General features: G+C 43.2%; 2 protein-coding genes across 2 annotated transcripts; both read left to right on the top strand.

The window, feature by feature from the left end:
- Positions 1-13,284: 13,284 nt before the first annotated feature.
- On the top strand, positions 13,285-20,308 carry LOC124277923 (probable endochitinase). Its single transcript, XM_046713648.1, has 5 exons — positions 13,285-13,580; positions 14,499-14,550; positions 17,881-18,102; positions 18,709-19,056; positions 19,387-20,308. The coding sequence occupies exons 2-5, from the start codon at positions 14,499-14,501 to the stop codon at positions 19,554-19,556; spliced, it is 792 nt and encodes a 263-aa protein (XP_046569604.1). The 5' UTR covers positions 13,285-13,580; the 3' UTR covers positions 19,557-20,308.
- A 10,136-nt stretch (positions 20,309-30,444) lies between these two features.
- LOC124277947 lies at positions 30,445-48,083 on the top strand. Its single transcript, XM_046713663.1, has 17 exons — positions 30,445-30,584; positions 36,448-36,540; positions 37,536-37,705; positions 39,496-39,669; positions 40,701-40,863; positions 41,440-41,581; positions 41,659-41,787; positions 42,114-42,196; positions 42,579-42,758; positions 42,972-43,153; positions 43,317-43,461; positions 44,108-44,479; positions 44,657-44,965; positions 45,893-46,066; positions 46,309-46,499; positions 46,820-46,997; positions 47,660-48,083. Exons 1-17 carry the CDS (start codon positions 30,527-30,529, stop codon positions 47,752-47,754), a joined length of 2,838 nt encoding a protein of 945 aa, XP_046569619.1. The 5' UTR covers positions 30,445-30,526; the 3' UTR covers positions 47,755-48,083.
- The last annotated feature ends 4,294 nt before the right edge of the window (positions 48,084-52,377 follow it).

The following is a 52,377-nucleotide window of genomic DNA, read 5'->3' as shown; positions in this document are numbered from 1 at the left end:
AAAGGTACGTGATTTCGTGGGGTTATTTTTATCTTTTCATTTTGTTTGTTTGTTTTCTGTTGTATTTTTGTTTGTTTGTTATTTATCATCTTTTGCCCATGTATCTTTAGAGCTTAATATTTCCTGAGAGATTTGTTTATATTTTATCACAGACAGTGCTTTGGAACACATTTCGGGGACGAATGGGCCCTCTGTAACAAATGTGCAGCGCGTACTTTAGATGTATTGCACTTGGCTATAATAGTAATACATGTACTAGATTGTCTGGAATATTAACAGGCAGCCATTCGACAGCTGGTGTAGTCGATGAACCGAGGTTTCATGCTGTACCAGTCACTTATGTCTGGTGATATACCGTTATTTTGTGGGGGTAGGTTTCCCGTTGTCTGGCGGATATACCAGTGATTAGTGTGATTGGTTTACCTTTGTCTGGCGGGTGTATCAGTGATTGGTGTGGTTGGTTTACCTCTGTCTGGCGGGTGTACCAGTGATTGGTGTGGTTGGTTTCCCGTTGTGTGGCGGGTGTATCAGTGATTAGTGTGGTTGGTTTACCTGGTGTGGTTGGTTTCCCTTGGTCTGGCGGGTGTGTCTGGCGGGTGTATCAGTGATTGGTGTGGATTGGTTTACCTTTGTCTGGCGGGTGTATCAGTGATTGGTGTGGTTGGTTTACCTTTGTCTGGCGGGTGTATCAGTGATTGGTGTGATTGGTTTACCTCCGTCTGGTGGGCAATCAGTGATTGCGTTGGTGTGATTGGTTTCCCAGTTGTGTGGCGGGTGTATCAGTGATTGGTGTGGATTGGTTTACCTTTGTCTGGCGGGTGTATCAGTGATTGGTGGTTGGTGTGGTATCAGTGATTACCTGGTTGGTTTACCTCCGTCTGGCGGGTGTATCAGTGATTGGTGTGGTTGGTTTACCTCTGTCTGGCGGGTGTACCAGTGCTTGGTGTGGTTGGTTTCCCGTTGTGTGGCGGGTGTATCAGTGATTGGTGTGGTTGGTTTACCTCTGTCTGGCGGGTGTACCAGTGATTAGTGTGGTTGGTTTCCCGTTGTGTGGCGGGTGTATCAGTGATTAGTGTGGTTGGTTTACCTCTGTCTGGCGGGTGTATCAGTGATTAGTGTGATTGGTTTACCTTTGTCTGGCGGGTGTACCAGTGATTGGTGTGGTTGGTTTCCCGTTGTGTGGCGGGTGTATCAGTGATTAGTGTGGTTGGTTTACCTCTGTCTGGCGGGTGTATCAGTGATTGGTGTGGTTGGTTTACCTCTGTCTGGCGGGTGTACCAGTGATTGGTGTGGTTGGTTTCCCGTTGTGTGCCGGGTGTATCAGTGATTAGTGTGGTTGGTTTACCTCTGTCTGACGGGTGTACCAGTGATTGGTGTGGTTGGTTTCCCTCTGTCTGACGGGTCTATCAGTGATTGGTGTGGTTGGTTTCCCTCTGTCTGACGGGTGTACCAGTGATTAGTGTGGTTGGTTTACCTCTGTCTGACGGGTGTACCAGTGATTGGTGTGGTTGGTTTCCCTCTGTCTGACGGGTGTATCAGTGATTGGTGTGGTTGGTTTCCCGTTGTGTGGCGGGTGTATCAGTGATTAGTGTGATTGGTTTCCCTCTGTCTGACGGGTGTACCAGTGATTAGTGTGATTGGTTTACCTCTGTCTGGCGGGTGTATCAGTGATTGGTGTGGTTGGTTTCCCGTTGTGTGGCGGGTGTATCAGTGATTGGTGTGGGTGGTTTACCTCTGTCTGGCGGGTGTATCAGTGATTGGTGTGGTTGGTTTCCCGTTGTGTGGCGGGTGTACCAGTGATTAGTGTGATTGGTTTCCCTCTGTCTGACGGGTGTACCAGTGATTGGTGTGATTGGTTTACCTCTGTCTGACGGGTGTACCAGTGATTGGTGTGGTTGGTTTACCTCTGTCTGACTGGTGTACCAGTGATTGGTGTGGTTGGTTTACCTCTGTCTGACGGGTGTACCAGTGATTGGTGTGGTTGGTTTCCCTCTGTCTGACGGGTGTACCAGTGATTGGTGTGGTTGGTTTACCTCTGTCTGGCGGGTGTACCAGTGATTAGTGTGATTGGTTTCCCTCTGTCTGACGGGTGTACCAGTGATTGGTGTGATTGGTTTACCTCTGTCTGGCGGGTGTACCAGTGATTGATGTGGTTGGTTTACCTCTGTCTGACGGGTGTACCAGTGATTGGTGTGGTTGGTTTCCCGTTGTGTGGCGGGTGTATCAGTGATTGGTGTGGTTGGTTTCCCTCTGTCTGGCGGGTGTACCAGTGATTGGTGTGGTTGGTTTACCTCTGTCTGACGGGTGTACCATTGATTGGTGTGGTTGGTTTACCTCGGGTGTGTCTGGTTGGTTTTCCGTTGTGTGGCGGGTGTTACCAGTGATTGGTGTGATTGGTTTACCCTGTCTGGCGGGTGTACCAGTGATTGGTGTGGTGGTTTACCAGTGATTAGTGTGATTGGTTTACCTCTGTCTGGCGGGTGTACCAGTGATTGGTGTGGTTGGTTTACCTCTGTCTGGCGGGTGTACCAGTGATTGGTGTGGTTGGTTTACCTCTGTCTGACGGGTGTACCAGTGATTGGTGTGGTTGGTTTCCCGTTGTGTGGCGGGTGTACCAGTGATTAGTGTGATTGGTTTACCTCTGTCTGGCGGGTGTACCAGTGATTGGTGTGGTTGGTTTACCTCTGTCTGACGGGTGTATCAGTGATTAGTGTGATTGGTTTACCTCTGTCTGACGGGTGTATCAGTGATTAGTGTGATTGGTTTCCCTCTGTCTGACGGGTGTACCAGTGATTAGTGTGATTGGTTTACCTCTGTCTGGCGGGTGTATCAGTGATTGGTGTGGTTGGTTTCCCGTTGTCTGGCGGGTGTATCAGTGATTGATGTGATTGGTTTCCCGTCATGTGATGGTGTGCCAGTGATACGGTAGGTCCCCGATATTTGATGATGCACCAATGGTGTACCAGAGGGGTCCACACGAATATTTTCATGCATTTTTCAAACAGCAGTATGTTCCTGTGCCTAATGCTGTTGCAGTCACACTGATTCCCTTCTCTGCACCTGCTAACTCCTTCATCTGTACCTGGTGACTCCTTCATCTTAACCTGCTGACTCCTTCATCCGCAACTGCTGACTCCTTCATCTGCACCTGCTGACTCCTTCATCTGCACCTGCTGACTTCTTCATCTACACCTGCTGACTCCTTCATCTACAGACCGCCTCCGTGGTGTAGTGGTTAGAGCGCCCGCCCGGAGAGCGGAAGGTCGCGGGTTCGATCTCCGACTGCGTCATACCAAAAGACGTTAACATATGGTAATTGTTGGTCCCTGCCTGGCGCTCGGCATTAATGGGTACAACAAAGACTGGTCGGCTCGGAGTCAGTATAATGTGTCTGAGTTGGGTATTCATGCTTCACTGCAGCATGGTATCTCGGTGGGCTAGCACTGTAAAACCAGCTTCAGTCTTTGCTAGTACAAGCAGCCGCACATACACATACACACGCATGCACGTCGTCATATGAACGAAATATTCTCAAGCACGACGTTAAACCCATTTTCACCTCACCTCACCTTCATCTGCACCTGCTGACTCCTTCATCTGCACCTGCTGACACCTTCATCTGCATCTGCTGACTCCTTCATCTGCACCTGCTGACTCCTTCATCTGCACCTGCTGACTCCTTCATCTGCACCTGCTGACACCTTCATCTGCACCTGCTGACACCTTCATCTGCACCTGCTGACTCCTTCATCTGCTTCATCTGCCTGCTGACACCTTCGGCACCTTCATCTTCCTGCTGACTCCTTTCACTGCACCTGCTGACTCCTTCATCTGCACCTGCTGACACCTTCATCTGCACCTGCTGACTCATTCATCTGCACCTGCTAATTCATTCATCTGCACCTGCTGACACCTTCATCTGCACCTGCTGACACCTTCATCTGCACCTGCTGACACCTTCATCTGCACCTGCTGACTCCTTCATCTGCATCTGCTGAATCCATTATCTGCATCTGCTGAATCCATTATCTGCATCTGCTGAATCCATTTTCTGCATCTGCTGAATCCATTATCTGCATCTGCTGAATCCATTATCTGCATCTGCTGAATCCATTATCTGCACCTTCTGACTCCCTCTTCAGTTGATGATTCCCTCATCTCCACCTGCTGACTCCTTCATCTGCGCCTGCTTAACTCCCTTATCCTCATGGTTCATGCATTCATCCGTATCCGCTGACTCCTTCATCTCTACCTGCTAACTCCCTCATCCGTCCCCGCTGATTCGCTAATCGGCACCTGTTGATCTGCACCTGAGTAGACGCAAGTCTACAGCAGATGCCATCGAATAACCATCGTCTCAGCTCTGAATAAACAAGCAGCTTGTGAAGTTATTTTTACTGGCGTATATGTTTACAGGAATTGGTTTCAATAAGTTTTTACAGTAAGTGTGCTCTCCATTTTGAAGATAATTCTTTAAAAACCAACGACAAAGAACATCGTCGATGTTTACACTGGCCGGCTCGGCTCCACTTGTGGAATGTTCAGTGACACGTGATTAAACAGAAGCAAATTAATGTAAAATCATATTTCTAAATTCCTGCTGCACGAGAAAATTGGATACATGTTGCAATGTTAAATGTGATATTTAAAACCATAAACTAAGCATTTCAGTGGCGATTTAGTTTTACACAAGGTATTTTGCCTTTTACAGGAAAGGTGTGTTTAATTGATTATACTACACATGGGGAAAAATATATTCTTATGTAACAAGTGCGGTTTTTTTGCAAACCAATATTCAAACAATCAATTCTCAGAAGTGACAAGTATACCAATGAGCATTAAGTACTACCAGAATCGACGGGTAATATATACTTCCCATCACAGGTTTAGACTCACTTAAAACACTCACTATATGTTATGTATATATATAATTGTTACATCGAAGATTGATTTCTCCACTTGAGGGAACCAACTGCAAACCTTATGCAGATGAATTGCACGAGGATCATGCATCAAATTGCTGGAAAGCATGTGCAAATATCGTGCATGTGAACAGCTGCGTTTTGGTGTAAAGTGTTGTTAAGAATTCGCCAATTTTCATTGATTTTTATCATTTATTGAACTCATGACAATAATCTTTTCAACTTTACGAATTTGTTTTACACTGCATCTGTTCAGGTGTAAAACAGTACTTTAAAACAGTATGGAATATTTTGCAAAATTTAGTTTAGAACAGTTGCCTGAAGTAAGTGGCTACATTTACTCTAGTGACTCTAAACTTTTGATGGGAAGTATATATATATATATATATATATATATGTCTGGTCCAAACAGGTGTAAAGCACGTGCCTCACACAATATTTCAAAGCTAGTGGTGACATGTTAACGTGCTGCGAAGGCTCCAAGCACATTGGGTATATATTTCATAAATGCAGTATGTGCACCACAGTTTTCCGAAGTGATTTAAAAGACGACACTATGAAAAAGTAAGTTTTCCTGGAAATGCAAGACGTAGACTTTCATAGCTACACGAGATCAGGTTGCTGGGATGCATGGCGCAGGAATGTCGTGTCGTAACGTCGGTGCTATCTTGAATACCAGTGTTAACTATACCTTTATTGTAACGACACGTGGTCACTGGTGAACTGAAGGATCGCCCAAGAACTATAAGTCTGAGGAAGACCAATGACCGTGATAAGTCCTTAATCGTCGGGAAAAAACACAATTCCATGACCCATGCCGAAGAACTGCGCTGGCAATAGGGAGTGGGTCTCTCCTTCAGTACCATCAGAAGGAGGCTGCGGGCTGCTGGTCTGAGGGGACGTCGTCTGTTTGGCGGCTCACCCTCACAGATCAGGACATCAGGTTCATTGGTCTGATGAAAGCCTACGCGTTACCGACGGCTGTTGTCTCGTGTGGAGATGTCGTAACGATGCATACCAACAGGAAATGATCCATGCAGCTTAACCCTTTGGTGCTGGCTCTGTGATGGTGGTGGATAGCGTTTCGTATGACTGTAGTTTCCGTCACCGCCCATTTGCAGAACAGCACCATGGAAACATTACCATGGCCTGATATGAACCCTATCGACTACCTTGGTCTCGAGCTGGAGATCCTCTTGTTCAAAATCTGCAGGGATTGACCCAGGTTCTCTTTGAGGATCGACAGGAGGATTGTGAAGTTGAGAATTCGACGCTTGACTGCCAGTATGAGGAGACTGACAGATGTTATGTGTGCGAGAGGTGGCTACACCAGTACTGATCGGGTCGCCAGTGGTGGTTCATACAATCACAGCAATCAGTATTTGAGAGCTGTGAGACAATCAGATTGGTGGCGTATTCATGGTGACCATATTTTCCGGCATTTCTGATATTCACAACGTTGTCCTCCTCTCAGATATATCATGTGAAACAACACTCGTCCATGGCCTCCACGTTGTTGTGATTCAGCTAGGCGCCTCGCTAACAGATAACTGGTTCAGCGTGATGATTTCATTACCTGGCTACTTGCACTCTGTTGCAGCAATTACCGATGAGCACCTGCGTTGTCCGAAATAGGGTCATCAAGGGATCCCAGTGCACGGCCTCACACAGATTCCTCTGATCCACCTTAGACACGGTCCAGTTTCTCCCCTGACACTGAGGAATGAAGTTGTTCAAGAACATGCTAGTCTCGAAATTAAACATAATCATGGCCGTCTCACCTCCTCACAGTGAACTATCCCTTTACTGCATGGCACTCTCACCACCTCACAGTGAACTATCCCTTTACTGCATGGCACTCTCACAACCTCACAGTGAACTATCCCTTTATGGCATGGTCCTCTCACTTCCTCACAGTGAACTATCCCTTTACTGCATGGCACTCTCACAACCTCACAGTGAACTATCCCTTTACTGCATGGCCCTCTCACCTCCTCACAGTGAACTATCCCTTTACTGTATGGCACTCTCACAACCTCACATTGAATTATCCGTTTATGGCATGGCACTCTCACCACCTCAAAGTGAACTATCCCTTTACTGCATGGCCCTCTCACCTCCTCACATTGAACTATCCCTTTACTGTATGGCACTCTCACAACCTCACATTGAATTATCCGTTTATGGCATGGCACTCTCACCTCCTCACAGTGAAATATCCCTTTACTGCATGGCACTCTCACAACCTCACAGTGAACAATCCCTTTACTGCATGGCACTCTCACCTCCTCACAGTGAACTATCCCTTTACTGCATGGCACTCTCACAACCTCACAGTGAACTATCCCTTTACTGCATTGCACTCTCACCTCCCCACAGTGAACTATCCCTTTTCTGCATGGCCCTCTCACCTCCTCACAGTGAACTATCCCTTTACTGCATGGCACTCTCACCTCCCCACAGTGAACTATCCCTTTACTGCATGGCACTCTCACCACCTCACAGTGAACTATCCTTTTACTGCATGACACTCTCACCTCCTCACAGTGAACAGTCCCTTTACTGCATGGCACTCTCACCACATCACATTGAATTATCCGTTGATGGCATGACGCTCTCACCACCTCACAGTGAACAATCCCTTTTCTGCATGGCCCTCTCACCTCCTCACAGTGAACTATCCCTTTACTGTATGGCACTCTCACCACCTCACAGTCAACTATCCCTTTATGGCATGGCACTCGCACCACCTCACATTGAACTATCCCTTTACTGCATGGCACTCTCACAACCTCACAGTGTACTATCCCTTTACTGGATGGCACTCTCACCTCCTCACAGTGAATTATCCCTTTACTGCATGGCACTCTCAAAATCTCACAGTGAACTATCCCTTTACTACATGGCCCTCTCACCTCCCCACAGTGAACTATCCCTTTACTGCATGGCACTCTCACCACCTCACAGTGAACTATCCCTTTAGTGCATGGCACTCTCAAAACCTCACAGTGAACTATCCCTTTACTGCATGGCACTCTCACCTCCTCACAGTGAACTATCCCTTTACTGCATGGCGCTCTCTCAACCTCACAGTGAACTATCCCTTTACTGCATGGCCCTCTCACCTCCCCACAGTGAACTATCCCTTTACTGCATGGCACTCTCACAACCTCACAGTGAACTATCCCTTTACTGCATGGCCCTCTCACAACCTCAGAGTGAACAATCCCTTTATGGCATGGCACTCTCACCTTCTCACAGTGAACTATCCCTTTACTGCATAGCCCTCTCACCTTCTCACAGTGAACTATCCCTTTATGGCATGGCACTCTCACCTCCTCACAGTGAACTATCCCTTTACTGCATGGCACTCTCACCTCCTCACAGTGAACTATCCCTTTACTGCATGGCACTCTCACAACCTCACAGTGAACTATCCCTTTACTGCATGGCCCTCTCACCTCCTCACAGTGAACAATCCCTTTATGGCATGGCACTCTCACCACCTCACAGTGAACTATCCCTTTACTGCATGGCCCTCTCACCTCCTCACAGTGAACTATCCCTTTACTACATGGCCCTCTCACCTCCTCACAGTGAAATATCCCTTTACTGTATGGCACTCTCACCACCTCACAGTCAACTATCCCTTTATGGCATGGCACTCTCACTTCCTCACAGTGAACTATCCCTTTACTGCATGGCACTCTCACCTCCTCACAGTGAACTATCCCTTTACTGCATGGTACTCTCACCTCCTCACAGTGAACTTTCCCTTTACTGCATGGCACTCTCACAACCTCACATTGAATTATCCGTTTATGCATGGCACCCTCACAACCTCACAGTGTACTATCCCTTTACTGCATGGCACTCTCACCTCCTCACAGTGAACTATCCCTTTACTGCATGGCACTCTCACCTCCTCACAGTGAACTATCCCTTTACTGCATGGCACTCTCACAACCTCACAGTGAACTATCCCTTTACTGCATGACACTCTCACCTCCTCACAGTGAACAATCCCTTTACTGCATGGCACTCTCACCACCTCACAGTGAACTATCCCTTTACTGCATGGCCCTCTCACCTCCTCACAGTGAACTATCCCTTTACTACATGGCCCTCTCACCTCCTCACAGTGAACTATCCCTTTACTGTATGGCACTCTCACCACCTCACAGTCAACTATCCCTTTATGGCATGGCACTCTCACTTCCTCACAGTGAACTATCCCTTTACTGCATGGCACTCTCACCTCCTCACAGTGAACTATCCCTTTACTGCATGGCACTCTCACCTCCTCACAGTGAACTATCCCTTTACTGCATGGTACTCTCACCTCCTCACAGTGAACTTTCCCTTTACTGCATGGCACTCTCACAACCTCACATTGAATTATCCGTTTATGGCATGGCACCCTCACAACCTCACAGTGTACTATCCCTTTACTGCATGGCACTCTCACAACCTCACAGTGAACTATCCCTTTACTGCATTGCACTCTCACCTCCTCACAGTGAACTATCCCTTTACTGTATGGCACTCTCACCACCTCACAGTGAACTATCCCTTTCCTGTATGGCACTCTCACAACCTCCCATTGAACTATCCCTTTACTACATGGCCCTCTCACCAACCTCACAGTGAACTATCCCTTTACTGCATGGCACTCTCACCTCCTCACAAAGAACTATCCCTTTACTGCATGGCACTCTCACAACCTCACATTGAATTATCCGTTGATGGCATGGCACTCTCACCACCTCACAGTGAACTATCCCGTTATGGCATGGCACTCTCACCACCTCACAGTGAACTATCCCTTTCCTGTATGGCACTCTCACAACCTCACATTGAATTATCCCTTTACTACATGGCCCTCTCACTTCCTCACAGTGAACTATCCCTTTACTGCATGGCACTCTCACCTCCTCACAGTGAACTATCCCTTTACTGCATGGCACTCTCACAACCTCACAGTGAACTATCCCTTTACTGCATGGCACTCTCACAACCTCACAGTGAACTATCCCTTTACTGCATGGCACTCTCACCTCCTCACAGTGAACTATCCCTTTACTGCATGGCACTCTCACCACCTCACAGTGAACTATCCCTTTCCTGTATGGCACTCTCACAACCTCACATTGAATTATCCCTTTACTACATGGCCCTCTCACAACCTCACAGTGAACTATCCCTTTACTGCATGGCACTCTCACCTCCTCACAAAGAACTATCCCTTTACTGCATGGCACTCTCACAACCTCACATTGAATTATCCGTTGATGGCATGGCACTCTCACCACCTCACAGTGAACTATCCCGTTATGGCATGGCACTCTCACCACCTCACAGTGAACTATCCCTTTACTGCATGGCACTCTCACCTCCTCACAGTGAACTATCCATTTACTGCATGGCACTCTCACCACCTCACAGTGAACTATCCCTTTACTGCATGGCACTCTCACCACATCACAGTGAACTATCCCTTTACTGCATGGCACTCTCGCCTCCTCACAGTGAACAATCCATTTATTGCATGGCACTCTCACCACCTCACAGCGAACTATCCCTTTACTGCATGGCACTCTCACTTCCTCACAGTGAACTATCCCTTTACTGCATGGCACTCTCACCTCCTCACAGTGAACTATCCCTTTATGGCATGGCACTCTCACCTCCTCACAGTGAACTATCCCTTTATGGCATGGCACTCTCACCGCCTCACAGTGAACTATCCCTTTACTGCATGGCACTCTCACCTCCTCACAGTGAACTATCCCTTTACTGCATGGCGCTCTCACCTCCTCACAGTGAACTATCCCTTTACTGCATGGCGCTCTCACCTCCTCACAGTGAACAATCCCTTTACTGCATGGCCCTCTCACCTCCTCACAGTGAACAATCCCTTTACTACATGGCACTCTCACTACCCCACAGTGAACTATCTCTTTATTGTATGGCACTCTCACTATCACAAATCGCACTATCAGTTTACTGTACCTCACATCGAACAATCCTTGTATTTTTAGACAATATCACTATGTTATATGGCTTTATCGTATCTCACCACCACAATATCGAAAATCGTACTACATTTATGTTGCATCGTACTGGTCACACCAGACTTGTCATCACACCTATTCAAGACTTAGGAAAACGACTATACTGTGTATTTGGTATAAGCTGAAGTGGACTGTTGAGAATGTTTTCTACGCCTGTAGAAACCAGGTGGTATACAACAGTCTCAGACAATGGGAAGGCCCAAGCTTATAGATACTGAAGGGTTATTAATTGAGAAATGCAGCTAAAATGAAATAACGCTACCATTCAGCAATGATGTGTTCGATGTAAATACAATACAAATGAGTCCAGTGAATCCGAGCTTCCATTGTAGCAGGAAATGGCTCTGTCACGGAGCGCTCATACAACGCTGGGTATCGTTTGAAACCTGCAATATCTAAGGTGGACATTTTCAGCATACATCGTTTGATGACGCGGCCACATCACCGTGACATTACCAATAGTATACATACCATTAACATGTAGGGATCCATGTATATACTCGCCATGTAGGTGTGTTATAAAGTCTGTGGCCTACATGGCGGTGCTGGTAAATGTTAACAGTGACGGAGCGAGATGTTTTCACTGACAACACAGGCTTCCATTTGCAACCAACCAACCCTTGTAGTTAGAGATATCAAGCGTATATAAGTACGGTCTGACGACAGTAAATCGGTAAACTGTCTGGCTTTATCCGTCTGGTATCGAGTAACTAATGACTGTGCCGAGACCATACATATAAAGAATCTATTAAGTCGCGATCTTGTTTCATGGTCCAAAATAGATGTATATTCGAATACGGTAAATGTAAGAACTGCAAACGGTTTGCAATTGAAGAATATCACTTCATATGATTTAAAACCTGTTGCTTGATAGCAACATAAGGAAAACACTACTCCCTGTATGTAAATGAAACCATTGACCATATTTATACATTGTATGTTTCAGAGATTCTATGACCATTCTAACTGGAGTTATTAGCAGAGGGACCCGTGAAGATCCGGGGGAAGAATAGGTCTTCAGCAACCCATGCTTGCCACAAAAGGCGACTATGCTTGTCATAAAAGGCGACTAACGGGATCGAGTGGTCAGGCTCGCTGACTTGGTTGACACATGTCATGGGTTCCCAATTGCGCAGATCGATGCTCATGCTGTTGATCACTCGATTGTCTGGTCCAGACTCGATTATTACAGACCGCCGCCATATAGATGGAATATTGCTGAGTGCGGCGTAAAACTAAACTCACTCACTCACTCATTAGAAGAGACGAGTGTGCAGGTCAGAGAGGAGGTGAGGGGCCGTCATTACAAACACAGACTGAATTCCAACACTAATTCTGTCGCCGCATACATTACTAGTGACACAGTCTAATTCATTTACCTGTTAAAATCCATGCACTAATATCAAGGCATTAACCCTCTCTGAGCTTACATCTCAGCCACCAACCTTTGATCGGTTTGATGGATAGAGTTACAGATGGTAGACACATTGGCTAAAGTCATGTTTGCTGATACTGTTGTAACCAATGGTTACAGACACTGCTGTAAATAATGGCTGACTGAATGAGTATGGTTTTACGCCGTTTTTATCAATATTCCAGCAATATCACGGCAAGGGACACCAGAAATTGGCTTCACACATTGTACTCATGTGGGGGATAGAACCCGGCCTTCGGCATTTAGTGGTGGGTCTCTGACTATTGTAAAAAAGCTGATTAACACTTTATGTTAACAAACGCCAGTGCTCGGATTAATAATCACAGCAGAACCGCCGTAGATTTATATCAAACTAACTAAAGTATATCATTTTCTGTCTTCTCGTATGTGTAAGTGCCAGTATTCCTTGAATTTAGGGCTGCTTACGACGCCGAGACTCTGACTCTGTTTCTTTGATCAATACGGGGCGGTGGGGTAGCCTAGTGGTTAAAGCGTAGGCTCGTCACGCCGAAGACCCGGGTTCTATTCCCCACATGGGCACAATGTGTGAAGCCCATTTCTGGTGTCCCCCGCCGTGATATTCCTGGAATATTGCTAAAAGCGGCGTAAAACTAAACTCAGTCAGTCAGTCTTTGATCACTACCGTGTATGTTTTGTATGTCTGCCTGTCTGTGTACCTAAAACATCAATATAACTATATCCAAAGTTCATGTAATATCTGTGGAATTGGTGCTTAAACCACTGGTAAACTTGTTCGTTCGGGTTCTCTTTTCTTCCTAATATGGTGTTCTTGATAAAGCGTGCACACTCTGGGTGAATACACTTCATGGCAGTGACTCTTGGACGTCGCTCACTCACTCCGCACGCACTTACTCACGCAAGCAGTCACTGACATGTTCGGACAGGTCCCGCCCATGTGTCTCGCTTCTTATCTAGATGGCCAGTTTGTCTTCCGAGTCAAAATCCAGACAGGGTGAGTTCGAGTTGTTCAGAGTGACATTGTACATCTTTCTGTTTGTTCCCAATATGCACTCAAGACAGTGTCTATCTGAATTACTAACTCTGTGTATCTGTTATATGAAACGACGACCGGTTACATGTACAGCGGACCCGTATTGAGGGCCTCTCCAATGCAACTGCACACATGTGGTAGGTTGCCCTGATTATCTGTGCATGTGACAAGTGCACATGTTTCTGGTTAGTCGCACTCTCTTATGTTTAAAAAAATAGCAATCAAATCGTGTACGTTAGAGAGCCCATGAAATATGGTGGCCAGCGACAGGAATGAAACAGTCAGTAGTTTGATTAAGGCTTCTAGAGAGTGAAGAGCCTGAGAACACTAACACATGACGTGACCTACCTACGTGGCTTATCAGACACTGCCAATACATGTAGGTTGGGCTTTAGCCTGCTGTGGACAATGTCACAGCTATGCTGCTGTGGGTAGGCTGATAACAGCACATTGTACAGTACAGGATAATCCATTCCAACCCTAATCGTCAATCTTTAACCATCAAACTACTCAGCCTCAAAAACTCGTAGAGGGATGGCTGGTAAATTTGCAGTGCAACGTTCAATAAACGCCTCGTTCAAAACACAAAAATTGTTTCTTTTGGTTTCAAAACTACAAACAGACATTGTTGCGTCTATGCCAAACAGGATGGTATTTTATAGCTGGTGCATGCATCTGCTGGGCGTGTGAGATCACAGTAGTTTCAGTGTCAGTACAATGTTGATACCATAGGCGCTTTTCTGTGTTAATCAAAGGGAAGTAACTCTGGTATGTAGTTGCCCTCATCAGGTGGTATGAAATTTAGGATGATTAATAAAAAAAACCGGGGAGCCGGCATAATACCCCTCAATCGTGTGTCAATCATAGTGTCTTGGCTAGCTAGTAAAAACGATACATATAGAAATGCGTCAAAAAGATGGGATTCTGTGACGTAAAAAAACAGGTACAGATGCGCCCATAAAATACGTATTTGATGGTGCTGAACGTCCGTGTATTTGTAGTGTGCACTTTCTGATACAGCCCGGACCTTCAACTGTACATGTGTTTACTTTCAGATGCTGGCCTTCTTACTCTTTGTGCTTGCTTTGTCACCTCGAGCCATAACAGGTACAGCAATGCTCTCCATTTGTCGTCTTTATTTCTTCAATTTACATACTTCCCAACGATAAACCAACGAGTTTCAGTATCTATAGATATGGTCTAAAACATGTTAAACTTCTTGATTTTCAGTTTAGATTTTTACATGGAGTAATATATTCCAAAAGGGAGCTTTTGAAAATGAAACTAGTAGATTCTGTCATGTGCAGTTTTTGTAATGACCTACAATCTGTCATGTATACTGGAATTGTAAGGAAACCAAGACTTGTTGGAATGAGCTTGAGATCTGGATCAATTCATATCTCAATAAAGAAATCAAAATATCAAAATATCCGGTTAAGTTTGGTCCTTCACAAGCCAACAAAATACTAAACCATATAATTTTCTCTGCAAAGAGACATATCTATTTATGTGATATCAAAAAAACAATTTCCAAATTAAATAACTATCTGAAAACCTTAGAATTCATCTTTCTTGCAGAAAAAAAAAAAATTCTATAAGAAATAATGCTTTGGAAAATTTTGAAAAAAATGGTTTCACTTTCAACCCATTTCTCAATCATTGACTGTTCAACCACCCTTTAGAAGCTGGTTGTGTCAACCTATCTTACTTGTATATTAAAGCCGCCATATAGCTGCAATATTCCTGGGTGCGGCATAAAACTTAACTCACTACTTGTATATTGCTTTTGTTACTGGGGTAGCAGAGTAGCCTAGTGGCTAAGGCTTTGGCTCGTCACGCCGGGCTCTATCTCTCGTGTACTGTCTGTGGGACTCGTTTCTGGTATCCCACTCCATGATATTGCTGGAGTGTTCCTAAGAGCGGCGCTAAACCATAATCACTCACTCACTTCTGTTACAATAATATGTTTGTGTATATGTAACTATGGGAATGAATAAAAAAAAATTAAATATTACCTCACTCAAGCAAGCGTTATTTTCATAGAATTAGACTTTATTATTTACAGCCAGCCTCTTATAGCTGGAATATTGTTGAGTGCGGCGTTAAACAACAAACATTGAACAATTAATCATTTTGCATAAATTAAGTTTTAGATAAACCTATTTAATCCGTTTCACTAGGACATTATTCTGGTATTCTGTTTTATCATAAAAGCTAAATTACCTTTTCCCGCTGCATTGTAGTAAGGTAACAAGCGAATGAACTCAACCCGTTGAAAGGTATGACGATAACATGTGGATCTCCCTCTTTGTCCTTCTTAGTTTCCACAATAATGACCTATCCTTCTGCACTAACCTGTCTGTGTTGACAACGTCACTGTTTGTACAATTTCCTTTTGACATTGTGGTCAAAAGGAATTATTAACCCCATTCCTAAGTCGTCCTCAAGGGACCCACTAGCGTACAGGGGGATAACTCTTGCTCCGGTGATCTACAAGGTGTATTGTGGCATACTGAATACATGTCTAATGGAGTGGACAGAAGGCAACAATATACTCAGCGACGAACAGATTGGCTTCAGGAGGGGTAGATCCACATTCGACCATATCAACTCTATGACGTCAATGATTGAGAGTGGAAAAGAATCCACTTTCGCCGCATTTATTTACTTTAAGAAAGCGTATGATGGCATAAACGGGTGCAAACTCTGGAAAAGATGGTGTCAAAGGTAGAAAGTTTCGATCAATATCATCCCTGTACAGGAATGTACAGTGTTCTGTACGAATCAGTCGTGTGAACAGTACATCGTGGTTCAAGGTTAACAAAGGGTTGAAACAAGGATACCTACTCTCCCCACTTCTATTTAAGTTGTATACAAACGACCTTATAATGAGAATAAAAGCAATTGGAAAATGTGTGTAAATAGGCAGTGAAAGTGTTATCATATTAGCATATGCTGATGACGTGGTTCTACTGGCAGAAAGTGATGACGATCTAAAAGACATGCTATCTACGTTACATGAATGGTGTAACAACAACAACATGATCATCAATCAAGACAAATCAAAGTTGTTCATTTTCGAACTCCCTCAGTTCAAAGCTGTGAAACCATTTTCCTTTGCGGTGAATCCAGACTAGAAGTATGTGAAAGCTACCACTATCTAGGAGTTTTGCTGACTGAACATTTGAATTATAATAGCATGACGAAAAATGCAGTGAATTCGGCAAACAGAGTTCTAGGGCTTCTCATATCGAAATTTAAGTCTATGGGTGGAATGCTTTTAATGTGTGTACCAAGCTCTATGATACTATGGTATGGTCAAATCTAAACTACAGTGCACCTATATGAGGAACTAACGAGTATTCTGAAGTCAATGCGTTACACCACCAAGCAATCTTCCTAGGACTCGGGGGTATACACCAAATGCAGCTGTGAATGGACAGAGTGGATGGGAGACATGGTCGTCACACAGCGATTGCAGCTAGCAGTCTCTGGACCAGGATGAGGAACACGCCACAGAGACGTCTTAACAAGCGTATTTCCATGTGGGCTGCAGACTGTGTAAAGAAAAATTGGAACCATAGAATAACCTATCAACTACGAAAATCAAACGTTTGACATTTATGCCATACAGCTACATCCCTTGAGAGTAGACGTTTATCTCAGTGTGTTAGAAATAGTGCGTTAAGCCATTACAAGGACTCATGGACCGATACATTAGCGGTTGATCAATCTACACGTCATAATGGAGGGAACATACAGAACATTCAAGTCCGACTGCAAAGAAGAAGCCTACCTGAATCAGCCATTACCCAGAACTCACAGAAGTGCCTATGCCAAGTTCCGGTGTGGAGTAGCTCCTCTCCATAGAAACAGGAAGATATCAAAATATACCATGTTTTGTTCATAACTGTTCATATTGGGATGAAGATGAGAAACATGTCTTATTGTTCTGTCCTTTATACGAGGAAATTAGAGTTACTCTTTTTAATCAGTGTGAGCGAATTTTACCGAGTTTTTATGATATGGCGCCTTGCCAAAAGTTTATACATATTTTATCTTATCCTTATCTCTCTTTTAATGCATCCAAGGCCTGCCATGATATTTTAGCCAAGTGACGCCTGCTTTTGTACAGGTAGATTTATGTACCTTTGTATATACATGTGTAGTTATATTTTGTAATGTATATTTTATGATATTTATATCATCCTATATTTTTGTCTTTCATAAATCACTTCGTAGAAGTATTAATTTTGTTTTTATATGTATAACATTGTATGCAATTTTTATGCTTTATGTACTCTACGAGTAAAACGTTGATAAAATCTTCTTCTTCTTCTTCGTCTTCTTCTTCACAATGGTAGCCTATCCTCTTGCACTAACCTGTCTGTGTTTACAACGTAACGCTTTGTACAATATCCTTTTGACATTGTGCAGGTGTTGGTCTGGACCTGAGTTGTTTCGGGAAGACTGATGGGTTCTACCCCAGCCCCATGGCCTGCGAGGAGTACTATGTGTGTACCACTGGCAGACTCTACAGATTCACGTGTCACGCTGGTCAGTTGTTTAACCCTCGGACTGGCAGTTGTGACAAGTCACATAATGTCCAGTGTAACGCTGCCCGACCGGTCAGCCTTCAGACCACTCAACAAATTACAGGTATAGTATAACAACACATCATATCAGACCTGTGAACATGGAATTGGTCTTCAGTAACCCATGTTTGCCGAAAGAGGCGGCTAACGGGATCGGGTGTTCAGATTCGCTGACTGGGCTGATATATGCCATCGTATCCCAGTTGCGTAGATCGATGTTCATGATGTCAGTCACTGAATTATTTCGACCACACTGGATCATTCAAATAGCTGGTTGTAGCGTTTAACAAAAAACATCAGAAGTTAGCTCTCTTATAATCAGAGAACTATATCCAATGACGCCAACATCAGCTGCCCTGCTGTAACCGACGTAGTGAATGACAATCCTTAATGCTGTCCTCGAATAACCATTGTATTATATTTTATACACTACTTTCAGAACGATATTGCTTCATAAATTCGCCTAAGAGTGTACAAGCAATACGATGTTCAATTCGCTTGTAATCCTAACATACATAGCCAAACACATCTATCTTAATGGTTTTTATACCTGATGTGTTTATCATCTGGCTCAAGTACTGATCAAAATTATAGCAGTAGTAGTCGTTTGTCATTGTCGTGTTTTGTTTGGCAAGTGCTATGTTGATTAGTCCAAGTCTTCTTTGTTAAGGGTCCTTCTGTCTCGGGAAGCCAGATAACTTCTACCCAAGCGCTGACTCATGTGATCGTTACTACATCTGTGCCAACCAGTCAGCCATCCCGGCCACCTGTCCTTACGGCCTGCTCTACAGTCCGACCAAACAGTACTGTGACTTGCCTAGCAGGGTGTCATGCCTGCCTGGTCAGACTGTGCCGCCATACACCACACGTGCACTTCCTACCAGATGGATCCAACCGACCAGAGCAACATATAAACCTGTCACACATTTACCTCCCTTGACAGTGTCCGCGACATCATCAGGGTACCCGGGAGGGTCCACTCTGCGACCTTCACTCAACCCCCCGAAGGACTACATCAGTAAATGAAAGAATTTCTACATGCGTTAATGTCATCTTGTAACAATAACTGTATTATTGTAATGATACGTTTCACAAATAAGTACTTAGTATTTCAATCTCTTAAGGGATGGCTATATGCAATAGCTCAGACACAATATCGGTTAATGTATGTGCGTGTAGTCAGATACTATCCTGCGTCCTTTCGGAATATGTATTCTTCCTACAATTGTCACTTGGCGAGATGACATATATATTCGTTTTCTACTAGATTTGTTTAATAACATGATATTTACATCCACAAACTTCAAACATGTAAAGCAGTATGATAGCCCGACATCTTCTTTTCCAGCCCTCTGCAGCAACAAGCCCAACTCCGTGATGGCAGCTCCTGGTCTGTGCGGCCAGTATGTCCAGTGCCTGTACCGGATGGCTGTAGTGAGGATCTGTCCGACCGGCACGGCCTTTAACCAAGTCATACAGGCGTGTGACTACTCTGACAAAGTACCTGGCTGCCACTGAACAAACTGTACCGCCACCAGGTTTGGGAGTTGTACAGCTGTACCACATCCAAGTATAATAAAATACAGCTTAGTTACCAAATGGTGTCACCCCAAGATCGAATACCCCCCTAGTTTGTAATAGTATATTAGCAATGTAAAAGAACTCTAGGCCATTTTTCTTCTACGTCTCCAACGAGATAATCTGTTTTCGCCATTTCTTCGGGGAGCGGGAGTCCGACACTCCACCAGTACCATCAGATGGAGGCTGCGGGCTGCTGGTCTGATGGAATGCCCCCGTCCACACAGACAAACACAGACATGAACGTCTTCGTGATGCAGACCCCGACAAAAAGTTCAAATAGAGGACATGGCGCAGGGTTCATTGATCTGATGAAAGTCGTTGTCTTGTACACGTTACCGACGGCCGACGTTGCGTAACTTATGACTGCAAGTTGGATCTCGTTTCAGTACCCGGGACACTCATTGGCCAATGGTATCAATGATACTGGATATCGCCGTCGTGCTACGTTTTGATAACCATCCACGTGTCATCGTCCGTTTTTCATTTCTCGAGCCGTCAAGGCCTATTTGCAGAACAACGCCATCGAAACACAGGAATTTGTTATGGGTAATCGTGGACGGCATGTCCGGTTAGACATCCTCCAGTTAAAAATCTGCAAGAATTGACGCAGGCACTCCATGGGGATGTTAAGAGTTGATTATCAGAATGAGGTGGCTGGCAGACAATCAATAAAGACAAAATTATCTGAATTATGTTCTTGATTCAAATTTATTGTAATTCTTATTACAATTTCTCGCGTTCATTGGACTTGTGGCAGCGACTGGTTAAAAGATAAACATTTTATATGACGAGGCGGTACGTTTTAGGTTCGAGTCGACGGTGTTGGAATGGAAAAAAAAGTTTTTCGGGGGGGTCAGTAATAACATTAGAACGGTCGGTCGGGCGATGAGTAACACAGAAAATATAAATGCTGCCCTTTTTGGACTTATCGTATCAATAGCAGTGGGTGGTGGTGCGTGAGTAATCCTCTGTATGTCTGTGTGTGACATTCTGTTTCATGCATGGGTTTTGTACATACTCTCAAACTGAAAACCTTGTGTATTCACTATTGCATGTACGCCCTATGTAGTCATTGGACATGTACAATAAAACAAAACATGAGTATATGGGAAGAATGAACAAGGTTTACAGCAGGCTTCACTGACCTGTGTTGTCACACTTAAAACATATGGAGCCGGTCCCTCCGTCATTGTTACCTATGTGATCACATTGAAACATGACCGCCTCCGTGGTGTAGTGGTTAGAGCGTCCGCCCGGAGAGCGGAAGGTCGCGGGTTCGATCCCCGACCGCGTCATACCAAAAGACGTTAAAATATGGTACTTGTTGGTCCCTGCCTGGCGCTCGGCTTTAATGGGTACAACAATTGGGACTGGTCGGCTCGGAATCAGTATAATGTGTCTGAGTGGGGTATTCATGCTTCACTGCGGTATGGTATCTCAGTGGGCTAGCACTATAAAAAACAGCTTCAGTCTGGGCTAGTACAAGCAGCCGCACATACACATACACACGCATGCATGTCGTCATATGAACGAAATATCTCAAGCACGACGTTAAACTAATACCTTCTAACATACCTTTGATAGTTTTTAAATAATTCATAAAGGTGGGAGGGTAACGTTTCTTTTGGCGTGTAGTGTAGATTCCTTTCACTATAACCTTCATAAACCTATTCAGATGTCCATTTTAGTATGCTAATAGTATACATAGGACTTACATATAAACGTTATATACATGTAACATGCCTGTGCTTACCTCTCAACCTTTTGTCATTTATCGTGTTTATGTATTCGAGTTTATTCATTCGTAAACATCAGACATTAAAGAAATACCATTGGGGTAATGTTTGTGTCGCTTTTCATGTTGGCCATGAGGCTGAATGGTAATGAATAGGATCGCCACAATAGTCCCGGTTAGAAGTGTAGTTGTGTTTATCTCTAATGTTCAGCAAAACAAAAACATCATTTCCACAATCATAATAGATATATGCCAGACTGAGCGCTTTCAAAATGTCAGGAATGAATCACAACCAGCGAGGACATGGATGTTCAAGGAGCAGTGGGACTCTTGGCCAAAAGCAAGAACAGTGCCTGTAGAATCTCTCAGCAGCAGTAAAAGTGTCAGATAATAATTAGTGTGACACCTCCCACCTCCAGACATTCTTGTCGCTTTAGAACTAGCTACAGAATGTTTAGGTTACTAAGAAGAAGGTTTACCCCACTGCTTGGCTCACACAGTCCACGTCTAAGATACGAGGACGGAGGTTACAAGTATCCAGATTGAGATTAACAGTTACTGTATTAATTACATGATAATGGTGCAAATTGTGAACAATTTATTGTACATAAACAAAGGGACAGGGTTCAAAGCACGAATATGAACATGGACTTTGGAAAGTTATATACTTATATACATAATGTAACTGAAATATTACTATATTACTGTCAAGAGAGCAGATGTGTATTTCCTCAGGATGAACATTTTGGAAATGTGTAGCTGATACAACAATAAATGTGGATCAGTCATCAGAGGAAACAGCAAAGAGCGACAATGGAGACAGACAGACAGACAGATAGTTTATTTAAGTCTCACCTCATTACATAATCAAACGTATATCAACACAAAACTTAATAGAGTTACGGGAGAGTTGCTCTTCCTAGAGTGACATGGAGAGTGTAACAACCATTTTCAGTCAACTCTGATCCGCACTTTGTCCGGGATGTTCCCATTTCGTCTACATCCCATTTCGCCGACATTCCAATTCGCCTACATCCCATTTCGCCTACAGTAATTGAGGATGGCAACTCATCCACCCCTCATTCAGTGAATGGGATGGCCCACATTTCCTGCTCAGTGTCGTCAAAAGAATATGTTCACTGTTTTGTTTTGTTATTTTATTAATTAAAGTGGTTTGTTGCTTAATAACGCAAATTACTGTAATAGGTTTGTGATCAAAGTCACTTTATATCTATGTTGATAAGATTTGTTGTTTTAATAAAACCTTAATAAAGTGGCTACTCTCAGGCTTCCTACTCAATGTGCAATTTTGTTATGTTCTCTTCTCCGTGTACTGTTGTTTTAATATAAAGTATATCAGGGATGTGAAATGTTGTTTGTGATGTCAAAATGGCAAACGCATTTCTTCAGAGTGTAGAATTTATTACGAGACAGAGAGGCGGGCAGCAAGTTCTATATGATGGATATCGCTATCGACTGAATGTGAAACGTCAGGTGGCAACACACAGGATGTTCAGACAGGATGCAAGGCACGTTGCAGTACCATAGGGGACCACGTCACCATTGCATCTGACCACTGCCATCCCAGAGAGAATGAAGATCATACGCGTCTTCTAAGCCAACTCCGTGAACGTGTGCAGACCGACATCACTCCAGTTCAGCAGATCTACAATGATGAGCTGAATGCAGCTGAAGACGTGAACGCAGCAACCATGCCATCCTTCAACAGCTTGAAGTCCGGACTGTATCGACAGCGAAGCAAGTGTATTCCACCTCTTCCCCAGTCTCGAGCTGAGGTTGATCTGCAAGAACCTTGGACTCAGACCCTAAATGGCGACCACTTCCTGTGCATCGACGACGGTGTTGACGACAAGCTGCTAGTACTTGCTACAACTGATATGCTAGATATTCTGAGTGAGGCAGAGACCCTGTACATGGATGGTACTTTCTTTACATGTCCCAGTTTGTGGGCGCAGGTTTCCATTGTGCATTGTATGGTGGACGAGAAAATGTACCCTCTCGATTACAAGGACCAGAACCTACCAGTCCGCTCACATGGTGAACAGAGTTGGTGCCTTGCCCCTGCTGCCTTTTGGTGAAATCCACGATGCCTGAATGGCTGTAATGGATGCAGGACCCAACACTCCATCCATCCAGCGATTCAATGACTACGTCACCGCCAACTGGGTGGACTACGACGCACGCTTTCCAAGAGAGGTATGGAACCAACATGAAACTATTGGCCTGAGAACTAACAACCACTTGGAAGGCTTCCATCTGGGACTAAAGAAGAGGTTGAAGAAGTCCCATCCTAACCTCTATGAATTTGTCATGGAAATCAAGAAGATTGAGTCAGCTGACCGACGATTTCACTTGCAGATAGACCATGGTGCTGGAGTCCGCTCATGTCCTCGCAAGTACAAGGAACTGGACGCTAGACTGACTCGCTTGAAGGACAGTGCTGCAGTTTCTGGACGCAGCTGGACATTTAATTAAACTGCAAATACATTCAATTTGTTGAGAACAATGATATGAACTTGATATCTTCAATGACTTGATATATAACTTGATATATTTGTGCTTATGTGATTTAATATAACTTGATATGTTCAAGGTTATGATTATATTATTTGATATATACTTGAGATATTTATACATATATGCTATTAAAACGGTCAAACCAACTCAACCCGACTCACAAGTTTGTTTCTCATTATTTGGGGTAGTCCATTAAAATACAGTGAACAGCATACAAATCCAATGTTCACTCAAGTGTAAATTTGTTTTGATAAGGGTGTAGGCGAAATGGGATGTAGGCGAAATGGGAACAAGCCCTTTGTCCGAGCAAACTTAACTCACTGAGCCGCTGTGCTGACAACCTGCATGACTATTAATCCGTCACGTCAAACACCTCGTTCATGTATGCTATGACCGGATTTTCTGGAATGTCCAAGTATAAATTGGAAAACAGGTACCCCAACAAATACGTGATGACAGTGTTTACGCAGCTTAGTTATTCATGCATCATGCCATATATCAAGGGCATGCGTATGAACGGTTTGTATATGTTCATGTTACCGGTGCTCAAACAAGATGATCATGTGTTTCCGTCATTCGAAAAACATGTACTTAGTTCATGCAACTTCATTTTGACACATTGTAGTACGTTTTGAATCAACGTTCATCAGAGATCTCATTAATCTCATCACCTACAGAATCTGGCACAGAAAGCAGTATTATGCAAGCTAACACGTCTTTTTAAATTGCATTTGCTCTTGCTACCAGTATCAGTTACGCCTTGTGTGCACCGTTGGCAAAGGTTCTTGTTTCGAGGGATTAAAAGGTGGTGTTCTCTTTTTGCCTTCAGGTTTTGTTTAGGGATTAAAATCAGTGGACCGTACTAATCCTTAGAACACTGGGGATTAAGGCTATAGTCTGTATTAGAAATGCAAGTATTCCAGCAAATTAGGAAAAACGGTAAAGTTTATCGGGCCGCTTGCGAGGATAAAGGGGCAGCGCAGCGCCCTTTTAATGGTGTATTCTCTTTTTGCCTCATATTCGTGTATTTGTTGATGTTATATGCAATATTAGTAAAATTTAAATGTCACCATATTTGTCAAATGATTCTTATTCGTATGTACATTGTATTTGCGGGTGTTATACATAAGCAAAATGTGATAAACTTTACCGTCTCTCCTTATTTGCTGGCATACTTGCCTTTCTAATACAGACTATAGCTTTAATCCAAGTGAAATTTATTACATTTGCCACTCTAATATGCAAGTAGTGTTTTGGGACTTATCAATAACAGTGGGTGGTGGTGCGTGAGTAATCCTCTGAACTCACTATTGCATGTACGCCCTATGCAGTCATTGGACATATACAATAAAACAAAAGATGAGAAGAATGAACAAGGTATACAGGATGCTTCACTGACCTGTGTAGTCACACTTAAAACATATGGAGCCGGTCCCTCTGTCATTACGGCCTATGCAATCCCACTGAAACAAACGGTGACGGTTCCCCCATCATTCCGATCCGTGTGATCACACTGAAACATACGAGGCCAGTCGATCCATCATTCCGACCCGTGTGATCACACTGAAACATACGAGGCCAGTCGATCCATCATTCCGACCCGTGTGATCACACTGAAACATACGGGACAGTCCCTCCATCATGCCGACCCGTGTGATCACACTGAAACATACGAGGCCAGTCGATCCATCATTCCGACCCGTGTGATCACACTGAAACATACGGGGCCAGTCCCTCCATCATGCCGACCCGTGTGATCACACTGAAACATACGGGGCCGGTCCCAGTGTCTTCCCGACCAATGTAATCACACTGAAACGTACAGAGCCAGTCCCTCCATCATCCCGACCTATGTAATCACGGTGAAACATACGGGGCCAGTCCCAGTGTCTTCCCGACCCGACCTGTGTAGTCACACTGAAACATACGGGGCCAGTGCCAGTGTCATCCCGGACCGACCTATGTAGTCACACTGAAACATCCGGGGCCAGTCCCAGTGTCATCCCGACCCGACCTGTGTAGTCACACTGAAACATACGGGGCCAGTCCCAGTGTCATCCCGAACCGACCTGTGTAGTCACACTGAAAGTCCACACTGGGAAACATGCAGGGCCAGTCCCAGTGTCATCCCGAACCGACCTGTGTAGTCACACTGAAACATCCGGGGCCAGTCCCAGTGTCAGCCCGACCCGACCTGTGTAGTCACACTGAAACATCCGGGGCCAGTGCCAGTGTCATCCCGGACCGACCTGTGTAGTCACACTGAAACATACGGGGCCAGTCCCAGTGTCATCCCGACCCGACCTGTGTAGTCACACTGAAACATCCGGGGCCAGTGCCAGTGTCATCCCGAACCGACCTGTGTAGTCACACTGAAACATACGGGGCCAGTGCCAGTGTCATCCCGAACCGACCTGTGTAGTCACACTGAAACATACGGGGCCGGTCCCAGTGTCTTCCCGAACCGACCTGTGTAGTCACACTGAAACATACAGGGTCAGTGCCAGTGTCATCCCGACCCGACCTGTGTAGTCACAATGAAACATACAGGGCCAGTCCCTCAATCATCCCGACCCGACCTGTGTAGTCACACTGAAACATACGGGGCCAGTCCCTCCATCATCCCGACCCGACCTGTGTAGCCACGCTGAAACATACGGGGCCAGTCCCTCCATCATCCCGACCCGACCTGTGTATTCACACTGAAACATACGGGACCAGTCCCTCCATCATCCAGAACCGACCTGTGTATTCACACTGAAACATACGGGACCAGTCCCTCCATCATCCAGAACCGACCTGTGTATTCACACTGAAACATACGGGGCCAGTCCCAGTGTCATCCTGACTATGTAATCACGGTGGAAACATACAGGGCCAGTCCCAGTGTCTTCCCGACCCGACCTGTGTGGTCACACTGAAACATACCCGGGGCCAGTGCCAGTGTCATCCCGGACCGACCTATGTAGTCACACTGGAAACATCCGGGGCCAGTCCCAGTGTCATCCCGACCCGACCTGTGTAGTCACACTGGAAACATGCAGGGCCAGTCCCAGTGTCATCCCGAACCGACCTGTGTAGTCACACTGGAAACATCCGGGGCCAGTCCCAGTGTCAGCCCGACCCGACCTGTGTAGTCACACTGGAAACATCCGGGGCCAGTGCCAGTGTCATCCCGGACCGACCTGTGTAGTCACACTGAAACATGCAGGGCCAGTCCCAGTGTCATCCCGACCCGACCTGTGTAGTCACACTGAAACATCCGGGGCCAGTGCCAGTGTCATCCCGAACCGACCTGTGTAGTCACACACTGGAAACATACGGGGCCAGTGCCAGTGTCATCCCGAACCGACCTGTGTAGTCACACTGAAACATACAGGGGCCGGTCCCAGTGTCTTCCCGAACCGACCTGTGTAGTCACACTGGAAACATACAGGGGTCAGTGCCAGTGTCATCCCGACCCGACCTGTGTAGTCACAATGAAACATACAGGGCCAGTCCCTCAATCATCCCGACCCGACCTGTGTAGTCACACTGAAACATACGGGGCCAGTCCCTCCATCATCCCGACCCGACCTGTGTAGCCACGCTGAAACATACGGGGCCAGTCCCTCCATCATCCCGACCCGACCTGTGTATTCACACTGAAACATACGGGACCAGTCCCTCCATCATCCAGAACCGACCTGTGTATTCACACTGAAACATACGGGACCAGTCCCTCCATCATCCAGAACCGACCTGTGTATTCACACTGAAACATACGGGGCCAGTCCCTCCATCATCCAGAACCGACCTGTGTATTCACACTGAAACATACGGGGCCAGTCCCAGTGTCATCCCGACCCGAGCTATGTTATCACACTGAAACATACGGGGCCAGTGCCAGTGTCATCCCGAACCGACCTGTGTATTCTCACTGAAACATACGGGGCCGGTCACAGTGTCATCCCGACCCGACCTGTGTAGTCACACTGAAACATACGGGGCCAGTCCTTCCATCATCCCGACCTGTGTATTCACACTGAAACATACAGGGCCAGTCCCAGTGTCATCCCGACCCGACCTGTGTAGTCACACTGAAACATACAGGGCCAGTCCCAGTGTCAGCCCGACCTACTACTGCCTACAGGGAATAAAGCCTTCAGTCTTAAATAAACAATTTTACGCACCAGTGGTTACAAATTGTACTGCCTCTACCCGTTCACTAAAGTGGTAGGTCCCACTTCATTGTGCATTAATGCCTACAGGGAATACAAAACACAGACTTTTAAATGACATTTTATAAGATTTAATCATATCATCATTTTCATTTCTTCACACAAAATTACATTACATTACATATTATTGAATTATTAATTGAGATGACATTACATTATAAATCATATTATTGAATTATTAAATGAGATGACATTACATTACATTCTAAATCATATATTACATCATTCAACATTAATTATTTACATATTTACACATATACAAACATACAAATATACATTTCTGATGACAACTGAAGTCATTCAAGCTGTTTGAGTCATTTGCTCCAACTTAATAAAATGTCCAGCAGCTGAGAGGAAATCCATGGGGGTCATGATTCCAGTTGTCAGTTGGTCCTTCAGTCTTGTTAGTCTCTGGTCGATCTCTGTGTAGATCTCAGGAGTAGAACGTGTTGTCCATGTAGAGGGTGTCGACTTCTTGTAGGAGAGTCAGGCGGTCACTTGTGGCGAAGCAGATGATCTTGTCGTCGTCTCGGTCGTCTATGCAAAGGAAGGGCAGTCCATCAGAAGTTTCCTTGAAGTAGTCTGGTAGATTCACCTCGCTGAGCGTCTGGGGATGTGGCGGCATCGTCTTTCGTCTCTGCTTGTAGAGTACACTCTTCAGTGAATAGAAGGAGTTGACTGTCGCTGCTTCATCTCGGTCCAGTCCTGAAATCTCCTCGTCGTAGATGGTCGGTACTGACATTGTCTCAGTCTGTACCCGTGGCCGCAGAGCACTGGCAATCTTCAGAGATGCATGATCTTCCTGTGAATGGTTGTGTGGGGGCTGATTTCGAACCAACTGTCCGACTGTGGTGCACTTACCAACACACTTCCAGTGTACGCAGATCTGTCGTCGGTTGTTGAGTCTGTATCTGTAGCCGTCGAGTAGTATGTGCTGTCCTTCTTTCTGTGATGTGAAGTACTCGACTTTCTTTGGGTTTGCCATGGTTAGCAAAGGAGACTATGGTTACAAGCATTTTAAAGCAATACATTTCCTTCTCAATAAGAAAAATCTCTCTCAATATATGAAACATTTCCTTCTCACTCTGTTTTACCCCTCAATATGTTTTTCTATCCTTCAACCATGTGAGATGGAGCATAGCCTCTGCTAATTGCTCTTTGCCCTTTACTCACCTAATCCCACTGTAGGCATTAGTGCACACTAACCGGTACAGTCCACTTGTGTGCAGGTAAGCGTATCGCTGTAACAACAAACTTTGTAGCTATTATTCCCTGTAGGTATATTTACCCTGCAGGCATTAGTAGACCAAACCGCTAGGCCAGTCCCTGCATATAGACAGTGAAATAACAAAGGGAAGAAGAGGATAAAATGTCAAGTTCTTAATAACCCCTTGCCTCGGTTTTGTCTCTACCAAACCCAAACCACTGCAAGATGTTGGTGGATGGTGTCCTGACAACTCTCATTATTGCAGCAATTTACATTTCTCATGTTCCTGATACATATCGGTGTTACTGATAATGCTCATATTTAGAGTTGATTGCGTGTACTGGTTGAGTGTTAAAGCTTTAATCACGCAGGTACAATTTCATATATGCCGCACAAAAGCTTAATATGTTTTCAAATATCGAATGTTTTCGATACGTTATAGACTTCAATCTATATAATTACATGGGAATGGGAGACGACGGACTGCTCAGGCAACTTGAAAACAAAACTCTCTCTCTCTCTCTCTCTCTCTCTCTCTCTCTCTCTCTCTCTCTCTCTCTCTCTCTCTCTCTCTCTCTCTCTCTCTCTCTCTCTCTCTCTGTGTGTGAGAGAGTGAGTGTTTGTGTGAGTGAGTGAGTGTGAGAACATATGCTCATGTATTAAACACCAATGTTTCACCTAATTTAATTGATGTGATCTATCAGATTGAGGAGAAGGTTGGTTAGTCAGGTGTTGTATTTCAACACTTATAGCAGAGGTACTGGGTCATTCAGTCACATGCAGTCGCATGTGCTCGACCGGCCGAGTAAATGAACACGCCTTGACTTGAGCGACACTTCCTGGTTGCAGCGAATGAGTAAATAGCAGCATGGTTGTATCCTGAACACGCTCTGTTATTCTCGCCACACACCTGAATAAATTATAACTAAGCGAGAAACATCGAGTAAACAAGACTATTGTTTTCGAATACAAATGAAAGTTGGTCACGGTGTATGGACACATGATCAAACCCCATCGAAGACGGAAAGTCACGCTCTAATAACTAAGTCAATTACTGTCATGCCCGCACCAGTTACCTCCCTATTAATAGTGGTGACGTATGTTCTAGTACTGTCGTGGTGCACAGCTCTCTTCAGGTCGCATTGTTGAGAGGAGTGTTGTTGACTTGAGTTAGTTCCGGGATCCCATACCTCGAGAAGGGATCAACATGGATGTCCTCTGGTTGCTGTCGCTGTTATATCTAACCCATGCGGTGGTGTGTGAAGGTAAGGTCACAGTTAATGATAAAGATTTCATTTCGTTAACTATAATGAATAAATTCTCAAGTGACAAACGTCCATCTTTGCCGTATACATATCACTGTAAGTGGCAACAACAAGGTCGTCTTTTGTCATGATAGATACATCTACTTTCTTCACCCGGCTTCTACTCCTGTCTGATATGTTTATGGTAAGGAATCAAAGATACACCAAGCCCAAGGTGTAAATGTTTAGGTGTAATAGCTAGTGAGTGTGTGCACTGCGACGGAATCCAACGGTGGATATGCTTGAACGAATATCTCTATGTATATTATCAGTGTGGGTGAAGCCATTACCACAGACCGTTAGTGTATCTACCAAACATTCGTGCTATGATTCTATAACCTCGGTACGTCTGTTGATGTATCTTACAAACGTGCGTTAGCCTGCTTAACATCGGTACGACTGTTGGTGTATCTTACAAACATGTATGTTATCCTTCTTTGCCTCGGTACGACTGTTGGTGTATCTTACAAACATGTGTATTATCCTTCTTTGCCTCGGTACGACTGTTGGTGTATCTTACAAACATGTATGTTATCCTTCTTTGCCTCGGTACGACTGGTGGTGTATCTTACAAACGTGTATTATCCTTCTTAGCCTCGGTACGACTGGTGGTGTATCTTACAAACATGTGTGTTATCCTGCTTAGGTGTATCTTACAAACATGTGTGTTATCATTCTTAGCCTCGGTACGATTGGTGGTGTATCTTACAAACATGTGTGTTATCCTTTTAAACCCTCGGTACGGCTGGTTGTGTATCTTACAAACATGTGTGTTATCATTCTTAGCCTCGGTACGACTGGTTGTGTATCTTACAAACATGTGTGTTATCCTGCTTAGCCTCGGTACGACTGGTGGTGTATCTTACAAACATGTGTGTTATCCTTCTTAACCCTCGGTACGACTGGTGGTGTATCTTACAAACATGTGTGTTATCCTTCTTAACCCTCGGTACGACTGGTTGTGTATCTTACAAACATGTGTGTTATCCTTTTAAACCCTCGGTAGGACTGGTTGTGTATCTTACAAACATGTGTGTTATCCTTCTTAACCCTCGGTACGACTGGTTGTGTATCTTACAAACATGTCTGTTATCCTTTTAAACCCTCGGTAGGACTGGTTGTGTATCTTACAAACATGTGTGTTATCCTTTTTAACCCTCGGTAGGACTGGTTGTGTATCTTACAAACATGTCTGTTATCCTGCTTAGCCTCGGTACGACTGTTGGTGTATCTTACAAACATGTGTGTTATCCTTCTTAGCCTCGGTACGACTGGTGGTGTATCTTACAAACATGTGTGTTATCCTTTTAAACCCTCGGTAGGACTGGTTGTGTATCTTACAAACATGTGTGTTATCCTTCTTAGCCTCGGTACGACTGTTGGTGTATCTTACAAACGTGTGTATTATCCTGCTTAGCCTCGGTACGACTGGTGGTGTATCTTACAAACATGTGTGTTATCCTTCTTAACCCTCGGTACGACTGGTGGTGTATCTTACAAACATGTGTGTTATCCTGCTTAGGTGTATTTTACAAACATGTGTGTTATCCTTCTTAACCCTCGGTACGACTGGTGGTGTATCTTACAAACATGTGTGTTATCCTGCTTAGGTGTATTTTACAAACATGTGTGTTATCCTTCTTAGCCTCGGTACGACTGGTGGTGTATCTTACAAACATGTGTGTTATCCTTCTTAACCCTCGGTACGACTGGTGGTGTATCTTACAAACATGTGTTATCCTTCTTAGGTGTATCTTACAAACATGTGTGTTATCCTTCTTAACCTCGGTACGACTGTTGCTGTATCTTATAAACATGTGTGTTATCCTTCTTAGGTGTATCTTACAAACATGTGTGTTCTCCTTCTTAGGTGTATTTTACAAACATGTGTTATCCTTCTTAGCCTCGGTACGACTGTTGCTGTATCTTACAAACATGTGTTATCCTTCTTAGGTGTATCTTACAAACATGTGTGTTATCCTGCTTAACCTCGGTACGACTGTTGGTGTATCTTACAAACATGTCTATTATCCTGCTTAGCCTCGGTACGACTGGTGGTGTATCTTACAAACATGTGTATTATCCTTCTTAACCCTCGGTACGACTGGTTGTGTATCTTACAAACGTGTGTTATCCTTCTTAACCCTCGGTACGACTGGTGGTGTATCTTATAAACATGTGTATTATCCTTCTTAGCCTCGGTACGACTGGTGGTGTATCTTACAAACATGTGTGTTATCCTTCTTAGGTGTATCTTACAAACATGTGTGTTATCCTGCTTAACCTCGGTACGACTGTGGGTGTATCTTACAAACATGTCTATTATCCTGCTTAGCCTCGGTACGACTGGTGGTGTATCTTACAAACATGTATATTATCCTTCTTAACCCTCGGTACGACTGGTTGTGTATCTTACAAACGTGTGTTATCCTGCTAAGCCTCGGTACGACTGGTTGTGTATCTTACAAACATGTGTGTTATCCTGCTTAGGTGTATTTTACAAACATGTGTATTATCCTTCTTAGCCTCGGTACGACTGGTTGTGTATCTTACAAACATGTGTGTTATCCTGCTTAGGTGTATCTTACAAACATGTGTGTTATCATTCTTAGCCTCGGTACGATTGGTGGTGTATCTTACAAACATGTGTTATCCTTCTTAGGTGTATCTTACAAACATGTGTGTTATCCTGCTTAACCTCGGTACGACTGTTGGTGTATCTTACAAACATGTCTATTATCCTGCTTAGCCTCGGTAGGACTGGTTGTGTATCTTACAAACATGTGTATTATCCTTCTTAACCCTCGGTACGACTGGTTGTGTATCTTACAAACATGTGTGTTATCCTTCTTAACCCTCGGTACGACTGGTGGTGTATCTTACAAACATGTGTGTTATCCTTCTTAACCCTCGGTAGGACTGGTGGTGTATCTTACAAACATGTGTGTTATCCTTCTTAACCCTCGGTACGACTGGTGGTGTATCTTACAAACATGTGTGTTATCCTTCTTAACCCTCGGTACGACTGGTTGTGTATCTTACAGACATGTGTGTTATCCTTTTTAACCCTCGGTAGGACTGGTTGTGTATCTTACAAACATGTGTGTTATCCTTCTTAGCCTCGGTACGACTGTTGGTGTATCTTACAAACATGTGTGTTATCCTTTTTAACCATCGGTACGACTGGTTGTGTATCTTACAAACATGTGTGTTATCCTTTTTAACCCTCGGTAGGACTGGTGGTGTATCTTACAAACCTTAAAAGTTGAAGAGATATCAGTTTTAGTCACAAATTTATGATAACAATGAACGGATCAGGCTCACATAACTCGCAGTAGTGAGATATGACAGGAGACGTTATGGATGCCATCGATCAGGGAAGATGATTAGGTGGGGACTGGACATTTTGACATGTTCGTAACATGACCACGATGTGTCACATTCAATTATTTTTCAGACATTACAAGTGACCAGCGATCCTCAGTTACGACGTTTTGCTGGTCATTGATGTCAGTTGGCAGTATCTTTGCGTAGGCTAGCGGCAGTTACATTCCCTGTTCGAGGCCGTCGATCTTGGTATCATACCAACAGATGCTGTACTCTTGTCGGTGACCTGGGACTCTCCCAACGGGCCCCGTCGTCTACACTGAGAATTTCTTAGTACCTGTTCCATTAGTCTGTCGTACAGACCCTGAAGCAAATATATCCAAGAAAGGCCAAGCAAGTCTAGAAAATGTGGCAAGTCTAGATTTCCTCAGCTTCTGAAAATGAAGAAAGTCTTAGGGCTCCTTTTCATTATATATATTTTTTTTTACTATGAACTTTTTTCAGTAAAATATGTTCATTTCAGAGACTAGTTGTTAGTCTACTGTTCCATAGTCTCACCACAGACTGTAGAACACTGAACTTACTGGCCACGCAACGTAGAGGTCTGTTCCCGGCATAGCAGTACCCTGCAGACGATCCGCAGTTTACGCATCTCTGGGCCATACACAAGCAATAAATGGAATCAACTAAATCTCAAAAGATAAGCAAACTCAAACATATTGATCAAAATAACGGCCTACAAAGATAAATCGACCAGCTACGAAAGATTTAAAGTCTGTCTGGAATGACATCCTAAGCATGTGTATAGAGCTACTGCAGGAGAAGCGAGCTGACTATCAGATTTGTTTTTGTGCAAGGTCTTACAGACATAACGTACATGCACGTTGGTGTTTGTCGTTGACGCTTATCCCGTTTCTATCACTTACGGTTAACATGTATGTATCCTGACACAACCTGATACCCGTTTTATTGGCTGTGTCGAGAGCAGATGTGTTTACTCAAGCCTCATACTCTACTTTACTAAACGTGCTACGTTGACTGTCACAAGCCTCCGAGATTTATAGAGGTCGTTTGTGTTTCAGGTTATGTGGTATATTGCAGCAGCAATATATATGATCTCTGACATTTTGCATATTCTGAGATGCTTCGCTAAAAGATCAAAGGCGCCGACAGTACTTTATCAGGCGATAACGTACACTTTTTGATAAAGTCACACTGTATTGACGTCACTACACCATTCTAGTCTGCCCCTTCGTAATCGAACGTCGCCTTGGTAACCGCCGTCACGATGCATGTCAGTTGCCATAGATCAGTACTGTCTACTTCAGTGCCTAACACCGGGTGTTTCAGTTCGCTGACATCACAGCTGGAAACATTACGTTTAACTTTTTCGATGAAAAAAGGCTTCAGCTCTACTCACAATAAACAGCGGCACGATAACGTTCGCTAGCTAAGCCGATGTTCACAGTGCATCTGTGGATTATCAAAAGCAAGCGTCCTCGTACTTTAACTATAATAGTTCTGGGGAAAAGTGTACTTTATTACACTATACATCGGAGTAGGGCGAGCTGTTTTTCTTAAAATAGTGGCTTCTTTTGAAGATCGTTACGTGGGTACTTTAAGTACCTGTAGGAACATCCGTGAGCCCCATACTACGCAATACCACTGTATACCTGAATACAGTGGTGGAACCAGAACATCCGGCCGGGGGACCTGGGCGGCATCCAGCCATCACGGACTTGGGGGTGTTGTGCAGTTATATGCAGCGATATTGCTCACTGTCTGAACTGGTACTTGTCAGAAAACAAACAGTGTTCACTTGCAGTTTCCAAATACATAGGCTACTGGATAGGTTAATCATCACATTTTCATTATTTATTTTGCCCTTGTATAAATCCATTCGATGTGTTTCGAGCAGATTATGTTCCAAGTCTCCTCTAAAACTCAAATACCATACGGAACCTTGTTGAGGTGGGTTTACCCTGATCAGGACGATACATTGATCAGTATCAGTGTGTCCCCAGTACCTGCTGCCTTTGGTTGTAAACATTGAACCTTTAACCATCTATTCTGTACAGAGACCTTACAGCCTAATCACTATTCACCATGAGGTCACTGACCGCCACGCTTTACCGCCACTGGGTACCGGCCAAGTGAATTCCTCTTTATTTCCTTTGTATTGGACTGTAACGATCACAGTGACTGATATGTAGAACCTGTATTTAGGTTGTCGGGTCCGACTGTGAATATTTGCACGAGTTATTTGTGTTTCCCTTGACGTGTAAACGAACGGGAAAACTTTGCGTTTGAATGTCATCATTATCGCCGTGGTTACGATTTCCCACTTCAAGACAATATTAAGCTTTATCTGTATTTCTTCATCATCAATGATATATCTGTTTTATTCCAGGCATATGTAACATGTTGTTATCACTGCAGTGGTCTGTGATTGTTTCAGATGTAGTGTTATCACTGCAGTGGTCTGTGATTGTTTCAGATGTACTGTTCGAGTCTGGTAAGAGACTAGCCGTGGTCGACCCAGCCACCATCACGGGTGGAGATTCTGAATATGCAGACCCAAAGGTCACTGGTACGTCCACTCTGTTATTTCCACAGTACTTTCACATGTGTGTCAATTCATTGCTAGATCTCTCAATGCATGAGTTTTAGAACACACTCACACATTGGAACTAGTGTACTGGTAGAGCAAGTACGATCTGTGTGATCAAGAGACATGTACAGCCAAACAAAAGATGAATTTGGGAACAATAAATACTGAATGTAGTAATACAGGCATGAAGTATGTACTCTATGTATTGTAAAGTCGCCGTATTTCGTAAAGCAGACTTTAGGTGTAGAGAGTTCAGGTACAGATAAATTTACAGTATTATATCAAACTTCTATCTCGGAGTCAGTATAAGGTGTCTGAGTGGGGTATTCATGCTTAACTGTGGCATGGAACCGGTATCTCAGTGGGCTAGCACTATAAAACCAGCTTAAGTCTGGGCTAGTACAAACAGCCACACATACACACGCATACACGTTGTGATACGGGCGAAATATTCTCAAGTACGACGTTAAACCCTATTTCGCCTCACCTATCATTGAATTGCGCCCTCTGATACCTATAACATGGAATCGAGTTGAGGAATTTAATCTTGCCCAACAGTACACACTGAGTATACACATCTCCACAGGTGTCATACATAATTCTTGTACGCAAGGGGTGGTGGGGTAGCCTAGTGGTTTAAGTGTTTGCTCGTGTACGCCGAAGACCCGGGTTCGACTCCCCACATGGGTACAATGTGTGAAGTCCATTTCTGGTGTTCTCCGTCGTGATATTGCTGAAATATTGTTAAAAGCGGCGTAAAACCATACTCACTCACTCTTGTACTCAAATGCGGCAATGTTGTAAGTATTTGACGTGTCATCTAGCTAACGTGTATGGTATACATTGAGAACGTGGGGGGACCGTGTATTAACTGCTCCTGGCCTGGTGGCGTCCATGTAGACTATACAGGAACCAGCATGTATACCCCTCAATGTTGCAACGTTCTTCAGTCATGTATGTTTGTGTCCTTGTAGGGTCCAGTTTGTTTGACAGTTCTGTTGGCAACACCGACAAGCTGAGAATGTCCCTCTTGGTGATGGTCCACAACTTCCGGTCCAAGAGCTCTAACTACTTCCGCGCGCACCCTGTGTTTATCAGCTGTCTGCAGCAGATCCTGAATGATCTCCAAAACGAGAATACACGGGTGAGGACCCTAGAGACACTTCCACAGAGCATCGAAACACTAATACTTAGGGCTGTAACGATGCATCGAACTATCGATGGATTGCAATTGTTGAGTCTCCGATAACATCGATAGTATGTGTAACTATAGTATGTGTAACTAATTGACTTCCGTTGATAAATTCTCAATCCAAACGGGTATTTGGATGGTTATCTATTTTTATTAAATATTTATGTTGTTTTGTATTTTTGTATTGTTTGGGTGCAGACTTGCAGCTTCACTGAGTTTATGTTTTAACTGTTCACTTGATCTGGGTTTCAAGTTTCTTGTGAGTTATAAAAGAGACTGACACTACTTGTTTTTATTTCATCTAAACTATACATTCATTTGGGAAATGACTTCAAATGAGACAATTCAAGGAGAAAAAACCCTATTGTAATAGTATTGCAATAGTTGGTCGCAATAGACTATCGATATCGCGATAGTATGTTGCAATAGACTATCGCTATCGCAATAGTTGTTTCCCCCTCAATAGTCCCCCCTACTAGTACTGCAATCTTTGACAGACATGTATACAAGTTGTGGTATTGTTGGTATCTTTCACATACGATCTATGGAATTGGATTTTAGAGCAGGGACCACGAAGAGTGTCGCGTGTTGATAAGGGCAGGTAGAAGCTGTCAAAGAAACTAACTTGTTGACAAGTATCAACACCTTATACAGTGAATTGTTGTCAGCAAATAGGAACTGATTACATTCATTGCAAACGTTATTTATTGATAGCATTTAATAGCTGCGATACAGTGGTAATGGTAAAAACACCCAGTCTGCTGTAATGTCTAGTTCAGATGTAAGCTACAGATTTCGTCATTTATTTAAAGATATAATATCTTGGCATATAAAGAATAAAAGCTGCAACGGCGTTTATTTCATTGGTGGTAACTGGATATAAGTTGGGTTATAATCAGCGGAATTAGCAGTGGAGTGATTCATATCGCGGATGTTTGCGTGATGGAAGTTCCAGTGAAACTATTCTCGTTACCAGAATAGAGGAAATGTACCAGTAAACTCTCAGAATGCTGCTTCCTGCTGCCCATAAGCACATTGTTCCTTCCATGCACACACTATATTATGGCAATCTAATCCTCATCAATCATACAGATGTTTACAGATAGGGCAACAAGTCAATTAACATGAAAACTACACTTTGACATGCATCGCACTATCAAAATTCTTCATATTTGACAGTGTACAATCAATTACTCACGCGTTAATATGTTACGTATTCCACACAAATACAATCATCGACATATATGGCCAATAAAGAGATACACATGAATATCTTTATGTCTAAAATAATTATGATACTACTGAACGTCATAGTGACAGTTTTTGTTAATGGGCACACAATGCCATTTAGAAAGTGGTCAAATGTACGATATGTTATATTGGGATTACACTTTCTTAGTAAAGTACAGGTGGCTGGGCTGAGCGGGTTAGGCGGCTGCATGACTTTGTGTGCTGGCGATAAGGTGCTTGACTCTGAGGGTGTGGGTTCGAATCCAAACAAAAGTAATAGAATCTGTGCTTTACTAAGAAAATGTAATCCCAAATATAAAATATGTTACTTGGTCGTTAATTACTATTGTTAATTGGTCACGCGTACTGCGGTATTCATGGTTATCCAAAGCCCATCTGCATTACAAGTTCACTTGTCGCCCATCTATTCTTGATGTACACCACTCTTTTGTAGGCTGTAAGACACTTTCATTACTGTGTCAGTATACGACGATGTCATGCTTGTGTTATAGGCGCAGATCTCCAGTGGGTACAAGACTAAGAGCGAAGTTGGTGGAAGTACCTCCCTTCAGGACCTCTATGCCCAAGCCGGCACCGGGGCCTATATCGAGTTTCAGAGCGGAGTCTCTGGGGATGTGAAGAATATCGCCAAGGCAGCGCTTAAACACTGCCCAGTCATTTTCGAGGTATAAATCAATTTTATTGGAACAATTTGTTAGTGGATACATGCACCCAAAGGCGAAAGTTGGTGTGATCGACGCATTTTTTTAATTTAATTGAGAAAGTTTTAATAACTCATATTAGTATTCGAGAGGAGAGCATATTGAGACGTTGGCCAAATCCCCCAGTCTCGCTTCAGGAACTCCGCCAGGTGCTTCCACAGATATAGAATGCCATTCCACATGACTTCTTGCGACGTTTGGTTGGTTCTATGAGGCGCGGGTGTCAAGCATGCATCAATGCTCATGGTGGACATACACGTTATTGACTGTGTGGATTTCGTTTTGACCGTTCTCTCACTGTGACCTCATTAGCATGTGTCCGCCAGAAAAGTTTAAAATGCGTCATTTGCAATTCTATTGTGGAATTATTTTCCTGTAATATTAAAAAAGTCTCATCATAAAAATATCAGTTGTTAATTCACATATCTAACTTCAAGTCAATCACAATAACTTTTGCCTTTGAGTATATATGTTGAAGATATCTACTATGTATGGAATACTGTAAGGGACATTCTCGCGATCTCGCATTCTCGCGAGAAACAATCGTCTGTTGAATTACTGTTTATTACTCATCCGTTGAAGATATCACTGTTTAATAAATTTACAATGTTATTACACATTGTGTAATAACATCGCGTGATGCCGTACGTATGACGCCAAATTGGTTTACAGTTAAGACGTCACAATGCTAATACCTCTGTCACAATAGTATTAGACTATTAGACTTGACTCGCGGATAGCTGAGTTTCATCACACTCGTTGAATTCTAAGGAAAAAGGTACTTTGCTCGATATTATTTTGCTAATGTTGGGTGAAGAAAAATAAAATACTAGAATACTAAACGATGTCCCGTGTAATACCATATTTATGAAACTCGTGAATGGTATTCATATCATTCACTCGTTTCATAAAAATGGTATTACATGGGACATCGTTTAGTATTCTCTATGTATCCCCATCTGTATGTGTTTAACGATGTACTGTGACTGCCACAGCGTATTCAGCGAGATATCGGCATCATCATGACGGCTACAGGGATGTACATCCACATGACAGGAGCTGTCGATACACAGCCACATTTCAGTGCCGAGCCCGGCTTCGAGATAAGCCCTGCAAACTTCCCGGCGTGGGCGCAGAGCTTGATCAACGAGGGACTGGGTATGTAGATGTTGTCAGTTAGGATGACGCCACTTTCCTTACCTAGATGTACAGCTGGTGTAAATACCACGCCACTTGTTAAAGTTCTCAGACATGAATACTACAGCGTATATGCCTCAGTTATGACCTCTTGTCGTAAGAGGCGACTAACGGGATCGGGTGGTCAGGCTCACTGACTTGGTTGACACGTGTTATCGCATCCCAGTTGCCTAGACCGATGCTTATGCTGTTGACCACTGGATTGTCTGGTCCAGACTCGATTATTTACAGACCGCAGCCATATAGCTGGGATATTGCTGAGTGCGGCGTAAATCTAGACTCACTCACTCAGTTATCACCTATCTAGGGACCGTAATGTCCAGAATAAAGAATGTATCGTTCTGTTTTCTCTGTTGGTTACGCTAGTGGAATACTGATGAAGAACTAAATGTACACATCAAGTACAATTATAAAGATTAAGTACATTGGTACCTAAAGGGATCTATACGAAAAGAAGGTGAAATTATAAGTTACGCCATCAGTACCCAGGGATAAACCTGTGCTACTAACAGTTGTTGTTTCATCCTCCGTGAATAGACCCCGTCCAGTCCCCCGACTGCAGTAGGTTCCTGGGTTTGGAGAGTGGTCAGATCCACCCCAGTGACGTCACCACACCCGAGGAGTTGGTGGGCGTGGTGGACCAACCTATTACTAGAGACACGCCAGAAGATTTCATCAAGTAAGTGCCAACTGTTATACCCGGAAACTGACAAAGCGGGTGTCTGATATTTACTACACTGCCCACTTGTGTTACAGACTGGTCCAGTATCAAGGCACTAATGTGGGCTTCTCCAACCCAGAGCGGTCTGCAACCTGGTGTGGGAAGGAAGGCAATGCCTGTGTAGACTGCAGAAACTCCCCAGCTGGCAACCATGTCTCCAAGAGGTGAGTCAAACAGAGATGGTGATTGCACCATGATGCAGCGACTACTTCAGTAATGGAATCATCTCAGATGTCTCGATATATATTCGTAATAACATTACATTATGTTGGTTACTACATCAGTTGGATCAACTGGTACATCGTAGGAACTAATTTTACTGACTAATCACCGATAGGCGAGGACCGTATTTCAAGAAATATGAGCGAGAGACTTTTGCAGCTATTGCATTCTTATTGATCATACCGCATCGAAATATGTCAGATACAATGTTTTCAGCTTTCATCACCAGAGTGTTGAGTTTTTATTACCCTGTCGCGTGTATTGCCAGATGTGCTAGCCGCCTGATGAGTGCCCGGATGTACAACTTCTTGCGTGTGCTACAGAAACTCACTAGGGATAACACTGGAGGGGGTGAGTGCATGGCGCCCCACCTTATATGAGTAACTCTAACATACAATCCAGTTTACGGATATAAATGCATGTATGTTCGTAGAGGTAGGTATTATAAGTCATAGTCTTATCTATAGATGCGATATACTAGTCCAAGGTCATAGAATTGATCTCGCAACTAAAGCAGTATACAGATAATGTCCCCATGCAGATACAATCTATATTAAGCTGCTTCCGTTATGAAATGCCTACTTACCGAATAACCGTTGTCTAATGTTCACATTTTTATGTTTAGATAGGTCTTCAGCAATATGTGTGGTTATTTGCACATACAATGACATTTCGTGCAATACAGCAGAGATAAGAATTGTGAGGCCCTGTATGATATCACTCTATCCCACAGACAAGCTGCGCGTCAGGAAGGCATTTGTCGAACCATACTCGGGCCAATCGGACTATTCGGCCAGCTCGCTTCATGTAGAAGGGAGACAACTGACTCTTGAGCTGGAAAATGGCGGGGCTGGGTTGAAGACTGTTACCAAACTGGCCCAATGCATTGGAGTGGACTTCATCAAACACAATGGTAGTTTTATATTAGAGTACATCAGTATTTTCGGAAGAATTAAGAGCAATATCTGCCGATTAAACAGTAGAGTCTCGTTGCATTTAACCGTCTACATACATCTACCAGCCTGCATCGCATCATTAGTTTGCGTCTCTGAAATGTTATATAAAGCAGTGGGAATATGGAAAGAGAACCCTCTTGTACGCGTGTCTATTTGTCCTTGGGATTCAGGCGACCACGTGGTTCTGGCTGTGAGAAAGATGAAGGGCTATGCAGCACAGAAGATGGCTTTCCAGCAGACGATGCTCTTGGCTGTCGAACCGCCACACAGTAAAGCCGACGACTACAGGCTGCCAGTGGAGTTTGGAGAGTCAGAATATGATGACTATCCATTGTTTGACTCTAATGGCCAGGTGAGTCGGGCAAATTATGAATATTCAGAAACCTTTCAGATGATTTACATGTGACACTAATCACGATCGAATGTCTTAATATCATTCAAATGTTATAAAACATGACATTTCACCTTCTAAATCAAGGTTATTCAAACAATGATGTAGAATGTTACATGTTCAGGAGGACGATTTGCTAGCTGAGGACACGACTCTGGGCCAGTTCACGTCCAAAGATCCCGAGTTTCGCCACCTGCGTCTCAACTCGCTCATACCCAAGTGCTACTCTCAGCTACTTCACTATCACAACAAGCGGAACGCCGATGGAGGTATAACTTAAAACCAATTTCATTCGAAACTAGCGAACAACGAAACTAGCAAATCAGCCCCCAAAATAACAATGTTCCTGAAACTTCTTGATTATAGGTAACAAAATGTCAAGTCCAAGTTTGGTTGGTTCTGTGGGAAGCTGGAGAGCCTTGTTTGACTTTCAGAGCATTAACACAACACTTTGATAAGTTTCGCTATCTAGACTATTCTGTGAGCGTTTCTCAGGCATGTGTGACACTATATAGTACATGTCAACAACATATTTCGAGAAGGGACAATTTAGTGGCAGACGTCTTTGAGAGTAACGCTTATTCCAACATGATGGTGACATCCGCAACTGTGTATGAAGGCCACACTGCATTTTGTCAGCAATGGATGCCTGCTAGTATATACAAGATTTTCATATATGAACTTAAACATGAATATCTGCGTTAGAATTGGTCCTAGGTACGTCATGTTGTCAGACTCACTGACTTGGTTGATGTGTGTCATAGTCTTCCAATTGCATCGATTGAGTCACAGGATTGTCTCGTCCAGACACGTATATATACCGCCACCGTCAGGTACTCCTACCTGGAATATGCAGCAAACACAGCAACTCCCGTATGTAGCATCTTAAACTAAATATAACGCTTTGTTTACCAGATCCAGCAACAGGCATTGATGTTGTCCGTGGTTTCATCTCCACCAAGGAGCAGATTCTTACAATCGACCCTTTCGACCAGCGCTACAATACCTTCATCCTCGGCCTCGCCATGGAGGTGACCCACAACTCCTCACACAACCCCAACAGCCACACCTTATCCCATCTGGCCCAGGTGGCAGTCGACAAGTGTGCGCCGGTTTTCGCTGAAGGCCGCCAGGAGATGGGGGTGGGGCTGTACGCTGATCGGGTGTTTGTGGACATGAGAGACGACTTTGATGTGTGGACAGATAATGTCAACCTCATACCCCATGAATTCGGCAGCATCGGCGTGTACAAGGCAGAGCTGAAAATACGTTTTGATGCCGCTATAGGTTAGTTTCATTAGAACATGAGGGATTTGTTCCAGTAGAACATCAACATAATGATAGCAGTCATAGTTACAACTGCCAAATGGAGCCGGCCAGTTAACAATGTTTAAACGCGTGATATAGAAACCTGGACTGTGATTCCATTGTGCACGTGATAACAAAGCACCATGCTGTTTTCAGAGAAAAGACTAGTGGACCCCGATGACATTGAAGAGGCTAAGAAATCGGCCAATGTTCCCTACCCGCAATCTCCCCTTTTCAGCCACACACCCCCACCACATGTCCTCCGACGGCGCCGCGCAGCCCCCGACCCTGACGACTGCGTGCCTAAGACTGACACGCCTTTCTGTGAGAAAACGAAGCAGTTCCGAGACAAGGAAATCGAGTCCATCTGGACTGAGGTGAACCGAAAGCACCACTACCACAATAAGGAAGAGGTGAGACAGGCCCTGGAACTGTGCATGGGGCTGTGTGGAACATGTATGGACGGTAAGCACATCACGGGTTTACAGGAGACTCAATATGTCAAATATGTACCTAGTTCAGTATGAACAGAACTACTTCAAACAAGAACGATAACTCTTATTCTCCCCTTGTTATCCTGTAACATTAATATAACGTTACAGCAGCGCGCGCAGATTCCTGGTCTTCTCATATATATAAATATTCTTTTGTACAAATGCATATTTCGAATGCAGTTGAACTCCTTCAATCTCATGTATTGTAATTTAATCTCATGTATTTGCAAATGATTGTTATTATTTCTTCAATAAGATATTAAAATTCAAATGAAGAGAAATGACAAGACGTAGGTAGTTTTCGGTATCACGTAATTTCAACTGTGAATTTCTTAGACATATTCACTTAAAAGTATCCCGGCAATTTTTAAAACTTTGTCATTTGAGGACTGAAAATGCTCAGAAATGGACAGCATTAATGCATACTCCACACGTTTTATATGAACAATAAAATCATGAAATATGCCATATCCTCCAAATCTGGAGATGTATAGAAGTATCTCTAAGTATATACCAACAGCATGGTGAGGCGGTGTTAGTAGTCACCCAGTGGGGAGTCCCAGGTAGCCCTGCTTGTGCTAACGGATGGGGCGGCCAGATTCGGTAACCTGGACGATGGCGTACCATCGTACCTCGACCGTGTGGCCTGTTGCTTACAGTGTGGTCGAGTCTGATCAACGATGACTTATGTTCGAGCAGATGCCATATACTTTCAATTCTGGGTATCGCCTATGAAACATCCAGTCTAATATATAGTTTACATTGAAATATATTCTGCATTAAGTGAATATTGTCTACAGTTTCCTATGATCAGTAAATACAAAATACTTTTTCAAGAAAATACTCCACAACCAACAACATGATGTTGCGACTATGAATGTTTATGAATGTGTCTCAGGAAGTGTATACGAGAGTAAACTGGAACACTGTGATAACTTCCTACACTGGGTTCCCTTTGGTCTCATGAACGACAACACCATCTCCAACTTCTTCCCCCGTGATAACGCTGACCTGAGGCGTTACGCCAGTCTGGAACACAGCATTGAGGACGCGGAACTATTTCTCCTCGTCAGTAAGTGCATGTACACAATCAGGGTCCAGTAAGCATGTTAAATACACTGTCTATTCAAATAGGTTTTGTATTCTAGTTGACCACCAGCTAACTTAGAAAAGATTTGAACGTTACAGTTTGGCTCACATCCTTATTATATAATATATATAAAACATGGCGATGAGAGACTGAAAACTGGTATTCAACTTTTATTAGGGTAGGTCAGAGATGCTGTATATTGAATCTGTGTTATTACCATCCAGTCAACTCTGCTGAAGCGGTGTTCCGGCCTGACCCAAAGCAAAGTGTAGAACATGAGCTTTACCCCCAGGCCGAAAACCCCAGCCCTGTGATGATGTTGCTCCATCGTCTGTATGCCATCCACGCAACCGGCAAGGTCAAGTTCTGGGTGTACGATGACATTGACATCTCCTCGCTCAGAGAGCCGCTCCAGGTACACTGTTGTCAACCGTTTTCCAATTCCAGTCGATGGCGCAAGTTATATGTATCCTCATTGATGTTAAGCACGTTTCTAACTCACTTACACATTCAGAGAACTAAAATGGTGCATAGTCATTCGTTAGGGTGAGTCTGTACGAATATTCTTAATCATCCAAATTGGACGCTGCACTATGACGAGTCATCGCCCTGTTTATTTGGTTAGCGATAGTAATGCTGTCCAACGAGAATGCGAGGTGTGAGAGTCCACTCGAGCAACAATGATGCTCTCAAGTCAAACTGTGTGTTGTACAGCTGATGGGTTGCCTGTTACAGGTTGTAATGCTGTACAACAAGAACGTGACGAACGTCGAGGTGTACGTGTCAAGCCCAGGCAGCAAGGATGCTGTGAGTGCTGCTATTGAGAACATGATCCTGGAGTGGTCCACTAATGGCTACCCAGCTGTCACCAGGGAATTCATAGCCCCATACAACATCATGGACCTTCCCAAGTGTAAGTCAAGCAATGACATCATAACAGAGAAATTAAAAAACTTGTGTAACGGCACTGTAACCAACGTACATATGTATTCAATAGTTTGAAATGTACAAAGAATATAAGCGGCTAAAAACCCTTTTCCCAATAAGAAATCCATTGTACGATTCTGATAGTGTTATGAACATGCTTCCCTGTATCGCTGTCAGGTAGGTGGGTATCAATGTTTTCGCGAAAAGGTCTGCCTTACCGGTGGCAGACATCATAAACAGACATTACTGATAAGATAATACGGCTGATATAGTGACCATATTGGAAATCAGATACGAACCTCTTGGGGTGGTATGATTGATCCAGTGGTTTCTGAGATGTCTACAAGGCAAAACCAACAACAGGTCGGATCAAAGCTCATTTAACTTACAGGCTGGGCCAGAAATTGTCCATTCTTGCGTTTACAATGTCAGGTACGTAGTGTACAAGATATCTGCCGAGTATTGGTTTCTGCGCGAGTGGTGTATCATGTCAGGCTTTTCAGTGAACAAATACACACACTTTTCTGTCCATCGACCTTTTGACTCCGAGCATTTAATGTGGGACATTCTCAACTGTAAACAGTTTGTGTCCTGAGAGCACTTAAATGTAATTTTAATGCAGATTTCATCTTCCGGTTATTATTGCAGATGTGGCAAAACGTGATTTTGATACCGCTATCCGTGAGGATCTCATTGAGCGCTACACCAACAGAGAGAAGAGGTGGGTGAACATGGAACTGTAGGAGCCATGCTTCCAGTCCTTGCCTGCCTTGGTCCAGAGTTCAGTCACTTATATCTGCTGTACAAGTCATGCAATCCTTTCTCAAATGTTATATTACTGATAGACAAAATTGTTTTTGCTCACAATGATGTTTCATGCAGCCAACATTGGGATATTTAGAAAAGAGACCTTCCTTTAGTTTTCTTTTGTTTTAGCCCATATACTTTCTTCATTTATGGCTCCCACACAGTGTCAACTGATGTACATTTATCTACCTATGATCTGTGTCAGGGAGACTATCAAATATCTGTGATAACCATCTTTGTATCAACACACTCATAGGCGGATCCAGAGGGGGTGTGCAGGGGTGTGCAGCCCCCCCCCCTTTATTAAATGACCAGTGATTCTTGAGTGAAAATGAAGTGTGCACCCTTCCTTTTCTCAATAGTGTGCACACACACACACACACCTTTCTCAAAAAGCTGTATCTGCCCCTGACACTTCTTGTGAAACATTATATTAGATACTATGACTCAGTAACCATGCTCCAATCTGCCTATCATCACCATACTCAAGACAGGTTTTTAAACAAACATTTAACTGAGAGTTATCATGATGTTCTTAATTTTCTTTTAAAGGTAAAAAGTATCAAGTAACAAGCATTCAGTTCCATGGTTGTCCAACTGTCCATGGAACAATATTTTTAGTCCAACTTATTACAATGTTTTTATTCAGCAATTATTTTGCATATTGACTGTGTTTTGTATACATTTCTTAATAAACTTGAGAGTGCACTTTGTTTAGATATTGTCTCTTTGGCAAAAATTGACATCAAACATTAATGAAATAAGATTATGATTACATCAACATACTAACTATTGTTGGGAATCTTCATTATAAGAAATTGTTTTAAGTGCAGAACGAATTTTTTTTATTGCAAATACAAGAAAATATCACTACAGAATTATGGTATTCAAACTCAAGGACAAAATCATCTTGGCTCAAACAGTTGTATGTATAACATTTCACAACTCATATACCTCCTCATCTGTGCGTGCGTGCCAGGTGGCCAGGTTAATAATACACATCAAACTGACATGTAGAACCAGTTGTCAGTGAGTGATAACATTGTCTCCACAGACTCATTGTCCATATCGTGAGTGAGTGAGTATAGTTTTACGCCACCGGCAGTCTGTAAGTAATTGAGTCTGGACCAGACAATCCAGTGATCAACAGCATGAGCATCGATCTACGCAATTGGGATATGACAATGTGTCAACCAAGTGAGTGAGCCTGACCACCCAATCCAGTTACTGACCTCTTACGACAAGCATGGGTTACTGAAGACCAATTCTAACCCAGATCTTCATGGGTCCTATATCATGAGTGAGTTAAATTTTACGCCGCACTCAGCAATATCCTATATCATGAAGCCACACAAGTAGGTTACCTTGGAGAAACTAATATATATCATTCATCATGTAAACACACTCAAACTAGAGAAGCTAAAAAAATTTACTAAACCCATTGGCATCTGTGTGCAGAGTTTATTTCCACCAAGCTTTGGCCTGCCTACTTCAAGTATCACTATACATGTGGTCTTTATGAACCAGAAGCAAACAAGAACACAAACAGCACCTTGAAATGATTACTCAGTCCTTGTTCCCTGCAATAGTTGATGAAATATACACATTTAAATACTACTGCAGAAACAACATATATGTTGTCCCGGTTGTTTGAAGGTGTCTTATGAAATGCCTCTATCGACAAGATTAGGGCTGGCTAAAAAGATTGATAATCACAATTATAGTCAATGGGAAGATTTATGAATGATTGTCAATATGAAAGTGTCATCAATAATACCGTACATAAACTAATGCGATGAAATACAGTTTTAACTTACACACACACACTGCACAAAGTTATGCCTTTATTCACGGGCTGCTGCTGCAGCTGCCAAAATACATTCAGGATGCTTTGTTAGCCATCCATGTATAAATATGTCACCATACTCTGGCCAAGTGAAATATGTTGAGTTTTTCTGTCATTTTGCTCAAAGTAACTATTCCAATATTTATCAACAACTGATCGACATTTAGTTAACAATTATCGATCTCTATCATCTATAACAATAGCAAGCCCTAGACAAGATATACCTGAATTTATTTGCTTTCCAGAATGATTTCGTTTAATTTTGTCTTGTTGTCTAACACCACACTCAGAAATGTTCCAACTGTATGATAGCAGTCTCTACAAACTGCGGACCACACAGTGACTGAGCATCTATCTACACAACTGGAATACACGTCCTGCATCAACTGAGTCAGTGAGTCTGACCACGCCATCCTTATCTTATCACATGCTCAGTTTGCTCAGGAAAAATAATAGTCTAAATTCTGATCTGTTTCCAGAATTAACCATGATGGTGTGTTTGCAACATAATAAATAATATATGACACATGAAAACAATATCAACAGACTGTATGGTATCAGAAATGTGAATGATACATCCACAATCATCATCATCATCATCATCATCATCATCACAGTGACCAACATCAACAGGCAGGTTGAGTCATAACCAGCCAGGACATTACTTATTTGAATGTTTTCCTAACTAGCCATTATACATATCTCAATGATCATAACCAGCCATTACATATCTCAATTATCATAACCTTTGGCATAACAACAATAAACATCATTTACAAGGATACATCAAAACTAGCCAAGATATCACATTCAAGGATTTCATCATGCATAAATATATTGGCTACTTTTATTATGGTAAAGCTCTCACCCTAGTCTCCATGGAATAAGACTCTGAACCAACAATTAACAAAGGATCTGATAATGTTTCATGTCAACTGAAACAGAACAATGTCATAGCAGTGAGTAAATTGTGAAAGGACAGCAATTACATGGCCTTCACCTCGGCCCCGGTTCACAAAGCTATCGTATCGGTACAACCGTCGTACCTTCTATACTGTAAAATAGACTTATGACAGTCGTAGTGCTACAACAGCTTTATGAAACGGGGCCCAGGTCATCAGCTGGTTACATCCACTCCAACTAAATCACAAATATACATACGATAAACATACAAACAAAAATTACATGTTAGCACGTTTGTGAATCTCTACAAGCTAGAAGCCTTGAAAGAACATGGGTACCTAAAGAATAAATGAAAAAACTGGTTTGTTTAGGATATCTTTAGGATTTACCTCACTTTAAACAGAATTTTAGTCGTATCACAGTCTGTGTGAATGTTGTGGGAGAAAAGACCACTGTTGTGCAGGTGTTCGACATTTACACATTTGGTGTAACCCACCACCCCAGGTATGAAGACAACAAACCTAACACATAATTAGGGTGAAAGTGGTGTTTAAACCAACGAACTTGCGATTCTGTCATGACAAAGAGATGAAACTCTGCATTGCCCCAACACACTTTCCATAGCTGTAATTGTTTACGAAAATATTTACCGATACTAACAACCTGTTATGGTGAGTACACTCCAAACTAACATTCTATTAACTCTGTAATACAGCCTCCATGACTGGTGTACCCACAAGCAAAACTGTTGTTATCACACATTGATGCATGTATTGGAATAAACTACTTCAGAGTCCGAACAGATGGCAAATTAATCCCAAGGGAGGAAAATTTAAAATGAATATTTTTTTCTAAACAGTTAACAGTCAATTCTTATGTGATCACAGACCTTTCACAGAACTATTACATGGAGTTGATATAAGGTTAATCAGATTGTTTTATCAACACAGACACATATCAGTCCCTCCTGGGTTCCGTTACAAATTTTTAAGAATTCTGCAGCAAATTAAAGTTAATTCTGCATCCTATTTTTCAAAATTCTGCAAACATTTCAGCAGTTAAATACTTGCAAAACACAAAATCATGCAATTTCAATCTTCAAAAAGATCGATTTTGTGAACATAATTGCAGTGTCAAATAATATTATTGTAAGGTGCTGAAGAAAATATTACCTTATGAATAAATCATCTTTATTCAGGAATATTTTGAAAATATCGTTTTAACAAATGTCTCAGTTTGTTTTTGTGTAACCAATCATACTTTTGACATTTACCCTTTCTTTTCGTTAAGGTTGATAGTCAATTTTGATTCAACTTTCAAAGTAAATTCCACGGCAGAAAAATGGCAAATTCTGCAGGTAAATGCATTTTCCGCGGACCAGATGTTTTTCTGCATCAACAGTTAATTTCTGCGATTTATTCTGCAACCGCGGAATCCAGGAGGGACTGACATATAGAAGAAAACTAATTTCTTATTACAAATTAATATCCCTTTAATAGTTCCACATTCATATGTTTTACATTGTCATATTCGGTCACTTCCCCTATTGAGTCACAGACAATTGTAGACAAAATTTGAAAAGCATGAACTTCGTAAACAATTACCTATAAACCCCTACTTTGTCACAGATGTTTTACGCAATTATTACGAAAAATAGAATCAGTGTACACATTCACATCATGACCATTGGCATGCACATTTACATCATGAAAAACCCATGTACATATTTACACATTTACATTAGACTTTAGAGTGAACATCAATAGAATGAACATTTGTGTTTATATTTAAATCTTGAACACTTCACTAT

The sequence above is a fragment of the Haliotis rubra genome, unplaced genomic scaffold, assembly GCF_003918875.1.
Source record: "Haliotis rubra isolate DU_JTF1 unplaced genomic scaffold, ASM391887v1 Scf23, whole genome shotgun sequence".
Classification (NCBI taxonomy): domain Eukaryota; kingdom Metazoa; phylum Mollusca; class Gastropoda; order Lepetellida; family Haliotidae; genus Haliotis; species Haliotis rubra.
Note: the sequence above shows the minus strand (reverse complement) of the source record. Positions and strands in the feature narration are given on the sequence as shown.

Coding starts and splice junctions, on each gene's coding strand:
- LOC124277923 (XM_046713648.1), top strand. CDS start 14,499: ATGCTGGCCTTCTTACTCTTTGTGCTTGCTTTGTCACCTCGAGCCATA. Junction 14,551..17,880: donor GTCACCTCGAGCCATAACAG/GTACAGCAATGC, acceptor GACATTGTGCAG/GTGTTGGTCTGGACCTGAGT. Junction 19,057..19,386: donor CCCCCCGAAGGACTACATCA/GTAAATGAAAGA, acceptor CTTCTTTTCCAG/CCCTCTGCAGCAACAAGCCC.
- LOC124277947 (XM_046713663.1), top strand. CDS start 30,527: ATGGATGTCCTCTGGTTGCTGTCGCTGTTATATCTAACCCATGCGGTG. Junction 30,585..36,447: donor CCATGCGGTGGTGTGTGAAG/GTAAGGTCACAG, acceptor TGATTGTTTCAG/ATGTACTGTTCGAGTCTGGT. Junction 42,759..42,971: donor GGACTTCATCAAACACAATG/GTAGTTTTATAT, acceptor CTTGGGATTCAG/GCGACCACGTGGTTCTGGCT.